Raw genomic sequence first — 72089 nt, forward strand, 5'->3', positions numbered from 1 at the left:
CTAGAAAGGACGAAGGGTGATGCAAGCGCGATTTGCTGCTACTTTGAAGATAATCACCTGATATGATTAAACAAATGTAACGTTTTCTACGTGTCCCTGTTAAAAACTGTTGATTCACGTGAGTTTATGTAGCAAAACTACTAAGTAGCTTTGTTAGCTGGACAGAAAGTACTCAGGTCATGTTACGGAGATCAGCTGATTTCAGTCAAAGTCTGACATGATACTAAGAGGCTTTGAAGATAATGTCAGCCAGATACAACATGTTGCCTGCTAATGCTATACCTCTATCAGACTAAATACAAAGTTTTTAGCCTTATGTAGCTAATACTAGCTTTTATTACCACGCAGGTTTTGTGGACCCCAGGTGGGGTCCACAAAACACTTATGTCATGCAGAACAACTAACGGTGACATTCACTGTAAGTTATCTTTTCACAGAATATCTAACCAAATGTAACATCTGTTTATAATCTATATCTCTAAAAGTTACCTCAGAACTTGAGAAAGTGGTTTCACTTAATGGAGAAGACATTGTGACACATTTGAGTGATGGATGTGTTGGGTAGCATGTGCTGCACGCAGCGTCAGGCCACAGTTGTTTCTCCGAAGCCTGGAGTGTTGTGCTCAAAGCGCAATTGGAAATTACAGAATCTAACAAATACATTACAACGCACACGGAAATGACAGAATCTGACAAACAGCAAACAATTCCACACTGCTCCTTTAAAATATAAATGGTAAATGGAATGTAGTTATGCTTTCCAACCTACCGATTGGCAGACGACTGTTCTGAGCTACAGCTTCCCCGATGATATCTGCCTTGAAAATAAAGAAATATCGTTATATGAACTTTTTAGCCTCATATCACAAGAGTTTTAATATTAACACATTAACTGTATCCTGAGGCTGCACGGTGGTGTGGTGGTTACCTTTCTGTGTGGAGTTTGCATGTTCTCCCCATGTGTGCATGGGTTCTCTCCGGGTACTCCGGCTTCCTCCCACCATCCAAAAACATGCATGTCAGGTTAATTGGTGACTCCAAATTGTCCTTAGGAGTGAGTGTGAGCATGCATGGTTGTTTGTCTCTATGTGGCCCTGTGATGGACTGGCGACCTGTCCAGGGTGTACCCCGCCTTTTGCCCGATGACTGCTGGGATAGGCTCCAGCTCACCCGCTACCCGATTAACGGATTGATGGTATAGAAGATTGAAAAAATTTCAAGAATACAATAAGAGATAGACCGAGTTAAAATTAACAATAAAACGAAGGAGGTCTGTAAAAAGGCATAGAATGTTTTTTTTTAAGCTGCTTATAGCAGTCCTAATATTTAGCACAGAGAGACTACGGAAGATGATTTGAGGACGTTGGAGCTAAAACAGTAAAGCTCAAGCTTTTGTTTTGCAGTTGAAGCAAAGGATGTATAAAAGACTGTGATCCGACAGCTTCAGAAGTGAAACAAGCACTGACGATATTCAATTCAGTTAAATTAAGCTTTATCTATAGAGCATCAAATTAAAACCATCTCAGGACACTTCAGATACATTATGTACATGGAGAGTAAAGAGAACAGAGTGAGGAGAGGTACATCATGGGAGGTCCCCCAGCAGTCTCGGCTGATAGCAGCATAACTATGGGATGTTTCAGGATCACCTGAGCCATCCCTAATTATAAGCTTTATCAAAAGGGAAAGTTTTAAGCATAATGTTAAAGGCAGAGAGGATGTCTGCTTCCTGAACCCAAACTGGCAACTACACACATGGACAAAATTGTTGGTACCCCTCAGTTAAAGAAGGAAAAACCCACAATTCTCACTGAAAGCACTTGAAACCTACAAAAGTAACAATAAATAAAAATTCATTGAAAATTAAATAATCAAAATCAGCCATTACTTTTGAAATGTTGATTAACATAATTATTTTAAAAAAAAAAAACTAATGAAATAAATATAAATCGTAATCATACTACACAAAGAGGGAGCAGGCCCTTGCTTCCTTGCTTCCCACAAGGAACCAGGTGGGACAATAACACTAACCTAAGAACAAACAAGGCAGAGGAGAAGCTAACTTGCTGATTTCTTGCTAGCTAAGAAGCTGCTTTTTTGTTTTGTTTTTGTATTGTTGCTAGCTTTCTAACTAGAATCACTACAACCTTGGCAGTTGTTTGGTTGCTATAGCAACATGGCCTCTGAAATTACATCAGCATTAAGAGACACATTGCTGTTGCATGTGTTTTTTTTTGCATAGTTTTTTTTAATACCCTGAGGAGATAAAATCAGAAAATGGAAGAATATCCAAAGACTTTATATGGTGACCGCTTTAATAACACTGGTGTTATAACCAATCTGCAGTTTTATACCGAACATATCACTGCATGGCATACAGCCATATCAAAGCACTACAGCTTCTACATCAAAAGTGGAATCTGCAAGGGGAGACAAATTCAGATCTTTGAAGATGAAGATGAGTGCCAAGAGAGAAGGATATTGACTATCAACTTCTATCAAAATGGTACAGTCATAGTGCGAGGCAATGAAGCTACCCTTAGTTCCTTTGTACAGAGCTTTACTACCCTGAAGAAAACAGAAGCATCTAAAAAGCACACAGGAAGCACATCGAGCTCTCCCATCACCCCACGCACTACAACAGTGGACAGCCAAGTCCATAGCACTGCTCAAAGCCTCCCCATGCCTGACCACAACAACGAGCATCCAGACTAGGACACCATCAACCTCCTTAGAAACAGACTGGCTATGCTAGCGGTAGAGCTGACCAAGCTGAGAGAACAGCTTCCTACCAGCGCCACACCACACCCTGATCTTCAGGAACAATTCAGCTAATATAAACACCAGATGGAGACTACTACACAAAAGCTGAGGAAACAGACCTCCACCCTGCAGAAGGACAAACAGCCCCTCGCCACAGAGCTGTGGGAAACAAAAGACACCATGAGAAGAGAAGTAACGCAGATGAGAGATGAGATGACCAGGGAATTATTAGCCATCATGGTGGAGCTACAGTACAGAACACAGACTATAGAAACACCTACATATATAGAACAACCACAACCTCTCATGCCCCCTTGCCCTCCAATCACTGAGCCCCCACCACACAGTGACAATGCTTCAGAGGAAAGACCCCCAGCCCCCTGCCTTCCCTCCCCATCCAGCAACTCACAATGACAGCCCCTCAGACTGAAAAAGAGTTTGCTATTCTTACTGACTCGAACAGCAAATTCATTCAAGAACAAAAGCTATTCCCCAATATGAAAGTGTCAATGATCTGGTGCCCCACAACTGAGGCTGCACTCCAAATTCTTTCCCACCCTGAATTTGGCACACCAGGCCATATTCTGATCCACATTGGCACCAACAATGTACGTTAGGAGCAGGAAAAGGTTGGTAGTCTGGTCACCAAAGTAGCAGAGGAAGCAGCCGCATCCTTCCCAAACTCACGGATCACCATCTCTACCCTGCTACCCTGCAGAGACTTTCACCCCAAAACCATCCTGAATACTGACGTCACTCACGTCTCGCTCCCTAATGTACATGTTGCATATCATCCAACCATAACTCATGAGCACCTGTTTGACCACTCCCACTTAAAAAAGCAGGCAGTGGGCATATTTACAAAATCACTGAAGGATGTGGCACTAAGTCTCCATCTCACAACAGCCAGAGAACCAGCCAGAGGAACTACCAGTGATCTCCTGACCCACTATAAACCTTCCAGACTCCTCAGGTCATCTGAATCCAGTTTTTTATCAGTTCTCAGAGTCAGAACTAGACATGGAGAAGCTGCATTCAGCTTCTATGCTCCACATGTCTGGAACAAACTCCCAGAAAGCCTCAGATCAGCTGAAACACTCAGTGTATTTAAGTCCAGGTTGAAGACACATCTATTTTCTGCTGCATTTGAATAAACCCAAAACGGAATCATATTTTAACTATTGATTTTATCTTTCATATATATAATTTTTTTCTGATTTTATCTATTGTTCTTATTTCTTTATTTTGTTTAAATTCTAAATCATGCTTTTTATTTGTTCTGTTTTAATGTCTCTGTAAAGCACTTTGAATCACCTTGTCGTTGAATTGTGCTATACAAATAAACTTGGCTTGCCTTGCCTCACTATGCACCAGACCCCACTAGGAGCCAAAGAACTACCAGGGACCCTCACTATGCACCAGACCCCACCAGGAGCCAAATGTACAATATGTACAATGTATGTCATGCCAATAAAGCGATTTGATTTGAAAAAAAATTGAGAGAGAGAGAGAAACTGACTGATTAGTTGCAGTTTATGTGGTTAAGTGAGTATATCCCAGAGGTCTTTAAGTCCCATTAAGTTTGTTTTTTTCCAATGAATAGGGTGTCTAATTGATTGAAGGTTGTTGGAAGGATAATGCTGTTTTTTTTAACTGTGCATCAAGCTTCATCTTAAAAAAATCCAATGTTTTCTGCTGGTCTGTTAAAAGCATGAATAAAATACCATTAGTTTTGGCTGAACATTGCGTCCATGTTTTAATAGTAGGGAAGTAGGTAGTAGAATAGTAGGTACTAAAAAAAAAAACATTTTGGAGTCTTTATCTTGTAAAGCAGCTGGAGTATTATTACCATTTGATTAATCCTCCAATGGTTTAATGTACAGTCAAGCAGAGAGCTATGTGCTTTATGGGCATACACATATTTGCATCATATTGTTTAACTTCTGCTGACTCACTGCTACTTGAAATGATCCCTATCAGCTCTTACCACACATTGGGTTATTGTTAGGGTTAGGGGTTTCACAAATATCTGTCTATGTCTATTATTTAATGGAATAAACTGTAAAATTCAATTTTAAAATGCTAAAAAAAGTAAAAGCATTTATTCAGTATACCAGTCATTAATAGTAAACGACTATTCAATTTATCATGTTACTATAATTTCTTTGTTAATTGACACATTTTTTCATTGAAAATAACTACAATTACAGTAATTTCCGAGATGGTAACATTTATTTACATTATCATAACATTTAGTTTATAAGGACATCTGAAGAGACATAGGGAAAGGGGAAAGCTTTAACTTAGGACTGCTGCCTTTGCTTATGGGGCATCAGCACTACCAAGTGAGCTGCAATTAAATGTTTTCAATAAAGCATTTCACTGATAGATATGCAGCTACTTTATTGCATTTGCTGCTCCAGAACTGGACACACTGCTTGATGACTGGATGTTCTTGTGTCATTTGTAGCATGCTCATATTGTCAAGGGCAGTTAATTAGCCATACTGTAAATCAGTTTAGGCCTATCAAAGTTAGGATTAGATTAACAGTCCCATTAACACTCAGACATTTGTGTATAATAATATTTTTGGTACACAGACTGCAAACTCAGACTTTTTCCTTGATTAAAATCAGATGGTGGTACTATAACCTAACATCCCCCTACCCACTTCCTGGCATGTGTACTGCAAATGTTAATCTTAATGTTGAGGTTAAAACTTAACTGTTATTTCATTTAATTTCATTTGAGCCATCTCTAAAGTGAAACTGCATACATCAGGTGAAGATGAATGATTAGTACCATAGTAACTATGACGTATGAAAATAAACATTTGTGAGTGGCCTAGAACTGCTAGGCTAATATGAAATGCAAGAGCTGTCACAATAAAACAAAACAAGAAAAGGAACTGTTGGTGAAGGAGGCCAACGCCAGGAGAAAACCACATAAACTACATGCTTTTCATCTGTTTCCTCAACCTACCACCTGAACGTATTATGTTCTGTCATTCAGAACAGATCTTAATGACAGAGAATTACAGTAATATGTGGCATCTGTGTCTAATTGCTTTTCAGCAATTCAGAGATAAACAGTGAAAATATAATTTATAGGAATAAAAAGTAATATAAAGTATGTATCATGGCAGGGCCACACTTTATAGATAGATAGATAGATAGATACCGTTTGGGTTGGTGGACAGAAAAAGAAGAAGAAGACATGCTATTGGCTGTTGGGACACTGAACATCCGTCTTTGACGTGACGCGTTACAAGTTCAACAACCACCGCGCTGCGCGATTTGGTTGATAGAAAGCTAGTGTCACCTTCTGTGTCACCTAAAATCTCACATTTCAAGGAGAGGTAGTGTTATGCCCATTTAAAGATATATAGTGATATAGTCTATGGTGTAAGCAACAGACGGCAGAGTGACAAGCTGCTGTTGTATTTATTTCTGCCATGTGACATCGAGGAAATTTTAGCCAATAACTGATCGCAATCCGAATTGAAGATTGTTTTATCGCCCAGTCCTATATATTTATAATGTATTTACTATATTTTTCTTTAATTCAACAAAAAACATACTATTTTGAAAATGATTTTGGTGGCCCACCTGCAATACCCATGGCCCACAGTTTGGGAATCACAGGATTAGTAGATTGATAGATAAACAAAAAATTAACCCTGTAAAAACAACTGGTCTAAAAACTCTTGCCTTGCTGAGGTGATCTGTTGTACCGCCTGCCGTAGCACGTCAGTGTTGGAGTTCCAGGAGCAGCCATTGGCTCTCTTGGGGGAATGCTTGGAGATTTGTGGAGGTGCGGGTGCTTTACTTTCAGCCTACATGCAGAGCAGGAAAGCCTGACGGCCTGCTGCGCATGAGCATTCATGCCAGGAGTCACTCAAACAGGACAGGAACCAGCACTGCTATTGAGGAGGTCCCAATAAGAGGCAGAGTTGGATCACAGAGAGAAGCAGCATAGGCCTGCCGAGATGGACCTGTGTTGTGGATATTTCTCAGTGGTAGTGCTTGCAGTCTGCAGTCAGTCGGCAGGCAGATCTCCAGTCAGGCTTTCCTGAATTTATCCAAATATCACAATAACAAAATATTAACATCAAAAACTTTTCATTATAAGAGGAAAACAACCCGATAGCGAGCCAGGCCCCTTTAGCCAGTGTGGAGCCAACTAGCCTGTTAGTCGTCCCCTCGCAGATCAAGAGCAGCCAGGACCTCAGTGTGGCTGGGTGACTGTCAGGAAGAGGAGTCATAGTCCTAAACGTGGCATTAGCGACACCAGCGACCATAGTCGAATGTATTCCAGGGGCCAGAGCGGGGCCAGAGCGGGCGACATAGAATCTTATTTAAAACTGCTGGCTAAGGATAAGCGTAAACACAGTAAAATAGTTATTCACGTCGGTGGTAATGTCACCCGGTTACGCCAATCGGAGGTCACTAAAATTAATGTTGCATCGGTGTGTAATTTTGCCAAAACGATGTTGGACACCGTAGTTTTCTCTGGACCCCTGCCAAATCTGACCAGTGATGACATGTTTAGCCGCATGTCCTCATTCAATCGCTGGTTGTCTAGATGGTGTCCAGCGAACAACGTGGGCTACATAGATAATTGGCAATCTTTCTGGAGAAAACCTGGTCTGATGAGGAGAGACGGCATCCATCCCACTTTGGAAGGAGCGACTCTCATTCCTAGAAATATGGACGAATTTGTTAGTCATCCAAAAACATGACAACCCAGGGTTGAGACCAGGAAGCAGAGTTGTAGTCTTACACACCTCTTTGCGGCTTCCCACCTGATGCTGCCCCCCCAATAAAAAACACAAAAGGAGAAAATCCTCTTGTGCAAAAAAAATTTAAAACAAAAACTTTAACTGAACAAAAACATCCAACTATTAAATGTGGTTTGCTGAATATTAGATCTCTCTTTTCGAAGTCTCTGTTAGTGAATGATTTGATTTGTGATTATGTTGATATATTTTGTTTTACAAAAACCTGGTTGCAGAAGGAGGATCATGTTAGCATTAATGAATCAACTCCCTCTGACTATTTAAATGTTCATGTTCCTCGAAGCACAGGCAGAGGAGGAGGAGTGGCAGCTATCTTCAGATCAGGGTTACTGATCGGTCCTAGACCCAAGATTAGTTTTAGCTCTTTTGAATCTCTGATTACAGATAAAGTCATTGTAGTGGGTGACTTTAATATTCATGTAGATATTGAAAATGACAGCCTAGATATTAACTTTAATTCTATATTAGACTCTATTGGATTTTCACTGACTTAATCATACCCTTGACCTTGTGCTGACTTATGGCATTGAGAGTGAACAGTTAACAGTGTTCCCTCATAACCCTGTCTTGTCTGACAATTTTTTGATAACTTTTGAATTTAGATTACTTGACTATACGGCTTCTGACAATAATTTTACATAAAGAAAGGTCTCTATCAGAGAATGCTGTAACCAGATTTAAAGAGTTGATTTCATCATCCTTTTCTTCACTGCCATGTGCAGATATGACAGAGGACGGCTACCTAAATTTTACTCCAGCAATACTTGACTCTCCTGTTGACAGCACTACAGTTTCAATTCGTACAACACTGGACAATGTTGCCCCTCTGAAAAGAAAGGTAATCAGTTAGAAGAGGTTGGCTCCTTGGTATAATTCACAGCTGCGTGCGTTAAAGCAGACTGCAAGAAAGCTTTAGAGACAGTGGTGTTCCTCTAATTTAGAAGAGTCTCAATTAGTCTGGAAAGGTAGTTTAATAACGTATAAGAAAGCCCTTCGTAAAGCTACAACTGCTTATTATTCATCATTGATAGAAGAGAATAAGAATAATCCCAGGTTTCTTTTCAGCATTGTTGCCAGACTGACAAAGAGTCCGAGCTCTGTTGAGCCATGTATTCCTTTAACTCTCAGCAGTAATGATTTCATGAGATTCTTTATCAATAAAATAGTTTTTATCAGAATCCTTCTATCGGAATCCTTCCCACTATTATCACTGATGTATCATCATGTGCAGCAGCTTTAGAAGTATCTTTAGAACCTGATTTGTATTTAGACAGCTTCTTCCCAGTTGATCTCTCTGAGCTAACAACAGCAATAGTCTCTTCCAAACCAACTTGTATTTTAGACCCAATCCCAACCAGACTGTTCAAGGAGGTCTTCCCCTTAATTGACACTTCCATACTGGATTTGATCAATCTGTCTTTGTTGACAGGATATGTGACTCAGACTTTTAAGGTTGCTGTAATTAAACTTTACTTAAAAAATCCTACTCTTGATTCAGAAGTGTTGACTAATTATCAACCTATATCCAATCTCCCTTTTTTGTCTAAAGTTCTTAAAAGAATAGTTGCAGCTCAACTTTATGATCATTTACATAGAAATAATCTGTTTGAAGAGTTTCAGTCAGGATTCAGAGTGCATCATAGCACAGAAACAGCACTGGTGAAAGTTACAAATGATCTCCTCTTAGCCTCTGATAGCGGACTTGTTTCTGTGCTTGTCATGTTGGATCTCAGTGCTGCATTTGATACGATCGATCAAAGCATTCTGTTACAGAGACTTGAACATGTTATTGGGATTAAAGGATCTGCATTCGGCTGGTTTAAGTCATTTTTATCTGATAGATTCCAGTTTGTTGTTGTAAATGAAAAATCTTCCTCACACATTGGAGTAAGTCATGGAGTTCCTCAGGGTTCTGTGCTTGGACCAATTCTTTTTACTTTATACATGCTTCCATTAGGTAACATTATTAGACAGCATGGCATAAATTTCCATTGTTATGCTGATGATACTCAGCTGTACTTATCTATGAAACCAGATGAAACCAATAGGTTTGTCAGACTACAAGCCTGTCTTCAAGACATAAAGACCTGGATTACTCTGTCTGCTTCTAAATTCAGACAACACTGAAGTTGTTCTCTTTGGATCTGAGCGCTTAAGGGAGAAATTGTCTAGTTATATAGTTACTCTAGAGGGCATTTCCTTAACTTCTGGTTCTACAGTGAGGAACCTTGGAGTTGTTTTTGACCGGAATTTAACATTTGATGCACATATAAAACTGGTTTCTAGGACTGCCTTCTTTCACCTTTGTAATATTGCAAAAAAAAATCAGGAACATCCTGTCTCAGGGTGATGCAGAGAAACTAGTTCATGCATTTGTTACTTCAAGATTGGACTACTGTAATTCTTTATTATTAGGCTGCCCCACATATTCTCTGAAAAGCCTCCAGCTGATCCAAAATGCTGCAGCCAGAGTTCTGATGAGAACTAACAGGAGAGATCATGTTTCTCCAGTTTTAGCTTCTATTCATTGGCTCCCTGTTAAATTCACAATAGAATGTAATATTCTTCTCCTCACATATAAAGCTCTTAATGACCGAGCTCCATCATATCTTAAAGATCTCATTGTAAGGTATTTTCTTAACTCCCAAACTGCAGGTTTACTTGTTGTTCCCAGAGTTTCTAAAAGTAGAATGGGAGGCAGAGCCTTCAGTTATCAGGCCCCTCTCTTGTGTAATAATCTGCCAGTAAATGTCCAGGAAGCAGACACCCTTTCCACTTTTAAGACTAGTCTTAAAACTTTCCTTTTTATAAAGCTTACAGTTAGGGATAGCTCAGGTGATCCTGAAACATCCCATAGTTAAGCTGCTATAGGCTTAGACTGCTGGGCTACCTCATCTGTTACACCTTTCCTCACTTTGCTCTCTTTTTCCCCCTGTTTAATTTCTCAAATGATATTATGTACATGTGATATTATTGTGGTTATTAACTTGTGTTTCCCTGTTCCAACAGGTATCCTTTGAATGGTGTTATGGTGTTTTTCCTCCGTCTTTTCTGTCTTCTCAAACCCCAGCTGGTCGAGGCGGATGGCCACCCTTCCTGAGTCTGTTTCTGGTTCTGTTAAAAGGGAGTCGTTCCTTTCCACAGTCGCCACAGGCACGCTCAGGACGAAAGATTGATCTGAAGACAAGTTTGGGTGCAATCTGTTGGTTTCCTTAGCTAGGATTGTTTTTTGTTTTTTATTAATTGGCTCTATATGAATGAATTGGATCATTTTAAATTAATTAATTGGATTTCATTGGATTATGATTACAATGAATTGAATTCCAATTGGCTTGAATTGGACTATAATATTTAAATGCCTTGAGATGACAATTGTTGTAATTTGACGCTAGATACATAAAACTGAATTGAATTGAATTGAATAGAGGGACGTAGCTTCATCTTGCTCTTCGTTCGCCATCTTTCTCGAATGCCTTAGTTTTGTTGGTGGTGGTGAAGACGTCAACCAGAAGTGGCTGTATTAGTGAATCTTGAAATGGGTACAGCGCCACTTATCTACTGTGGTATTGCATGCTTTGTACCACTGATTCGATTCATTCACAGTAACATGTAATTCACATGTAACAAAGGATAATTACCCTTGCTCAGATAAGGAGCATAACCCAACTATAGCTATAATCGAGTTAATCTCATCATGTAAACCCACTGATTGATCACGAAAATTGCTGACTACAAGTGGAGGGGATAAGAAGAAGATACTTTGTCGTGAGTGTGTGTGTGTGTGAGAGAGTGTCTGTGTGTCTGTCTCTGAGAGTGTGTGTCTGTGCCTGGGTGTCTGTGTGTGAATGGTCAATCTCACATTACTCCAAATGATGAATCCATGTTTACTGCAAACAACTCAGCAGACCTGACCTAAGAGATGAAACTAAATGTTTCTTCCATTTTGGGAAACAGTAAATTAACATCCCAAACTTGTCTGTGGGGTGAACGAAACCATCTCAAAGAGTGAAGGAGTACGCCTTTGATCAAGGACTGATTCAACTCTGTATCCTGGAGCTGCACTATGTCTCGTCATCATGGACAAAAAGTTTATGACAGCTTTTTTTACAATTCATTTTTTGGGTTGAAAGTAGACTGAATAGTAGGGCTGCACGATTATAACAAAATCATAATCACGATAATTTTTATCAATATTGTTATCACGATTATTAATCACAATCATTCATCATGTCTGGAAAAACATGTATTTTTAGTGCACCATTTATAAACAAACAATGTGCCAACAATTTGTTTGTGAAAAATTAAACTTTAAATTAGAATTAACTAAAAACAAAAACCCAATAATCTAACATTTTAAAGTTTTAACTGTATTGATTGGACACATGTCTTTGGCCAAATAGCTTGTGCCCCGTTTCGAGGCACAAGCTCCTCGCCGTCCCTAGATGCTACTGTAGTCTTCTCGGCTTTCGACATGACTTGTTCTCATCAGTACGGTGTACATTTTAGGACATCCTCAGGATCAGGCAATTCAGCGTCATACCTCAGATGAAAAGGTGTCACACTTGCACCAAAAGCCTTCATAAAAAAACTTTTCACAATAAAAGGCCTCAGAAAAACAAATGTCAGACTCAACGGCTTTAGCTCAAACGTTCTCATATGAAACTGCTTCAGCTCAAACGTTGTCATATAAAACGGCTTCAGCTCAAACGTTGTCATATAAAACGGCATTTTAAAATTCCGTTTTATATCAGAATCAGTTGCTATATAGTTACCTGTTACGGTTTATATATATATATTTACAGAATAAAAATACAGAGAATGGGAAATTGTAGTTGTTCTTGTTCAGCTTAGTCTCGTTCAAACACTATTCAATTAAGCCCCTTTACCGACTGTCTTAATCCTTTTAAAATTGAAATAATTATGGTGTTATTAGGTGAGTATATTTTTTTAAGTTGAAAATGCTTAAATATTCAGTAAATTGTTGCAATTGTAGTTAATTTTTTTACGTTTTTAAAGATTTTATTATTGTTGAATACTGTTGTATTACATCTAATATAAAATAATATACAGCCTTTTTACACAAAATAATGCCATTAGAACCAACTAATAACAGCACGTTTCTGTAAATTTAAGCATTATTACTCATATAACAATGTTAATTGAATATCTTCATGGGTAATTGTTTTAAAACGTAAAATGTTTAATTAAACGTTAAAAAAAGTCAAATAATTAAATATACATTTATGTTATCTGAAATTAACAGTAAATTCTTGCTATTGTAAACCAAATATCAAGTTTTTCAACAGTTTTTTAAAAGATAAATCACATTATAAATTGTTATACAACCTCTTTCCATAAAATAATGTCATTAACACCAACTAATAGCATTATTATTCATAATACAGCGTTTATTTACCATTTTTCTAGGTAATTTAATTGTTTTAAAATGTGAAAATGTTTCTAATTAAATGTTAAACAACCTGAAAATAAGGCAAAATCTTGTTAAAATTACAAATTAATTAATTTTGGAAAATAACCGTATTTTTATGAGAACGTAATTTTCTGTTATTTCACGGTATTTTTGTGGCGCCCCAGCTGCCAGAAAAATAGTTTTTTTACGATTTTTTTTTTTACGGTGTTGTACTGTCAAGGCCTCCTCAGGACACAGATGCAGGGTCAATTTCAGTGCAAGAATGTTTATTTCCAACAAGGCAGGTTGAGGATCTCCACACAGAACAAAAGAAGACGCTCTGAAACACCTGAGCACTCTCCTCAGTAAATATCTCTGAGGACGACTGCAGCTATGAAAGTTATCCAAATACAAAACCTCTCACTCTAGGAGGAAAACAAAAAGGGCTGTGAACAATTAAATATAACAAAATAAACTATCTTGCTCTCTTAAAAACAGAGGCCCTATTAAACAAAACTCTCTCCTTCTAATGGAGGCTATAAGAAACATTAACGATAATTCACAAAAAGCAACACTCCTCTAATGGAGGTTTCTATGAAAAGTTAACAAATCAGAATCGCTCCAAAGACGGAGGAACAAAACAGGCTATGAAAACTTACCGTGAGAAATAAACTATGGCTATGGAATAAATTGCAAAAGCAAAGGATACTGTTTGGAGGAGGATCGCTCACTGCAGACCCGAGGATCTGTGGTTGTGGATACTGTGGGACAAAACGCTAGTATGAGGCTCATGGAAAAAACACAACACAGCATGTTTTACGGCACTGAAGGCCTACAGCACATCCAGGAGAACCAGCTAGCCCCCCTTCTGTCACCAGAGAATAGTCTTAGGGAACAGTTACATGAATTCTCTATTCCTTTGCATCCAGCACTACAGCCCAGATACCCACCTGAGGTTATCAGGACAGATTTAAAGGACATCCGTCAGGAGAGACACCTCCTTCAGCAGGCCCAGCGACGCATGTCATCAGACTTAATCGAACTCAGAGCACTACAAGCAGATATGAGTCAGTTAGTGGATGCCGTTCAGAACCTGCAATATCCATCCTCTCCCCATACAAGCAAGCCATGTCCACTGGTTGAATTTGCTAGTGCGGAAGAGGACGACTGGCCTGCACCACCACCATGGCCAGATACAGTGATGGCAGGAACGCTACCTGCTGACATACCCCTACTGCCACTGCCACATCACAGTGGTCACAAAACAGAAGAGCTTCCGTATGTTAAGGTGGAGGCTGTCACTACTCCTATTATTCAGCCATGTTGGAGTCTGCCACAAGCTCAGTTGTCAGCATATGATGCTATTACCTATCCACGCCCCTGGTTCATGTAGGGTCAACCTCCTGGTGGTACAAGGATGCAGCCACAACCATTGCCTCCAACCAGGACCTCCCACGTTCCAGAGACCAGCTACTACGGGCCACATCCCACCATCCGCAACTTCTCTTTGAGTGATCCGAGTGAGTTTGCTCGTCTTAAGCTGTCATTGGGCGGCTGTAGCTCAGGAGAAAGAGCAGTCGCCCACCAATCGGAAGGTCGGTGGTTCGACTCTGGCTTCCCCAGGATACATGTCAAAGCGTCCTTGGGCAAGACACTGAACCCCACGTTGCCTCCCAGTGTATCACTGGGGTATGAATGTGTGTGAATGATTAGGAAAAGCACGTAGTTAAGTACCTTAAGACGTGCTGTATGAATGTGTGTGAGTGGGGTGAATGCGGCATGTAGTGAAGCGCTTTGAGTGGTCAGTTAGACTAGAAAAGCGCTATACAAGTACAAGTCCATTTACCATTGGAGAACCTTTTACCACCAGATGCTTCCAAACTGTTTAAGTATCAAGTGTTGGTTGATCACCTGCAACTAGAAGAAGCCCGGTTAATAGCAGACGCTTACCTCAGCTATCCAACGCCCTTCTCAGACACAATGGCAGTTTTGGATGAGAAATTTGGTCAACCGCACCAGATAGCATTGAGACGTTTTGCTATTGTGTTGGACTCACCAGACATCAGGCGGGGATATGTTTGAGAAGTTCACACTCCAGGTACACTACTGGTGGGAGTGTTGAGGACATCAGGCTCTGAAGGAGAAGCAGTTGCAGTGTGGTTCACATGTGGCCCGCATTCTGAGCAAGCTACCACCTGAATCGAGAGCTTCGAATCGAGTTTTGCCGATGTATGTTCCATCGGGGCACACAAACTCACACCTGATCTGTCAGAGTGGTTGAAGTATGAGTCCTGGTGCCAGGACTCTGAAGGACAATTGGCAGTGAGAGGGGCTAGGGAGAGGCCGACCCCCAGACCAGATGGTCGACAGGGTCATCACCCCACTACCATTCTCCATGGTGGGAAAGCTGCTGATAAGAGGTCAGGGGTTCAAGCCCCAGGCAGCTTCTCTAAGGGGAACAAGAGTAAGCCTTACTGTTCATTCTGCAATAACGAGGAGCACTACCTCAGTCAGTGTGCAGCTGTAGTCAGGCTGACCAAGGATTAGTTAACTGAGTGGATAAAGAGCAACAAGAGGTGTTGGCGTTGTGTGCTACATGAAGTCAACATGAGGTCACCGAGAGCACCAACAATGACTCCAGAAGGTGGGACGAGAGTCACAACAGAGGCGCTCTATTTAGACCGACCCACAGAAAATAGCCGTGTCCCTCTGAAGGTTGTCAAGGTCCGTATACACTCTGGCTATAGGACGCTCAATACCTACGCCATATTGGATGATGGCTCCGAGAAGACTATGCTGCTGCCAGATGCTGCAGAGAAGTTGGGGTTTCAGGGGAATCCCTGAGGAGAACCTGCTGCTATCATCAGAAGGCTGGGCAGGACACTGCAGGGCCCAGCTCGTGTAGTCCATCACCTTGCTCAACCATAGCAGTGCCTATTGACAACAGTAGTACCCCAGGTGAGCGAGCAGATGTAGCACGTTGAGGGACTGTGGCAAGTTGATACAGTCCCATTCAGGAGTGAGAAACTAGTCACCCATTCAAAGCAAGATCATGAGGCAATCAACATCCTGGAGACCAAGACCACCAGAGTAGAGGTTGATGGCGTACTTCGTTACACCACCCCACAGCTCTGCCAGAGGGACATGCCACTTCTGCAAGCAACCAAAAAGCGGTCATGCCCAATTTACACAGTGTGGAGCGGCGACTGGCTAGAGATCCTGCACGGGCTGCAGCCTACAAAGTGGAGATGGAGAAACTGATCAAGACAGGCTCTGTCATCAAGCGTGGCCCCAAAGTACCTCTTCAGGAAGGCTGTGAGGCTTGGTACATCCCGCACCATATGGTTAGCCACAATGGCAAGAACCGACTTGTCTTCAACTGTTCCTATCAATACTTAGGACAGAGCCCTAATGACTACCTGCTGCCTGGGCCAACGTTGGGAGCATCCCTTTTGGGAGTCCTGCTATGTTTCAGAGAACATGCAGTAGCCATCAGCGGAAACATCAAAGGTATGATCCACCAGTTTCGCCTCCTCCCAGAAGATCGTGCCCTTCTCAGATTCCTCTGGCAGAACGTTACTGCAGGTGAACCTCCGACAGTCTACAAGTGGCAGGTGCTACCGTTTGGAACAACAGCCCCTGCTGTGTCATCGACAACAGCCAGCCAGATGAAGATGTGAGGAGGTCGGTGGAGAGGTGTTTCTACGTGGACAATTGCCTCCAGAGTGTCCATCACTAAGGCAAGGCACCTGGTTGAGAAGCTGCAAACCCTCTTAGCATCTGCTGGGTTCGAACTACATCAGTGGGCCAGCAATGAATCGGAGGTCATAAGTCACCTTCCGGAAGAGAGCTACTCAGCTAGTGTGGAGCTATGGCTAGCACAGAAGAAGACAGATACTCTATAACTCTAGCTGGCTTTTCCACACTGATGTCCTCGGTTACGAGCATCGTCCAGTGGATTATGGTGTTCCCACGATGCGCAACATTTACAAGGTTCTGGCAAGTCAGTATGACCCCTTAGGGTTCCTTTTGCCCTATACAACGAGGGCTAAGATATTGGTCCGGCACCTTTGGGACAAGCATCGCGGCTGGGACGACCCACTCCTTCTCCAGGAGCTCTTGCAGCAGCGGAAAGTGTGGTATGAAGAGCTACAAGTCCTATTGTTCTGCCTCTCAGGCATTTAGGCTAAAAAACGAGTTATTATTATCTCACGGACATGTTAGCATTACCAGTTGGTTAAGCCGTTGAATAATTTGCACAGGAATAATTTAGAAAATCTCTGATTTAAGTTCATCTTTATGAAGCTAGGTAACTAATTGTAATATTGTCTGTTTTTTCCTAGTTTCACTCTCTCTTAGCTCATCCCTTTTGTATGGATTCAGTGCAATTTGAAGAGTGAAAATAAATTTGCAAACGAAACTACGGCATTCTTCATGTTCATGAATATAGAGAGAGTTTAGCTCACTGTCTAGTTGGAGTTATCACACCTCAGCGAGGACAGAACAGTGAAAATGCATTATTCAGCTGGAGTTTCAACATCATCAGAAGCAAGATAGGAAAAAAAAAATTTAAAAAATGGAATTAGCAAGGACTGACAATGCATCTGCACGCACAGGAAAGTCAAAGAGCTCGAAAGGGCAGGTTGAAAGGGCAGCGAAGGAAGCGGAGCTACAATTAGGAAAAGCGAAGCTGGAAGCTGAACTAAGTGCACTAGCACTTCAAAGAGAGGCAGCCGCAGCTGTCGCCCAAGCTGAGGCGTTCGAAGCAGCTGAAGAACTAGAGCTAGAAGGTTCAGTTAAGACTGATTTATCCGCGCAAGATTTTTTACAAAATGACATTGCAATGCGCACTAACAAATATGTTAAAGAACAAGCTGAACTTCACGGATCACAGACTCTAGCGCCTGTCCATGCCACTTTACCTTAGGCAGCATTGTCAGAGACGAGCTACATCACATGGCATCCTCTATCAGGGAACAACTTGGAGTTGCCAAGCCAGCCATTTGTCAGGAACCATGCTAAATTAAGGGACGTAACCCTCATCAGCGGAAGCATCAATGGAGGTCATACAGGTCCAGACAGACGTGATGGACATCACACAACACCTGTTAGAGATGGAAACCCCACAAGGCCCCACACACAGCTAAAGGCAGCGGCTCCAACCTACGTACCCGCGTATGTACCGTCCAACCAAAGCATAGTACCTGACACAGAACACCTGGCACGATACCTGGCTCGTCGTGACTTAGTGAGTACAAGTCTCTACCAATTCGACGACAAACCCGAAAATTTTATGGCATGGCAGTCATCATTCAGTAATGCTACAACAGGGTTAGGACTTACATCCACTGAGATGTTAGATTTGCTGATAAAGTGGCTGGGACCAGAGTCTGTCAAGCACATAAAAAGGATTCGCTCTGTGCACGTCAGAAATCCAAATGTAGCATTACAAAAGGCCTGGGACCGCCTCAAAGAGTGCTACGCCGCACCTGAAGTAATGGAGAAGTCTCTGTTTAACAGGCTGGATGAATTCCCAAGAATATCAGCCAAAGATCGCGGGAAACTGAGGGACCTAGATCTTCTCATGGAACTCCAAGGTGCTAGAGAAGAAGATTACCTCAGAGGTTTGACCTACCTCGACACTGCCAGGGGCATTGGACCCATAGTGGAGAAACTTCGTCATGGGTTACAGGAGAAATGGCTCACAGTCGGCTCAAGATTTAAGGAAGAAAACAAGGGCTATTTCCCTTCATTTGATTACTTTGCTGATTTCATCTGTCAGGAAGCACGTCGAAGGAATGACCCCAGCTTTATCCTTTCATGTGCCAGCAGCAACAGTTCAAAGTTTGACAATGTAGGTCCAAGAAACTATGGAAGGAAAATATCTGTTCACAAGACAGACATCTCTTCAGGTAAAGACCCACCTGCAAACTCACTGGAGGAAAAGCCTGGTGGGCCAGAGAAAACCTGTCCCATTCATAACAAACCACATGCGCTGAGGAAATGCAGAACATTTAGAGGGAAGACTCTAGAAGAACGAAAGAGGATTCTTAAAGAGAGGGCTTTGTTTCAAGTGCTGCACGTCTGCTGGTCATCTTGCGAGAGACTGTAAGGCAATCGTAAGATGCATTGAGTGCAACAGCGACTGTCATCATGCTGCTATGCATCCAGGCCCACCACCTCAAGTCTCCAAAAGGTTTACACCTCCACCAGATGATGGCGGGGAGGAAGAGGAACATGGCGGTGAGCCCGCAGCCATCACCTCACACTGCACCCAGGTGTGTGGTCCGGGGCGGACAGCAAGATCCTGCTCAAAGACCAGTCTGGTTCGAGTGTATCCTCAGGGTCAACGTGAGAGAGCAGTGAACATGTATGTGATTTTGGATGATCAAAGTAACCGTTCGCTAGTGAGGTCAGACTTCTTTGAGCTCTTCAACATCAAGGGCCAACTATTCCCTTACTCGCTGAAGACCTGCTCTGGGCTGGTCGAGAGATTAGGTAGAAAAGCAGAGGGTTTTCAGGTTGAATCTCTCGATGGGCAGACCTGCTTATCGTTACCGCCGCTAATTGAGTGCGATGAAATACTTAATGAAGTACCAACACCTGATGCGGCTCGTCACCATCCACACCTGCGAAACTTAGCGTCAAACATACCAGAGCTCGATCCTAAAGCAGAAATACTCATCTTGCTAGGCAGAGACATTGTGAGGTTCCAGAAAGTCCGACAGCAAGTGAGTGGACCTCACAACGCCCCCTTTGCACAGAAAATGGATTTAGGATGGGTCCTGGTAGGGGACGTGTGCTTAGGGAACGTGCACAAACCAGCTGTAGGTACATTCAAGACAAATGTGCTGGAGAATGGCCGACCTTCTATTCTGCAAAGGCTTCATGAAGGTGACAGAGGATGTGTCCCATGGCGGGGAGCAGAAGAACAAACCACGCCATGCATCATTGGAAGCAATTGGACGAAGGGTCTTCGATGAGACAGATTCTGACAACAAACCCGCTCCATCAATTGAGGACAGTCTTTTTGAAAATCATGGAACGAGAAATGTACAGAGACGCATTAAACAACTGGGTCGCTCCTCTCCCCTTCAGAGTTCCCTGACAGCGCTTATCCAACAACCGTGAACAGGTGTTTACCCGCTTCACATCCTTGGAGAAAACACTGCGGAGGAAACCAGAGAGGAGAGATCAATTCCTGGAGTTTATGAAGAAAATACTCAACAAGAGACATGCGGAGGTGGCTCCGCCACTAGAGGAGAATGAAGAGTGCTGGTACCTGCCATCTTTTGGAGTCTACCATCCACGAAAGCCTGGAAGCATCCGCGTGGTGTTTGATTCCAGTGCAAAGTCGTTGGCTCGTCACTAAATGATGTTCTTCTCTCAGGCCCAGACCTCAATAACTCACTCATTGGGGTACTGGTGCGCTTTCACAAAGAGCAGGTTGCAGTGATCGCCGACATACAGCAGATGTTTCACTGCTTCCTCGTCCGTAGAGACCATCGGAACTTCCTGAGGTTTTTGTGGTACAGAAATAATGACATATCCAAAGACATAGTTGATTACAGGATGAGGGTCCACATTTTCGGCAACAGTCCATCCCCATCCGTGGCCATCTATGGACTTAGGAGAGCCATCCACGAAGGTGCACACAAACATGGAGAGGACACAGTCCAGTTCGTCGAGCGTCATTTCTATGTAGACGATGGGCTCATCAGCGTGCCCACTGAAGCAGAAGCCATCAGTCTCCTGCAGAGAACGCAAACCTCTCTCAGTGAATCTAACCTTAGGTTGCACAAGTTTGCCTCAAATAGTGAAGCTGACCTGCAGGCATTTGCACCAGAAGACCGAGCAGTCCTAAAAGACCTGGACCTTGGCAGTGAAGCTACGCCAGTACAACGCAGTTTGGGACTGCTGTGGGAGACAATAGCAGACACTTTCACATTCACAGTCTCTGAGCACAGAAAACCCTTCACTCGCAGGGGAGTTCTGTCGACAGTAAATAGCATCCTCGACCCTTTAGGAATGGTCGCACCAGTAACCATCGAAGGCAAAAGTCTCTTGCGGGAAATCAGTCTGGACACATGTGACTGGGATGCTCCTCTTCCAGAACAAAAGCTGAAGCTATGGGAAACGTGGCGCGAGTCACTAAATGACTTAAGCAAGCTGCACATCCCACGTGCATATACAGCAACGTCACTTTCCAGTGCTGTACACAAAGAGCTATGTGTGTTCTCCGATGCATCCACAAAGGCTCTTGGAGTGGTGGCATATCTAAGGACCAAGCAGCCTGAGGGAAAAGTCGAGGTAGGATTCGTCTTAGGAAAGGCTAAGCTAGCTCCACAGTCCGAACCTACCATACCTCGGCTGGAATTGTGTGCCGCAGTGTTAGCTGTGGAAGTCGCAGAACTCATCCAAGATGACCTCGACACGAAGCTGGATGCGATCAGGTTCTATTGTGACAGCAAGGTCGTGCTCGGATACATTCACAATCAGACCAAACGCTTCTACGTCTACGTTCATAATCGAGTACGCCGAATTAGGCAGTCCACGAGACCTGACCAATGGTTCTATGTCCACACAGAGAACAACCCGGCTGACCATGCATCCAGGTCAGTTCCTGCATACCAACTGACTCAAACAACGTGGTTCACTGGACCAGCTTTTCTGTACAAACCAAGTCTACGGAATGAAGAGTCAAGCCAATCGTTTGAACTTCTAAACCTGGAATCGGACATGGAAATTCGCCCTGAAGTGAGTAGTTTCCTGACGCAGACTCTAGGGAGAGGTCTTTCCGCTGCACGCTTTCAGCGCTTTTCATCTATGCACTCCCTCATCAGGGCTATTGTACTACTCATTCATGTAGCTAAAGCTTACAGATACAACAAAGGGCCCAGCGAATGTAGAGGATGGCACCGCTGCAACCTCCCACATACACTGGATGAATTGTCTCAGGCAAGACACGTCATCATCAGAGCTGCTCAAGAAGAAGTCTTTTCAAAAGAGTTCACAGCTCTCAAGCTTGGACAGGCTGTAACCAAAGACAGTTCCCTTCAGAAGCTCAGACCTGTTCTCGACGATGACCTGATTTGTGTTGGTGGCAGATTGAAACATGCTGACTTGAGCACACAGGAAAAGAACCCCATCATCTTGTCCAAGAACAGTCACGTTTCACTGCTGTTGGTGCGACAGTACCACGAGGATGTCAAGCATCAAGGCCGCCACTTCATATAAGGGGCTCTCAGGGCAGCTGGCTTCTGGGTCATAGGGGGAAAAAGGCTTATCGCGTCAGTCTTGCACAAATGTGTCGTGTGCCGAAAGTTACGCCGGAAAACAGAGGAACAACTTATGGCCGACTTACCTCCAGAACGTTTACACACAGGACCACCCTTCACTTATGTTGGTGTCGATGTATTCGGACCCTGGCCAGTTGTCTTCAGGCGTACATGAGGTGGACAAGCCCAAAGCCAGAGATGGGCTATGCTCTTCTGCTGCATGACCTCCCGAGCCGTGCACATAGAGATCATAGAGTCCTTAGACACGTCCAGTTGTATAAATGCACTGAGATGTTTCTTTGCCATACGGGGACCTGCAAAGCAGATCCTATCAGACTTTGGAACGAACTTTGTGGCCGCTGCAAAGGAACTGGGAATAAGCCAACGACAACCTGATGTGACAGTGCAGAACTTCTTGATCAAGCAGGGGTGCTCATGGGTGTTCAATCCTCCTCATGCGTCCCTTATGGGAGGATCGTGGGAACGTATGATAGGCCTGTCAAGAAGGATCTTGGATGCAATCCTGTTACAAGAGAACAGTCAACTTACCCACGACATCCTGTGCACACTCATGGCGGAAGTGGTCACGATAATCAACGCTAGACCTCTCGTCCCAGTCTCCACTGACCCGGAGTCACCCTTCATATTGTCACCTGCAATGATACTTACCCAGAAGGCTGGGGTTGCCCCACCAAATGGAGACTTCACAGACAAGGATCTCCACAGCAGACAATGGAGACAAGTGCAAGTCCTCGGCGACTGGTTTTGGCGTCACTGGCGTCAAGAATTCCTCCTCACTCTACAAGCCCGCCGGAAATGGAGAGATTCCCAACGGGACCTGAAAGAAGGGGACATCGTGCTCCTGAAGGACAGTCAAGCCGCACGCAACACGTGGCCAATGGCAAAGATTACAGCTGTGTACCCAGGGAGAGACAGCAAAGTGAGGAAGGTTGAGCTCAGGACATCGGAGCAAGGTTCTGCGAAGGTGTTCCTGAGACCGGTGTCAGAAGTCGTTCTTCTTCTGTCAGAAGACTGATGTTTAAGGTTCAGAAACAGTTGATAGTCAATAGTGACCTTTAAGGTCAGACGGGGAGTGTTCTGCCTCTCAGGCATTTAGGCTGAATTTCATTCAATTAATAGTGTATACTTTCTGTTTTATGTAGACTCTTATTTTCGTTTCACACACTCTTATTTTGAAGTTGTGTTCTGAGCTAAAACCGGAAGTTGGAAAAAGATCGCTAAAACATGCTAACGATGTTAAAAAAGACAGCACGATGGTGATCGATGCAGTCCATTACACCAGAGGAAATGTATCTCACCTGTTGATTCATCAGCAGAGGCATCGCTTGTATGTATTACACTTTTGTTCTAGATAAGTTAATTCATAAGTATGTTAAATTCATATTATAAAAAACGAGTTATTATTATCTCATGGACATGTTAGCATTACCAGTTGGTTAAGCCGTTGAATAATTTGCACAGGAATAATTTAGAAAATCTCTGGTTTAAGTTCATCTTTATGAAGCTAGGTAACTAATTGCAATATTGTCTGTTTTTTCCTAGTTTCACTCTCTCTTAGCTCATCCCTTTTGTATGGATTCAGTGCAATGTGAAGAGTGAAAATAAATCTGCAAACGAAACTACGGCATTCTTCATGTTCATGAATATAGAGAGAGTTTAGCTCATTGTCTAGTTGGAGTTATCACACCTCAATGAGGACAGAACACCTATCCTAAGTCGTGGAGTGGAGTGGAGTGCACCTCTCCTTCTTGATGGCTCGTTCCCAGGTGGTCCCATTCCATGCCCAGATTAGAACTCTATGCTGCCCTTACTGGGGCACAACTTGCACAGGTTCTGAAAAGAGAACTTACGATCAACATCGACCAGCTGATTGTATGGTCCGACTCGACAACGGTGCTAACCTGGCTGAAGTCTGAATCCTGCCGACTCAAAGTCTTTGTCGGGACTCGCGCGACAGAGATTCATGAGCTGACTGATGGGAACGTCTGAATATATGTTGATTTAGCGAACAACCCCGCTGATGACGTGTCACATGGGAAAAGGCTGAGGGAGCTGGTCGACCCAAACAGATGGAGTCAGGGGCCCTCCTTTCTACTTCAAAGTCCAAACACATGGCCAGAGGACCCAGAGGTAAATCAGTCTTCTGTGGGGTCACTGCAGTTCTCCCAAGTCAGGCTGCTACAGATCTGAACCAGCACAGTTCCTGGAAGGAGCTGCTGGAAGTGACAGCGCGGGAGTTGCACGGGGCAGCCAACTCAGATGGACATCTTACAGCAGAAGACTCTTGCCACGCTGAGCAGTTGATCCTTCAGAGAGCTCAAAGGGATAGCTTCCCACAGGAGTACAGCCTACTGAAAGCAGGGAAACCAGTCCTTAGGAGCAGCCGACTTCTCACTCTGTTACCTGAGTTGGATGAGAGGGGAGAGCTCATCTGTGTAACCAGTTATACCAAAGATGGCAGACTTTCCAGCGGCCCGTTTGCACCTATATAAGACTGCCTTCTACTCCACGGGGATGACTGCTTTGGACCCCTTCAAGTTGAAGTAGGCCAGCGATGAGAGAAGAAATGGGGAATCATCTTCAAATGCCTTACCACCAGGGCAGTGCAACTGTACCGCCATCAGCACGGATGCCTTCCTGCTCGCCCTTCGTCGGTTCATCACCTGCAGAAGAAAACCTGCAGAGCTGTTCTCCGATCAGAGAACGAACTTCAAGGGAGGAGAAAGAGAACTCTGGGATGACTTCGCTCAGCTCACTCCTGCATTACAGGAGATCCTTGCACCACAGAAGATCGCCTTCCACTTTAATCCCCTAGCAGCCCCACACTTTGGAGGGGATTGTGAGAGGGACCATTGACTTCCAAAACATAGACTTTGTTGCCTTTATTGATGAGCAAATGTATTGCATACATTTTTGGGCGGCTGTAGAAAAGGCACCAAAGTCGCCAGTTCATTAGAGTGCTGATCTTGCAGAGTGAGCCAGGTTGGTTATACCGTGAGTGACATCACACAGTGAAAAAGTTGTATGCGTTAGGAAAAAGTGAGTTGCAGATGTGTGGGACCCAAACCTCTCTGAATAATGTGTGTGAGAATGACAAGTGAATACAGCTATTGTATGACTGGTGTTATATTTTGTATTAATACGGCTGTATATATGTTCTTTGTTAATTGCTACCAACGAGAGTTCGGAGCTTAATTATCTCGGTTACCCGCCGTGTCGCCTCGGTCCTGATACCTGCTAGATAGCCTAAGTGGCTATACCTGTATACCTCGGTTGTAAATGTGTTCATTTTCAGTTATGTTTGTGTGCTTATTGTTTGGTTTCAGTGCAGTTCAGAGAGTGTTATCACTGTGCTAAAATACAGCATAATTAGTTTAAAGTGGCGTTATATCCGCAACGTTTGAAGCTAATGTTAAGCAGAAGTAGCACTCATCGGTTTCACAATAAGAGCGCCATCTCAGTTCCATTACAGGAAGTGCTCAGTTAACAGTGACGGTGATTTGACAAGTTGAGAGATCTGTAAGATGAGTGTTTAGTGCTTGTTTAATTCCCAACTTTATTTCATTTAGCTGTTTATACTGGACTGGTGACAGTCACAGGTTAAGTTAATTTGTGGATGTTTGTTTATTCTGATGTATCCCAACAAGTTGTATTTTGTTATTATTTCTCATAGGAAACCACGCACACACTCCCACACACACACACGTATAATTGAAACCTGTAACCCAGTAAAGTGAAGAGGAAATATATCAACCTCTGTTTATATTTAGTCTCATATTTAGATAACTCGCAATCGGCGTATATCCATATAACAGAGTGAACGTGGCTTAGACGACGCAGCCTCTAAATAAGGCATTATCTGTCTTTATTTCACCAAGACTTTAAGACGAATGAATGAATGAACGTGTACTATTGCTCTGTTAGCACATAGCTACTGTTATGTGGCTACTTATGTTTATGTTGTGTTTATGTTTATGTATTTAGCAGACGCTTTTATCCAAAGTGACTTACAAATGAAGATATAACAAGCTATATAAAAAGCTAACAATAAACTACATAGAAGGAACCCACTAGTCTGACTATGTTAGAGGTGACAGAGTAGAGATAGGGTGCAGGCATATAAAGAAGTGCAGAAAGATAAAGTGCAAAGATAGAGGGGGTAGGGAAGTACAAGGTAAGTGCTAGGATAGGAGGTGCTCTCTGAAGAGCTGGGTTTTCAAGAGTTTCTTGAAGATAGACAGGGACGTTCCTGTTCTGGTAGCGCTCGGTAGGTCATTCCACCATCGTGGGATGACACATGAAAAGAGTTTGGATTGTCTTAGGCGTGGTGTAGGCACTGCTAGATGACAATCTTGGGACGAACGGAGGGGCCGAGTTGTGACATAAGCCTTTGCAAGAGCATTCAAGTAGATGGGAGCCGTTCCATTAAGCACTTTGTAGGCTAACATCAGTGACTTGAATTTGATGCGGGCGGCAAAGGGTAGCCAGTGGAGTTCAATGAACAGAGGGGTGACGTGTGTGCTCTTTTAGGCTGATCGAAGACCAGACGCTCCACCGTGTTCTGGACCATCTGCAGAGGTTTCACAGCACATGCTGGGAGACCAGTTAGGAGAGCATTGCAGTAGTCAAGGCGGGAGATAACCATGGCCTGCACCAGGAGTTGGGTGGCATGTTGGGTTAGGTATGGTCGGATCTTTCTTATGTTTAGTAATGCAAAGCGGCATGAACGAGCAACCGAGGTAACGTGATCTTTGAAGGTTAGTTGGTCATCAATCATGACACCCAAGTTTCTAGCAACCTTTGATGGAGCAAGAGATAGGGATTCGGTTTGGATGCAGATGCTGTGTTGTATGGTTGGTTTGGCTGGGAAGACAAGCAGTTCAGTTTTTGGGAGGTTAAGTTGGAGGTGATGGGCTTTCATCCATGCTGATATGTCATAGAGACAGTCTGAGATTCGTGCTGAGACCGTGTGGTCATAAGGTGGAAATGACAGATAGAGCTGGGTATCATCAGCATAACATTGGTATGAGAAGCCATTTGATCGGATGATCTGTCCCAGTGAGTTGGTGTATATGGCAAAGAGAAGAGGTCCCAGTACTGAGCCTTGGGGGACCCCTGTGGCAAGGTGGTGCGCTGCAGAAGTGAGACCAAGCCAGGATACTTTGAAGGACCGACCAGTGAGGTATGATTCAAACCAGGAGTGTGCTCTCCCTGTGATGCCCATGCTAGAGAGTATGGACAAAAGGATACTGTGGTTGACAGTGTCAAATGCAGCTGATAAGTCGAGCAGTATAAGTACAGAGGACTTAGCTGTCGCTCTGGATTCTTTTAAGGCTTCTGTCACAGCTAACAGAGCCGTTTCGGTGGAGTGTCCACTTTTAAACCTAGATTGGTTTGGGTCAAGGAGGCTACTTGCAACTATAGGAGAGCTAACGGAGGGAATTCTACACACACCTCTACTGGGACGACTTCATCGACACGTATGGCTGCAGTACAGCTCATTCACTAATAATTTCAAAGTAGAGGCAGTAAAGGATCATGAGAGTGCCCAAATCTCCGGTCGTTAGCCCATAAGAAATTTCTTTTTCCGAGCTGTTCTGTATCGTTAAACTTGAACAAAATAACACGAATGTAAAGACGTTAAACATGTGGTACACGTTTCAGAGGATATCAGTATCATTACCAGTCACATAACATTCAAACAGGAATATATCATGTGGCCCCCAAGATTGCCCTAATACAAGCATTTTTACATGTGTTTTTGGTTATTATTTATTTCAGGGTTGATAGAAACAAAGGCATGAAGAGAGGAGAGACATACACAAATAACTATCAGGCAAAAGAGTTCCTTCACTACATCACGGAGGATGTGAGGAGAAAGATGAGGGCAAGATTGTCAGATGTCAAGTTCATCTCTGTCATGTCAGACGGATCCCTGGACAATGCAATGATTGAAGAAGAGATGGTCTATGTCAGGAGTGCCAGTGAGGGGAAGATCAAAGTTGATTTTGTCGGGATAAAAGCTGTTTAATGCCAGATGCTACAAGCATAGCTGAAGCTGTGTGTAATGTAATGGATAGTGAAGTCAGCACTGATTGGAAGAGGAAGCTGGTGGCCATCACCACAGATGGAGCAGCTGTAATGACAGGAGTCAACAATGGCGTAATTACCAAGCTGCGTGCAGACCTATCGTATGTGCTGGGGATCCATTGCATGGCCCATAGACTTGAGCTCGCCTTTTCAGATGCAGTGAGGAAAAATGTGATGGCCAAGAAGGTTGAGGACCTATTGAGTGGACTATACACCTTGTATCGCGAGAGTGGAGTAAACAAGACCAGCCTAAAGCAACACTTCAGGGAGCTCCACATGAAGGCTTTGATGCCAACCAGAGTAGGTGGAACAAGGTGGCTGCCACATCTCCTCAAAGCACGAGACCATTTCCTCAGGGACTATTCTGCTGTTGTATACCATTTATAGGAAACGGTATGATAATTCATAGCCTACTAAAACCAGCAGTGTAGGTGGATAATTTGATATTTATGCCTTGCTTAATAATGTGTGGAACAACCTGTGTAACAAATGTAGTCTTTTTGTAGTTTTGGAGGCAAGGTTATCTGAATTGGAAGCTCGGCTCTGCACTGTTGAAAACCACCCGATATTTAGCCAGGCCCCTTTTGCCAGTGCGGAGCCAACTAGCCTAATTAGCTCTGTTAGTCGTCCCCTAGCAGATCCCGAGCAGCCGGGACTTAAGAGTGGCTGGGTGACTGTGAGGAAGAGGAGTCATAGTCCTAAAGTCAAGCCGGTGATTCACCATCAACCTGTCCACGTTTCAAATAGATTTTCCCCACTCAGCGACACACCCGCTAAGGAGACAACCCTGGTAATTGGCAGCTGTATAGTCAGAGACTTGGCATTAGCGAGACCAGCGACCGTAGTAAAATGTATTCCAGGGGCCAAAGCGGGTGACATAGAATCCTATTTAAAACTGCTGGCTAAGGATAAGCGTAAATACGGTAAAATAGTTATTCACGTCGGCGGTAATGACACCCGGTTACACCAATCGGAGGTCGGAGGTTAATGTTGCATCGGTGTGTAATTTTGCCAAAACAATAACGGACTCCGTAGTTTTCTCTGGACTCCTGCCAAATCTGACCAGTGATGACATGTTTAGCCGTATGTCCTCATTCAATCTCTGGTTGTCTAGATGGTGTCCAGCGAACAATGTGAGCTACATAGATAATTGGCAATCTTTCTGGAGAAAACCTGGTCTGATGAGGAGAGACGGCATCCATCCCACTTTGGAAGGAGCGGCTCTCATTTCTAGAAATATGGACGAATTTATTAGTCATCCAAAAACAAGACAACCCAGGGTTGAGACCAGGATGCAGAGTTGTAGTCTTACACACTTATCTGCGGCTTCCCACCTGATGCTGCCCCCCCAATCAAAAAACACAAAAGGAGAAAATCCTCTTGTGCAAAAAAAATTGAACAAAATGAAACTGAACAAAAACATAAACTATTAAATGTGGTTTGCTGAATATTAAATCTCTCTTTTCGAAGTGTCTGTTAGTGAATGATTTGATTTGTGATCATATTGATATATTTTGTCTTACAGAAACCTGTCTGCAGCAGGAAGATCATGTTAGCATTAATGAATCAACTCTCTGATTCTTTTTTTCTTTGTTTTTCCCACCCAAGGTGGAAATCACAAAAACTTCGTGTTTGTTGTTGTGTATCGTCCACCTAGCCCTTATTCTGAGTATCTTTCTGAATTCTCAGTTTTTATCACAGTTAGTGCTGACTACAGATAAAGTCATTGTAGTGGGCGACTTTAACATTCATGTAGATGTTGAAAATGACAGCCAAGATATTAACTTTAATTCTATATTAGACTCTATTGGATTTTCTCAAAGTGTTCACAGACCTACTCACTGCCTTAATCATACCCTTGACCTTGTGCTGATTTATGGCATTGAGAGTGAACAGTTAACAGTGTTCCCTCATAACCCTGTCTTGTCTGACCATTTTTTAATAACTTTTGAATTTACATTACTTGGCTATACGGCTTCTGAGAAGAATTTTACATATAGAAGGTGTCTATCAGAGAATGCTGTAACTAGATTTAAAGAGTTGATTTCATCATCCTTTTCTTCACTGCCATGTGCAGATATGACAGAGGACGGCTACCTAAATTTACTCCAGTAGAACTTGACTCTCTTGTTGACAACACTATACTTTCAATGTGTACAACACTGGACAATGTTGCCCCTCTGAAAAGGAATGTAATCAGTCAGAAGAGGTTGGCTCCTTGGTATAATTCACAGCTGCGTGCGTTAAAGCAGACTGCAAGAAAGCTGGAGAGACAGTGGCGTTCCTCTAATTTAGAAGAGTCTCAATTAGTCTGGAAAGATAGTTTAATAACGTATAAGAAAGCCCTTCGTAAAGCTAGAACTGCTTATTATTCATCATTGATAGAAGAGAATAAGAATAATCCCAGGTTTCGTTTCAGCACTGTTGCCAGGCTGACAAAGAGTCCGAGCTCTGTTGAGCCATGTATTCCTTTTAACTCTCAGCAGTGATGATTTCATGAGATTCTTTATCAATATAATTGTTTCTACCTGAGAGAAGATTAATGGAATCCTTCCCACTATTATCACTGATGTATCATCAAGTAGACCAGCTTTAGAAGTATCTTTAGAACCTGATTTGTATTTAGACGGCATCTGTGCAGTTGCTCTCTCTGAGCTAACAACAGCAATAGTCTCTTCTAAACCATCAACTTGTATTTTAGACCCAATCCCAACCAGACTGTTCAAGGAGGTTTTCCCCTTAATTGACACTTCCATATTGGATTTGATCAATCTGTCTTTGTTGACAGGATATGTCCCTCAGACCTTTAAGGTTGCTGTAATTAAACCTTTACTTTAAAAACCTACTCTTGATTCAGAAGTGTTGGCTAATTATCGACCTATATCCAGTCTCCCTTTTTTGTCTAAAGTTCTTGAAAAAATAGTTGCAGTTCAACTTTGTGATAATTTACATAGAAATAATCTGTTTGAAGAGTTTCAGTCAGGATTCAGAGTGCATCATAGCACAGAAACAGCACTGGTGAAAGTTACAAATGATCTCCTCTTAGCCTCTGATAGCGGACTTGTTTCTGTGCTTGTCCTGTTGGATCTCAATGCTGCATTTGATACGATCGATCAAAGCATTCTGTTACAGAGACTTGAACATGTTATTGGGATTAAAGGAACTGCATTAGGCTGGTTTAAGTCATATTTATTTGATAGATTCCAGTTTGTTCTTGTAAATGAAGAATCTTCCTCACACATTGGAGTAAGTCATGGAGTTCTTCAGAGTTCTGTGCTTGGACCAATTCTTTTGTACATGCTTCCATTAGGTAATATTATTAAACAGCATGGCATAAATTTCCATTGTTATACTGATGATACTCAGCTGTACTTATCAATGAAACCAGATGAAACCAATAGGTTGGTCAGACTACAAGCTTGTCTTAAAGACATAAAGACCTGGATGACTCAGAACTGTATGCTTTTAAATTCAGACAACACTGAAGTTGTTCTCTTTGGACCTGAGCGCTTCAGGGAGAAATTGTCTAGTTATATAGTTACTCTAGATGGCATTTTCTTGGCTTCTAGTTCTACAGTTAGGAACCTTGGAGTTATTTTATACCAGAAATTATCATTTGATGCACACATAAAACTGGTTTCTAGGACTGCCTTCTTTCACCTTTGTAATATTGCTAAAATCAGGAAGATCCTGTCTCAGGGTGATGCAGAGAAACTAGTTCATGCATTTGTTACTTCAAGATTGGACTACTGTAATTCCTTATTATTGGGCTGTCCCACATATTCTCTGAAAAGCCTCTAGATGATCCAAAATGCTGCAGCCAGAGTTCTGATGAGAACTAACAGGAGAGATCATGTTTCTCCAGTTTTAGCTTCTCTTCATTGGCTCCCTGTTAAATTCAGAATAGAATTTAAGATTCTTCTTCTCACATATAAAGCTCTTAATGACCGAGCTCCATCATATCTTAAAGATTTAATTGTAAGGTATTTTCCTAACAGAGCACTTCGCTCCCAAACTGCAGGTTTACTTGTTGTTCCCAGAGTTTCTAAAAGTAGAATGGGAGGTAGAGCGTTCAGTTATCAGGTCCCTCTCTTGTGGAATAAGCTGCCAGTAAATGTCCGGGAAGCAGACACTCTTTCCACTTTTAAGATTGGGCTTAAAACTTTCCTTTTTGATAAAGCTTATAGTTAGGGATGGCTCAGGTAATCCTGAAACATCCCATAGTTAAGCTGCTATAGGCTTAGACTACTGGGGGACCTCATCTGTCACACTTTTCCTCACTTTGCTCTCTTTTTCCCCCTGTTTAATTTCTCAAATGATATTATGTACATGTGATATTATTGTGGTTATTAACTTGTGTTTCCCTGTTCCAACAGGTATCCTTTGAATGGTGTTATGGTTTTTTTCCCCCTCTTTTCCCTCTTTTCTGTCTTCTCAAACCCCAGCTGGTCGAGGCGGATGGCCACCCTTCCTGAGTCTGGTTCTGCCAGAGGTTTCTTCCTGTTAAAAGGGAGTCGTTCCTTTCCACAGTCACCACAGACATGCTCAGGACGGGAGATTGAACCGAAGACAAGTTTCGGTGGGAAAAGAACTTGATAGGAGAGTGATGCTGTAGGGAGAGTGATGCTGTAGTGTCGCGAGATTGTGTGAGACTATCGGCAGATTCAAACAAGGCGCGCCTCAAATAGAGCAAACAATATAGTAAGATTATAATTACGCCAATAACTACTGTTTAAATAAATATATTATCGGAACACTGGAGTACAGTGAAGAAAGCCTGGAGAGCCTCACGGATTTCATCGACGAGTGTTTTGACAGGATCGTCATGGGGAAAACTAACCAAACCCCATCTGCCAGCAGCAAGGCTTCAACCTCAAAAAGAAGTCGTATTGAAGAGTCACCCGGAGCGACGTCTCCAGCTGGTAATGATTAGACGGACATTTTGACATCAATAGATAAGAAACTATCCAGCTTCGACGCCCGTATGTCTCTGTTAGAAATTTTACACAGAGAGTTCCAGGCATTACGGGAGTCGTTGGAGTTCAGCCAGCAACAGGTGCAGACGCTGGCTGCAGAAAACGCAGCCCTCAGAGGATCGGTGAAATCACTCACCGAAGGAATGAGCCGGATCTCTGATGAGAACAAGAGGATGAAAGAATCAATTATTGATCTCCAGGCTCGTAGTATGAGGGTCAACCTTGTGTTTTCTGGAATCCCGGAGCAGGCAGACGAGGATCCTGAACTCGCAGTGAAAAACTTCATCCAAAATCAGCTGAAACTTCCACGAGATGTAGTGAAAAATATTACTTTTCACCAAGTCCACCGCCTGGGAGGGAAGAGACCTGATGCCCGCCGACCGAGACCGATTGTGACCAAGTTCGAGCATTTCCAACAGAAGGTCCAAGTGAGGGGAGCTGAGAGGAACGGACTTCAGCGTCAACGACCAGTTTCCCAAAGAAATCCTGGAAAGACGCAGGGTTCTGTTCCCCATCCGGGGGAAAGTTCATGGAGGGAGGCTCCCGAGCTGTCATCGCGGTGGATAAATTATTCATCAACGGACAGCTTTACCACGACCAGGAAACCACTCCTTGGCTCTTCTAAACTCCAGATGATCTGTATTCGTTAACTTGTATGAATCATTTCACTGTAGATGGCATATAAGTAAGATGAAATAATCTATCCAATTCACAGTTATCTATCAAGGCAAAATATATAGCTCACTGCCAGTCTTACCAGCACAGGATATATGCAGTTCATATTTGTTTATATGGGTTTGTTTTTTTGTTTTTGTTTTTGTTTTTGTTTTTTCTATCTCACACTTCCACTCTTTTGCACTGTTTTTCTATTCTGTCTTTTTTCCCCAACCCACTGCGTTTCCACCTTAATAAGTAATGTTAACAAGCACGCCGCACATAGAGATTTGAGTAGAGCATGCAATCAAATACCACTCAGCATCGACAGCGCGAGTACATATTGTAGCAAGCTCATACTGACAACTGAAACACCAACAATGGCATATTCATGGAAGCATATAAGCACACACACGCACGGGATGCTTTTAGCAAGCATCCAGAACTCACTGCGTTATTCTGAGCATGTCCACGCTAAGGTTTATTTCATGGAATGTGCATGGAGCTGAGTCCAGGGAGAAGAGATTAAAAATGTCCAATAAATTGAAGGATTTACAGGCGGACATTGTTTTATTACAGAGGATTCATTTATCAAAGACTGCAGCTGATGTTCTCACCACAGCATAGTTTCCTCATGTGTACTCAGCCTGTTACAACTCCAGACAAAGAGGTGTAGCCATTCTGATAAATAGAAGAGTAAACTTCACCGTAAACAACACAGTTATAGATCCAGAAGGTAAATTTCTAATAGTTAATTTATCTATTCAAAATATGAATTTATGCATCGCAAATATATATGGTCCAAATGTTGATGACCCCTCATTTTTCACTCCTTTTTCACTTCACTCTCTGATCACTCAGATAACACACTCATCATAGGAGGGGACTTTAACATGGTTTCTGACTCAGGAGTAGACAGACTCAATACTTCAGGAAGTCAGCGGAACTGGCAGTCCACGAATATTGTTAAACAGTATATGAAAGATTTTGGTCTTTGTGATGCTTGGCGCTCCCACCACCCCACTCGTAGATAATACACCTTCTCACCGGTACACCACTCATATTCAAGAATAGATTATTTCTTAGTTAGCAGTTCCTTGATGACGGATATTTCAGACACCAAAATCCACCCCATCACTATCAGTGATCACGCTCCAGTTTCTATCACACTGAAGAATAAAAGTTATACCACTAGCGAGGAATTGGAAATTTAATACATCATTACTAAAGGACCCTGATTTTATTGATTATTTCAAAAGGGAATGGTCTGTATATTTAAAAAATAATAACCTGCCAGGAATGTCAACTTGTACTCTCTGGGAAGCCGGAAAAGCAGTTATGAGAGGCAAAATAAACTCTTTTTCATCAAATAAGAAAAAGAGGGAAAGTTCAAGGATATCAGATGTAGAACTCAGGATCAAATCATTAGAAGTTATCTACAGTACCTCCAAAGAGGAACACACACTGAATGAACTAAGAAAAGCTAAACTTGAATTAAACAAAATTATTAACAAACAAACACAGTTTCTGATACAAAGACTTCGCTTAGAGAACTCTGAGCATGGCAATAAATCTGGAAGGTTCCTAGCTAACCAACTAAAGAGAAATAAAGAGAAAACAACAGTCACTTCTGTTAAAGACTCAAAAGGAAATGTCACCCATGACCCCGATGTAATCAACAATGCTTTTAGGGACTTCTATAAAACCTTATATTCATCACAAAGTGATCCATCAGACAGTAACATAGTTCAGTTTCTTAGTAATATCAACCTTCCAAAATTACAAACCGAACAGGCAATGGCTCTGGATTCACCTCTCTCAATAGGAGAACTCCATGAAGCCCTTCAACATATGCCTAGTAACAAAGCCCCGGGACCAGATGGTTTTCCAGCAGAGTTCTACAAAGAATTTTGGACTGTTTTGGCACCTGCATTTCACAAAATGGTATTACGAGTTAAGCAGAATGGCAGATTATCCCCACACATGAACTCTGCTAACATTGTCTTGCTACAGAAACCAGGAAAAGTCCCCATACTTCCATCCAGCTACCGCCCAATATCTCTAATAAATGCAGACCTCAAAATAATTTGTAAAGCCCTTGCCAAAAGAATAGATAAAATAACTCCACTTATAATACATCCTGACCATACAGGTTTTATAAAGGGTAGACACTCATCCACGAACACTCACAGGCTAATTAATCTCATAGTCTATTCTACCATCAACAACCTGGAAACCACAATAGTCTCTCTAGATGCAGAAAAAGCATTTGATCGAGTGAACTGGAAATTTTTATTCGCAGCATTAAACAAATTCGGGTTTGGGTCACACTTCATCAACTGGATAAGGATATTATATAGCTCCCCAAATGCAAGTGTCAGGACAAATGATCAAACCTCTCCAAGCTTCAGTCTGCAGAGAGGTACAAGACAGGGTTGCCCACTTTCTCCCTCACTTTTTGCTATTTTCATCGAACCTTTAGCAGCTGCTATCAGACAAGATAGAAATATTAAAGGCATCCAACCCCAAAATGATGAGCACAAAATAAGTCTTTATGCTGATGATGTATTACTTTTCCTTCAGAACTTACAAATGTCTCTCACTCACACCATCACACTCATAAATAAATTCTCAGCACTTTCTGACTACTCTATGAATTGGTCTAAGACCACAGTTCTGCCCATTAACTGTAGGGTCCAGAATATACCTGCGATCCCTTTACAGTCATATATCCCTTTATTATATATTTAGGCATAAACATTTCCTCCAGGCTCTCAGAGCTAACAAAGCTAAATTATGTGCAATTATTAAAGACAGTAGAGGACGATCTCTGTCGTTGGGAGTCCTTACCTATATCACTTATGGGGAGAGTTACAACCATTAAAATGATGATACTACCAAAAGTTCATTATTTGTTCTCAATGATCCCCATAAAACCATCTGCTACTTGGTTTAAGTCACTAGATTCATGCATCTCCAAATTTCTGTGGAAAAACAAACCACCACGTATTAGTTTAAAAACCCTACAGAAGACCAAGGAAAGTGGTGGATTAGATTTACCTAATTTTCAGCACTATTCCTTAGCAAATAGGTTACAATATATATCAAAATGGTTTAAACCTAGCCCAACAGATGAACCATGGATAAATATAGAACAAGCATTGTGTGATAATCTGGGAATCTCTGACCTGCCACTTATTAGTCAAAACGTAAAAAATCACAAATGTTTTAAAAGCATTAACATCAGCACCTCTCTGACAGCCTGGTGGGAATTTCTTAAAATAACAAAGTCTTCACTTGTCCCGTGTAAGCTTACACCCATCTGGAACAATCCTGACATACTGCAAAAAAAAAAATGCTAAACTTTACTCTGTGGAAGATCAAAGGAATCAAACATCTGGAACATATAATCCAAAATGGAAATTTTATTTCATTTGATGAGCTCATATCACAACATGAGATAGGCAGCAATACATTCCTAGAATATCAACAACTTAAGTCTATAATAACAAAGAAATATATCCTCCACCAACCAGACTTACAACACCCCATTAGGGTAGCAGAATTTCTAAGCATCTGCACCCCAAAACTACTATCAAAAATATATAAATTATTGTCTGAGATAGATACACAATGTCTCTACCATCCTCAAAATGGGAGGCAGATTTATCCATCAGTTCTAGTCATAGCTAGTCATAGCTTCTAGTCATAGCTTCTGGCCACAAATGTTTGAACACGTTCAGAATGACTCGAAATCCTAATTTACAGCTCATACAATACAAAATCCTTCATATAACACATGATACAGGACAAAGGATGTTCAGCATGGGTCAGACACACTCAAACATCTGCTCACATTGCACAGATAACACACCTGATGATTATGCACACGCTTTGTGGTTTTGTGCGCCTGTCCAGAAGTTCTGGCTTGAAGTCTGTACGGACCTATCAACATGGCTAAAGTGTAGCATCCCTGCATGCCCCACACTATGCATAATGGGTGACTTAGACAATATCAACATGGAAATTAACTCAGCACACATAGTCCTCACAGTGTTATGTATCGCAAAGAAAACTATTCTCATGAACTGCAAAGCGAAGAACAATCTGTGTATTAACCAGTTTAGAAATTTTCTTTTAGATTATATTAGCATGGAAACAATGTCTGCCTCCTCAAAACATCAATTGGCTGAATTTCATTCTCTCTGGTCCCCGCTGATTAGCTTTATCACATAGTGGTGGTGTTGGGTTGCTGTCCCGGGTGTCCGCAGGTGGTTGTTTTTTTTAGGAGGGGGGGGTTGGGCGATGCTTTTCCCCTGTTGGGGGGGACCTGGTGATGGTGAGTCTCAGGCCCGGGCTGCTGCGACTGGTGTGATTTGTTTGTTTGTTTTTTGTTGTTTGTTTTATGTAGAGGTCCTCCAGGGTGGGGTGGGGTGGGGTTGGGTTGAGTGGGGTGGGGCGGGATGGGTACCTTCTGGGGGTACAGTAGCTCACGGAATATGGTCGCTGCAGGCCCCGAGCCTGGTGGACATCAGGCCCTCCTGCCCTGTGTTGGGTCCCAGGTGGCGGGGGTGCCTATTGCAGCCAGTCGCTGGCTGCCCTCTCCGGGGGAGAATAGCTCCGTATAGCTCCGTATATCCCCATAGCCCTCTCCCTTTTGGCTCCTGTACACAGCACACACTCACACATGAAGGGCTTTGGGGGCGTGTGTGTTCGGTGGGGTGTAGTGGATGGGGCCACGTAGGTTGTCCCCTTGGCTGCACTCTGCAGTTCCCCGCCCCTGTTTTAATTACACCTTAGACATTACTACTTATCAAACACACACACACACACATATTAAGTCTTGGGGGGTGGTTACACTGAGTGGCATCTGGTGGGCGGGGCTCTTTGGGTATGTAGGCTGCCCAGAGGGCCGCGGTCTCAGTTCTACAAGGTTGGCTGCCCCTCAATTTTAATCGCTCACTGTTAGACAATATTGAAGAGCCAGAAGGGAGAGGGGAGGGGTCTTCTTCCCACACCCCTGCTTCCTAGTTGCTGCTCGGGCAGGAGGGGCCAGGAGGAATTTATTATTCTGCTGGTTCGGGGTCTGTGGTGGCTGGGGGGCTGCTGGCCCCCCCTGGTGTGCCTGCTGCGCTACACCCCAGCGGAGTCGAGGGAGGGAGGACGTGTGGATGTGTGGATGTATAGGACGTGAAAGTGTGTGTGGTGATGATTGGGCCTTGGTCTGGGACTTGCTGTCGCCTGGCCTGCCTGTGCTTCTCCCGATGGGGGGGCGGCGTTGCCTCTCCCCGCTGCTCGCGACTTCACCCACCTGTGGGCACGTCTTGACTCCCAGGGCACTTGGCCAGGGCCGCTGGGGCAGGCGCTGACCCACTGTGTGGCTGTCTGGGGCGCTTGGCCTTCCCGGGTATTGGGTGGGGCCTCTGCCGGGGGGTTTGGGGGTGCTCGGGCTCCTGGGGCCCGGGTCCAGTGCGGCTGGACGGCTGGGGCCTGGCGGGGTCGGTGGGCTGTTGCCCCTGGCTCCCGGGGGGCATCTGCCCTATGCTTATGGGGGGCTCTGCAGTCTTCTGGGTGGATGCGTGGTTGTCCCTGCGGTGGGCTTCCTGGGTTCTGTGGTCTGTGGGGGCTGCTGGTGGCCTGGGTCTTGTGGCCCTCTCTGCCTGCTTCTGATTGCTTGGGGGGTCTGTGGATTGTGGCCCTGTACACGTATACACTCATAACTAAGCACGGTTATCATGTAGGTCCTGTGCCATGGGTGTTGCATGTTCTCACACACACACACACATTCATTAGTCCAGTAGCATGCACGCTAAGCAGTTGATGTATTATCATGTCGTCTCAGGTCATCTATATCCACAGCTGTGTTGTATGCGATTGCTGCTACTTGTGCTTGTTTTTGTTTGTTTGTGTGTTTGTTTTTTCTCTGCCTGTCTGCTTTCAGGTGCTACTGGTGGCTCTAAGGCTGGATTCGCAACAGAGACCATGGATTGTTGTCTGTTTTGTTTTTTTACAGGTGTAGCAGCTGTTTGTTTGGTTTTTGTTTTATTTTTGTTCTGTTTAAAAAAAAAAAAAAAAAGACAAGTTTCGGTGCAATCTGTTGGTTTCCTTAGCTAGGATATTATTTTTTTAATTGGCTCTATATTAATTAATTGGATTATGATTACAATTAATTGAATTCCAATTGGCTTGAATTGGACTATATTATTTAGGTGCCTTGAGATGACAATTGTTGTAATTTGGCGCTATATAAATAAAATTTAATTGAATTTAATTGAACCTCCTTACACATGTCTGTTAAAAAAGGTAGGCGACACAATACCAGCCATCAATTGGGTTGGAAAAACAAAATGAATAGGAGACTAAAATCATATTTGCATATTTCTCTGCAATTTAATGCTGTTGTTTTGTTTGTAGTCCCTGGAGGAGACCACTCCTAACAAAGAGGCAAAAAGCCAAGGGCTTCCTTAACATAGCCAAGGATGGCAGAGTCCCACAGTTTTGCTGTCTCCTCCATGACTTCATCTTTCAATTGAGCAACCTTTCCAACTCACTGCAGATGTCAACAATAACCCTGGCTGAGGCTTATAGCTACTTGTCCTCCACTCAGGCTGTCATAAAAAAGTACAAATCAAGGTATAGAATAGAATACTTTATTGTCATTCTGCCCATAAGACATGAAAAGTACGAAATGCGGAACTGAGGTCTCGGTATAATAATAAATAAAAACACAGTAAAAACAAATTAAAATCAGCATCTAAAATATGGTTATTATGTATATGTATGTATAAGGTATTTATGTCATAAAATTCATTATTTGATTTTAGGTTGTGTTTTTTCACAATATGTATGTAAAGATAAATAATTAATCAAATAATTAATTAATCCATTGATTTGAACTGTAGACTCGGGCCTAAGCTGCACTGGATTGATGTGAGCACTGGAGATGGATATCTATGAGGGAGTTCTCCTGAAACCGACTAAGCCTGACTAGCATGACAAGTCCAAGGAAGATCTCATAAATGCATCACTTTTAGGTTTGCCGATGTAAACAGTGGTGTCCTGAAGACAAAGCGACTGATAAATTTCCAGTACTGGCCAGAGACTGACACAAGTGCAGGTCAGTAATTAAAATGTAATGAACAAATATATGCACATTTATGTTTTAAGTCAACTCCTTAAAGCTACAGTCTGTAGTTATGAGAAAAAAGTGGACTTAGCCAGAAAATTTTAATGAGTACAGCATCTAGGTCCCTCCTCCTTCCTCTCTACTGCACTGCAGCCTTCTAAGCCCCTCCCCACAGATATAAATATAACACAAAAATAGTTACAGACTACAGCTTTAACTTTGTATCAACGTTTTTCCCTTTGTTCTCAGATTTTGGTGATGATGACGTAGACCAGGTTATTAGTCACTTCCGACCTCTGGTACTGACAGCTGGAGTGGATATCAACTTGATTCTTTTTTCCACCTTGTCCCGTTCAGCATCATGGCAGCAGAATTGTAGTCTGAATACCTTTGATGCCAAACACATTTGCTTTGCCAAGGGAAGTTTTATAAATGTAAAGCTCCCCTTGATGCCCATTTATTTATTTCTGTTTACAATAAATAAGATGTAATAGAACTGAACCGGACCGGGGGACAAGGAAAGAAGAAGAGGAAAGAAGAGGAAACAGAACAGAAATAGAAACAAAAACCAGACAACCAGCTGCTACACCTGTAACAAACAAAACAGACAACAATCCATGGCCTCTGAGGGGAATCCAGCCTTAGCGCCACCAGGAGCACCTGAAAGCAGACAAGAAGAGAAAAAACAAACACACAAACAAACAAAAACAAGCACAAGAAGCGGCAATCGCATACAACACAACTGTGGATATAGATGACCTGAGACGACATGATAATACATCAACTGCTTAACGACCATGCTACTGGACTAATGAATGTGTGTGTGTGTCTGTGAGAACATGCAACACCCATGGCACAGGACCTACATGATAACCGTGCTTAGTTATGAGTGTATAAGCGTACAGGGCCTCAATCCACAGACCCCCCAAGCAATCAGAAGCAGGTAGAGAGGGCCACAAGACCCAGGCCACCAGCAGCCCCCACAGAACACAGAACCCAGGAAGCCCACCGCAGGGACAACCACGCATCCACCCAAAAGACTGCAGAGGAAGCCCCCAGACAGAGCCCCCATAAGCATAGGGCAGAGGCCCTCCGGGAGCCAGGGGCAACAGCCCACCGACCCCGCCAGGCCCCAGCCGCCCAGACATGGGCCGTGCACTGGACCCGGGCCCCAGGAGCCCGAGCGCCCCCAAACCCCCCGGCAGAGGCCCCACCCAATACCCAGGAGGGCCAAGCGCCCCAGAAAGCCACACAGACCCCGAACTAGCAGAACAATTAATTAATCCTCCTGGCCCCTCCTGCCCCGAGCAGCAACCAGGAAGCAGGGGTGTGGGAAGAAGACCCCTCCCCTCTCCCTTCTGGCTCTTCAATATTTTCTAATAGTGAGCAATTAAAATTGAGGGGCAGCCAAACCTGTAGAACTGGGAGCGCGGCCCTCTGGGCAGCCTACATACCCAAAGAGCCCCGTCCACCAGATGCCACTCAGTGTAACCACCCCCCAAGACCTAATGTGTGTGTGTGTTTGACAAGTAGTAATGTCTAAGGTGTAATTAAAACAGGGGCGGGGAACTGCAGAGTGCAGCCAAGGGGACAACCTATGTGGCCCCATCCACTACACCCCACAGAACACACACGCCCCCAAAACCCTTCATGTGTGAGTGTGCGCTGTGTACAGGAGCCAGAAGGGAGAGGGGTATGGGGATATACACCGGGGGAGCTACTCTCCCCCAGAGAGGGCAGCCAGGGACTGGCTGCAATAGACATCCCCGCTACCTGGGAGCCAACACAGGGCAGGAGGGCCTGATGTCCACCAGGCTCGGGGCCTGCAGCGACCATATTCCGGGAGCTACTGTACCCCCAGAAAGTACCCATCCCGCCCAACCCCACTCAACCCAACCCCACCCCAGATGACCTCTACAAAAAACAAAAAACAACAACAAAAAATAAACAAACAAACCACCCGGTCACACCAGTCGCAGCAGCCCGGGCCTGAGAGCCACCATCACCCAGGCCTCCCCATGCCCCCCCCAACAGGGGAAAAGCACCCCCCCCACCGCACGCCCCAACACCCTGAAAAAAAACAACCATCTGCGCACACCTTGGAGGTCCCAGAGCAACAAGCCCGGCACCAGGACCTGCACCAACCCACCCATACTGTGGCGTGTCCAGGGCAACCCAGCCCCCCCCAGGCACAGGCAGGGCCCCCCCCCCCCGGGCGCAAGGCAGCACCCAGCCATCAGGGCCGAGGCCCAGCACCACCACCCACACCAGAGTGGCCCGGCCACCCGGCATAGAGCCAGCAGCCACCACCCCAAGGCCCCTAAGGGACCCCGCCCCACACCGCAAGACAGCCCCACCCGCAAGCCCCCAAAACTCCCCTCCAAGCCCGACACACAGCACCCCCCAGCACACACCCAACCGCCCAGAGCGACGGGACAGCAACCCACCACCACCACTATGTGATAAAGCTAATCAGAGGGGACCAGAGAGAATGAAATTCAGCAAATTGATGTTTTGAGGAGGCAGACATTGTTTCCATGCTAATATAATCTAAAAGAAAATTTCTAAACTGGTTAATACACAGATTGTTCTTCGCTTTCCAGTTCATGAGAATAGTTTTCTTTGCGATACATAACACTGTGAGGACCATGTGTGCTGAGTTAATTTCCATGTTGATATTGTCTAAGTCACCCATTATGCATAGTTTGGGGCATGCAGGGATGCTACACTTTAGCGATGTTGATAGGTCCTCACAGACTTCAAGCCAGAACTTCTGGACAGGTGCACAAAACCACAAAGCATGTGCATAATCATCAGGTGTGTTATCTGTGCAATGTGAGCAGATGTTTGAGTGTGTTAGACCCATCCTGAACATCCTTTGTCCTGTATAATGTGTTCTATGAAGGATTTTGTATTGTATGAGCTGTAAATTAGGATTTCGAGTCATTCTGAAGGTGTTCAAACACATTTGTGGCCAGAAGCTAAATGGATAAATCTGCCTCCCATTTTGAGGATGGAAGAGACATTGTGTCATCTATTTTAGACAATAATTGATATATTTTTGATAGTAGTTTTGGGGTGCAGATGCTTAGAAATTCTGCTACCCTAGTTGGGAGTTGTAAGTCTGGTTGGTGGAGGATATATTTCTTTGTTATTATAGACTTAAGTTGTTGATATTCTAGGAATTTATTGCTGCCTATCTCATGTTGTGATATGAGCTCATCAAATGAAATAAAATTTCCATTTTGGATTATATGTTCCAGATGTTTGATTCCTTTGATCTTCCACAGAGTAAAGTTTAGCATTTTTTTGTTTTGCAGTATGTCAGGATTGTTCCAGATGGGTGTAAGCTTACACGGGACAAGTGAGGTCTTTGCTATTTTAATAAATTCCCACCAGGCTGTCAGAGAGGTGCTGATGTTAATGCTTTTAAAACATTTGTGATTTTTTACGTTTTGACTAATAAGTGGCAGGTCAGAGATTTCCAGATTATCACACAATGCTTGTTCTATATTTATCCATGGTTCATCTATTGGGCTAGGTTTAAACCATTTTGATATATACTGTAACCTATTTGCTAAGGAATAGTGCTGAAAATTAGGTAAATCTAATCCACCACAGTCCTTGGTCTTCTGTAGGGTTTTTAAACTAATACGTGGTGGTTTGTTTTTCCACAGACATTTGGAGATGCATGAATCTAGTGACTTAAACCAAGTAGCAGATGGTTTTATGGGGATCATTGAGAACAAATAATGAACTTTTGGTAGTATCATCATTTTAATGGTTGTAACTCTCCCCATAAGTGATATAGGTAAGGACTTCCAACGAGAGAGATCGTCCTCTACTGTCTTTAATAATTGCACATAATTTATCTTTGTTAGCTCTGAGAGCCTGGAGGAAATGTTTATGCCTAAATACCTAATATTTCCTGACTGTAAAGTGATCGCAGGTATATTCTGGACTCTACAGTTAATGGGCAGAACTGTGGTCTTAGACCAATTGATAGAGTCGTCAGAAAGTACTGAGAATTTATTTATGAGTGTGATCGTGTGAGTCAGAGACGTTTTAGAGTTCTGAAGGAAAAGTAATACATCATCAGCATAAAGACTTATTTTATGCTCAATATTTTGGGGTTGGATGCCTTTAATATTTCTATCTTGTCTGATAGCAGCTGCTAAAGGTTCGATGAAAATAGCAAAAAGTGAGGGAGAAAGTGGGCAACCCTGTCTTGTACCTCTCTGCAGACTGAAGCTTGGAGAGGTTTGATCATTTGTCCTGACACTTGCATTTGGGGAGCTATATAATATCCTTATCCAGTTGATGAAGTGTGACCCAAACCCGAATTTGTTTAATGCTGCGAATAAAAATTTCCAGTTCACTCGATCAAATGCTTTTTCTGCATCTAGAGAGACTATTGTGGTTTCCAGGTTGTTGATGGTAGAATAGACTATGAGATTAATTAGCCTGTGAGTGTTCGTGGATGAGTGTCTACCCTTTATAAAACCTGTATGGTCAGGATGTATTATAAGTGGAGTTATTTTTTCTATTCTTTTGGCAAGGGCTTTACAAATTATTTTGAGGTCTGCATTTATTAGAGATATTGGGCGGTAGCTGGATGGAAGTATGGGGACTTTTCCTGGTTTCTGTAGCAAGACAATGTTAGCAGAGTTCATGTGTGGGGATAATCTGCCATTCTGCTTAACTCGTAATACCATTTTGTGAAATGCAGGTGCCAAAACAGTCCAAAATTCTTTGTAGAACTCTGCTGGAAAACCATCTGGTCCCGGGGCTTTGTTACTAGGCATATGTTGAAGTTCTCCTATTGAAAGAGGTGAATCCAGAGCCATTGCCTGTTAGGTTTGTAATTTTGGAAGGTTGATATTACTAAGAAACTGATCTATGTTACTGTCTGATGGATCATTTTGTGATGAATATAAGGTTTTATAGAAGTCCCTAAAAGCATTGTTGATTACATCGGGGTCATGGGTGACATTTCCTTTTGAGTCTTTAACAGAAGTGATTGTTGTTTTCTCTTTGTTTCTCTTTAGTTGGTTAGCTAGGAACCTTCCAGATTTATTGCCGTGCTCAAAGTTCTCCAAGCGAAGTCTTTGTATCAGAAACTGTGTTTGTTTATCAATAATTTTGTTTAATTCAAGTTTAGCTTTTCTTAGTTCATTCAGTATTTATTCCTCTTTGGAGGTACTGTAGACAATTTCTAATAATTTAATCCTGACTTCTAAATCTGATATCCTTGAACTTTCCCTCTTTTTCTTATTTGATGAAAAAGAGATTATTTTGCCTCTCATAACTGCTTTTCCGGCTTCCCAGAGAGTACAAGCTGACATTCCTGGCAGGTCATTATTTTCTAAATATACAGACCATTCCCTTTTGAAATAATTAATAAAATCAGGGTCTTTTAGTAATGATTTATTAAATCTCCAATTCCTAGCTGGTGGTGTAACTCTGTTATTCTTCAGTGTGATAGAAACTGGAGCGTGATCACTGATAGTGATGGGGTGGATTTTGGTGTCTGAAATATCCCTCATCAAGGAACTGCTAACTAAGAAATAATCTATTCTTGAATATGAGTGGTGTACCGGTGAGAAGAAGGTGTATTCTCTAAGAGTGGGGTGGTGGGAGCGCCAAGTATCACAAAGACCAAAATATTCTATATACTGTTTAACAATCTTCGTGGACTGCCAGTTCCGCTGACTTCCTGAAGTACTGAGTCTGTCTACTCCTGAGTCTAATACCATGTTAAAGTCCCCTCCTATGATGAGTGTGTTATCTGAGTGACCAGAGAGTGAAGTCAAAAAGGAGTTAAAAAATGAGGGGTCATCAATATTTGGACCATATATATTTGCGATGCATAAATTCATATTTTGAATAGATAAATTAACTATTAGAAATCTACCTTCTGGATCTATAACTGTGTTGTTTACGGTGAAATTTACTCTTCTATTTATCAGAATGGCTACACCTCTTTGTCTGGAGTTGTAACAGGCTGAGTACACATGAGGAAACTATGCTGTGGTGAGAACATCAGCTGCAGTCTTTGATAAATGAATCCTCTGTAATAAAACAATGTCCGCCTGTAAATCCTTCAATTTATTGGAGATTTTTTAATCTCTTCTCCCTGGACCCAGCTCCATGCACATTCCATGAAATAAACCTCAGCGTGGACAGACTAACGCAGTGCTGGATGCTTGCTAAAAGCATCCCATGCGTGTGTGTGCATATATGCTTCCATGAACATGCCATTGTTGGTGTTTCAGTTGTCAGTATGAGCTTGCTACAATATGTACTTGTGCTGTCGATGCTGTTTGGAACTTGATTATGTGCTCTGCTCAAAACTCTATGTGCTTCGTGCTTGTTAACATTACTTATTAAGGTGGAAACGCAGCGGGGTTTTGTATATTAAAGAAAGATTTATTTTGTTATGATCAATTTTGTATGTACTTAAGTTTAATTTTATTGTAATCATTTTAATTGGATATACATTCCCAACTTCACTGTAAGATTTTTTTTAAAGCTTTGGTTAATAAAATTATCAAATTAATTCAGTGGCTCTGATAATCTGTCTTTTTTGCACGGGAAAAAAATGTGGCTAGTGGAAATTCTGATTGGCTGGTAACTTACCAACCACCGTGGCTGGTGAGCGAAAAAGTAAATTTAGAGCCCTGATATATATATGATCGTCATGATTTTATAAAACAAAGATAAACAGCAAATTCTTGTATTTGAGAGGTTGGAATTATAATACATAGCCCATGTTTTATGAAAATGAAGTAGATCTGTCATGTCTTTTTTAAATTCTCCTAATTTTGAAGATATTCCATACATCGATGGTCCAGTGGAAGTCCAGTGGTACCACCCGTTGATCTTATGAGGCTCATTAACAAGACCATTAAAAAGCATACAGAAATAAAAGCAAACCTTTGTTATGCTCAATGTATCTCTCCTAAAGGTGGAAATTAGAGGCTGGCATTGAACATCAGCGTTGGTAATAATCTCAACCAATGGCAATATGTGCAATAAAATGGGGCTAAAATCAGCTATGCTGCAGTTATTACCACTCTATTTCAGCTTTTAGGAAATGCATTAAAAATATAATCAAAATAATTACGATAAATGTTTGCACACTCACACCAGGAACTAGCTTGAGGGAAAATAATCATTTCAATATCTACCATTTTCCTCATAAACTTATTGAAATCCTTCCACATAATTCATGTAGCCCCATATCAAGTGCTGAAAGTAAACATTAACTCTAAAGTGCACCCACAGTGAATTTGTGAATTGATATGAGCTCACTTTAAATTATCTTCATATATATTGAAGATAATTGAAGATAATAATATATATTCATATAATATTCCCTGAATGTTATTTAAGTCTGAGAATGGATCTATATACACATGGGGACGGTATGGCTGGAGAGGTAAGAGACTTTATCCAAACATAGAGGTTGCAGTTTAAATACAAAGAATGTTTAAATGAGAACTTATCCAAGAAAACCCATCCCTGTATCTGATATGATCATCATCCTCTGTTAGTTCAGGTTGTCAAGAGGTGCTCTGTTACTACTGGTAGGTGATTGATGATTATTAATTGTAAGGAGAAAAAAAGTAATTATATGCATAGACTCCAACAGTAAAAGTATAATATTCTGATACTCATGCTCAATGTAACATTCAAATATCTAATTTTAACTTTGAAATGTGATTTCTAACCAGAGGGAAGTAGACAAGCTTGGATGACTGACAACATCATCAGAAATACTACACCCCTATCTTGCAAAGTCAGTCATAAAGTAATAAAATCCAAAATGTATTCCAGCATCTCTTCTTTCTGAAGATGAACATGCGATAAAGAGAAGGATTGTTTGAGAGAGTAGGGATTCTCTAAATTTGCTAAATTTTGTGGAAATTTGTTGGTTGAGAGGATATTTCACTAGATATGTGAAAGGTTTGACCTGTTGGTTGTGCCTGACGGTGTCAGAGGTACAGTATAGGTTTTGGATTAATTCTCAGACTAAAGTGGAGATCTGCACCAAATTCTCTCATAACAATCCATCCAATAGATGGATCACAGGGTGTGCATGCAGGGGCAACATATCAGTTGACAATCATGAGATTCCAATAAACTTGTTTGATAAACATACACTTTTGTTTGTTGTAAATTTTTGTTTACTCCATATCGAAATAACAAATTAACAAATGAATTGCATGGAAATTGTAAGATGACATGATGATATTTATGTATGGTCTTACCTCGTTTCTAATGATAGGTATGTGTCTGCTCTCCATATTTGACAATATCAGCAACATAGTAGTAACATCAGTTTCACTGGACTCAAGTTAAAGTAAAAATGTTCTCATAGTAATTTCAACCTGCCACTTTTATGAGAAAAGACATCCCCTTTAAACATACTGTACAGGACACATGACAGCAGCTCTGTCTGGGACAGTGGTTAAATGCTGTATTAGCTTGGACTGACAATTATACCAATACTTAATTAATTCAATGCAGAGAAGATTTGTCACAATCATGCTTGGCTGTGGTGTTGTTTTGGTTTCTGGGTCTTAAGCGAGGCTGAGCAGGTTTCCAGGAAGACCGGCGGAGTCTGGATTGGTCCTTCTTTCACACCTGTTCCTCGTCTGTCCCTATCAAGACGCCCTGTTAAGGATCTGCAGGAGCAACCAGTCTTCGCCAGATTGTCTCACGACCTAAGAGGTAATTAGGTTGATTCCTGTGCTACTCTAAGTACTTCAGTAGTTCAGTATTTACCTTAACTTCCTGTGTTCCTCAGGGCTGACTCTTTAGTCGTTCTCCTCGATCTGGATTCCCTTGCTAAGGTCTTAGCATTCACTGGCGGATTCCATGACACCTTCCTGCGTCACCTACCTCACTGCTCGTCCTACCGTTGACTCACAGCCATCATCCTCCCCTCCACTCTGGACACCTAACTGGACTCGATAAGAACAGATCATTACCTTTTCCTGGACAAATCGCTCTCTTGGATCCACACTAACAGTCTCCCTCCTCTGTCAGAGTTTCCCCGATTATCCGGATCCTCCCTCTGGCTTCCCACACCACCTGCCTTTGAATAAAAGTAGTCTTTTACTCAAACTCTCAGTGTCAGAGTCTGCTCTTGGGTCCTTATGTGAGTAGGCTAGATACCTAGCTTTGACAAAATTATCAAATCCCAACACTATACTAAAAAACTATGTTAGGGTTTAGTGGTGGTGGTATTGGTTCATCGAACATCCATGTGGCGTGCATATTAAAACACCGGATCCAGAGATCAGTTCAGAAAATTTATTTGCTGGCTGAACACAGGGGAACAAAGGGTGCTGGATGATTTCCTGCACAAAATGGGAGAAAACATCCATCCATTTTCTATACCGACAGTCCGTTAATCGGGTAGCGGGTGGGCTGGAGCCTATCCCAGCAGTCATCGGGCGAAAGGCGGGGTACACCCTGGACAGGTCGCCAGTCCATCGCAGTGCCACATAGAGACAAACGAGACAAACAACCATGCACGCTCACACTCACTCCTACGGACAATTTGGAGTCACCAATTAACCTGACATGCATGTTTTTTTGGATGGTGGGAGGAAGCCGGAGTACCCGGAGAGAACCCACGCATACACGGGGAGAACATGCAAACTCCACACAGAAAGGCCCCAGGCAGGGATTGAACCTGGAACCCTCTTGCTGTGAGGTGACGGTGCTAACCACCACACCACCGTGCAGCCCATGGGAGAAAACATAAATCTCCATATCAAATAAATAAGAACAATCAATCAGCACATTTAAACTTAACTCACTTAACAAATGCATCCACAATTAAATGTTGTAAAATAAGAGGAGAGGTCGGTAGGTTCCTTTGTCTGGTGTGGAGGGAAAAAGAGAGAGGGCTGAGGTTTGAAGGCAGGTCTTTATAACCTCAGGAGGTGTGGTGTGGTCCAGACAGGGTGGAGTCTCGGGATTTTTAACAACTATTCTTCACAAAGAATGGATAGACATTTCCAAGAGAATAACTGTTAGGCCTGAGGTACATGTAATTAAAAAGCTCAGTGTTTATTCAAAGGGGAATCTGCTTGGATCCTGAGATGAGAAAAGTCACATTCTCAGTGTTGTTTCAAGAGATAAACTCTTAAGAGTTATACATTTTGAGACTAAAAATGGGCTGTGCTGAGCTTTTTGGTAACTTTGGGAGTCACAGGACCACATCCTGCCCTTTTACTGGCCTGAATCCATAACCTTCTTCTGCTCTTGGCAAAGGGATGTGATCCTCTATGAATATTGAAAAATTTCCATGCTTTTTTTTTTTCCAGTTGATACAGTTAACTGCCTTGTCATCTGTGCTTTGGAGCTTGCCAGACAAAGTAAATACTGCTACCTGCCAATAGGCTGCACATGCACCGCTGTGATGAATCCTGTCTATAGCTGCTGCGACAATATGAAAATGAATTACTATAAAATGATCTGCAATGCACTTACTTTCGAGGGTAAATCAGTTAATTAGTAAGGGAAATGTTAATTGTTTTTCTTGCATCTCATGCATACTGCTAATGTGAAAATAAAAAAAAACGTGTAAAAGTATTTACATATTCTCCTATATTGTTTTGTAGTAAACAATAGATTTAAAAGTTGAAAAGTCCACATTTGGAGGTTGGAGGGATTTGGCGGTGACGTTACAAGTGACGTACTGTAATCCTCGAGATCAGTTTGTCTCCTGTTCACCCCAACATTCTTTAAACTTAGTTTACAATGAAAATTCCCTTCCTTTTCAGTCACTTCTCAGTTGTATTACAAGATCTCAAGATCTCATTTTTCTCTCATAACAGGTATCTCCCTGCAACAGACACAAAATGTGTTGAAGACTTGAAGGAAACTTCTATTGAAATAGATATATTATCTTTTTAGTAATACTGGGTGGCAAGACAGAAGTGCTAACATTCCTACTAACATGAATAAAAAAGCTTTTTTGTGTCTATTTAGTATGGGACCATGTTTCTTATTTTGTCAATATGGAAAGAAAACAAAATGAGATGGCACAGTATCAAAGGGCAGCAACACCTACATATTAATGTAATAAATTGTAATATGTTGCTATCATGCTACAGTGTTTCATATTACAATGTGTTGAGAACGTTACTAAAAGAGAGTAATTAGTTATAGTTCATAGTTAGTTCCTCCAAAAAGTAACTTGGGTAGTTATGGAGTTACAGTATTATAAAAGTAGCTACTTACCAGTGACAGTTACTATTTTTGCATACTTGTGTAACGGGTGGTGTATGGACCCAATTGCAGTACAAAGGAGTCAGAAGACAGTGGTAAAAAGTTCAAGGCTTTACTGAAACTCTGGCAGACAGACAAATGGTTTAGAAACCGGCAAACAGGAATCAGGAGAGCAGAGGCAAAGTTCTTGATCAGGGACAGAAGGCTGGGTTGTAGAAGTAGAAGGACCTCCCGGGTTCTCTGGATCCCAGGATGGCAGGTCAACTTAGAACCATGGGCCCACTGGAGTACATCCGACCTCAGAGCTGCAGGCACGAATAAACATCCAGTTGGGCAGGCACTAGGACCAGGCTGACCCTCTGTGGCAGCTCTTACTTTCTCCTCAATTTCCCAAGTCAGGGATGCCACAACACACAGGGACGGAAGGATGGTGTCAGGAGCACTGGTGCCATCATCCTCCCTCTGGAACTGACGTGACAGAGCGTCAGGTTTGACGTTGCGGGAGCCGGGTCTGTAGGAGAGGGTGAAATTGAACCTAGTGAAGAAGAGGGCCCATCGTGCCTGTCGAGAATCCACACCAGGAAGGGCTGCTTGGTTCCCTCCAGCCAGTGCCGCCACTCCTCCAGGGCCAGTTTAACAGCAAGGAGTTCCCGGTTACCAATGTCATAATTTCTCTCAGCTGGGGAAAGACGCCGAGAGAAAAAGGCACATGGGTGGATCTTCTGGTCACTGGCTGCTCGCTGGGACAGCACAGCCCCTACACCCATGTCAGATGCATCCACCTCTACGATAAACTGCCGTTCGGCATCAGGAACTTGGAGGATGGGTGCAGAACTGAAGCGGTCCCTCAGGGTCTGAAAGCCTTTATCTGCAGAAAGGGACCATCGGAAGGAAGTCTTGGAGGATGTCAGGGCTGTGAGAGGGGCAGCGATGGAGCTATAGTTCCGGATGAAGCGCCTGTAAAAATTGGCAAAGCCCAGGAACTGCTGCAGCTTCTTACGGGTTTCAGGGACTGGCCAGCACCTAACTGCGTCCACGTTGGCAAGATCCATCTCCAGGTGACCTTGAGTCACAATGTAACCCAGGAATGACACAGTCTGTGAGTGAAACTCACACTTTTCGGCCTTCACGAAAAGGGAGTTCTCCAGCAAGCGTTGGAGGACCGTCTGGACATGGTGGATATGTTCTTCGCGGGTCTTAGAAAAAATGAGGATGTCGTCCAAATAGACGAAAACATATTTGTCGATCATGTCTCTGAGGAGGTCGTTGACCAAGTCCTGGAAAACTGCCGGGGCATTGGTGAGGCCAAATGGCATCACCAAATATTCATAATGTCCGGTGGGCGTGTTAAAGGCAGTCTTCCATTCATCCCCCTCTCGGATGCGGACAAGGTGGTAGGCATTACGGAGGTCGAGCTTGGTGAAGATTATGGCTCCTTGAAGTAACTCAAAGGCTGAGGAGATGAGGGGAAGAGGGTACCGGTTCTTAATAGTGATGTCATTAAGTCCCCTGTAATCAATGCAGGGGCGCAGGGTCTTGTCCTTCTTCTCGACAAAGAAAAATCCTGCCCCAGCAGGAGACGACGAGGGTCGGGTAATACCGGCAGCCAGGGAGTCATTGATGTAAGACTCCATGAACTCCCGTTCAGGACCAGACAGGGAGTACAGACGCTCCTTGGGAGGTGAAGTGCCAGGCATCAGGTCAATGGAACAGTCATAAGGCCGATGAGTAAGGAGCAGGAGGTCAGGAATGAACCGCAGAGTTCAGGGTTTCCATCATATCGCTCAGGGGTTCCCACTCTGGGCTCGGAGATCATTCTGGGCTGTGGCAGAGTTGGAGTCTCCAGTGTGGGGACTGGAACTGCAGGAGGGCGAGTGGACATCAGCTGTTGCAACTGGGCAGAGAAGGCTGCAAAGGCATTGGTGTTGGCCTCTGTAGCTTGTCTGGCGTATGCATCAGCCTCCTCCATTCTCTGCTGCTGTTGCATGAGCGCGTGCTCAATCCTCTCAAACCGATCCTGTGGTGAGGTTGGTCCTGCTGGGTCCATGTCTGGCCAGATTGTACTGTAACGGGTGGTGTATGGACCCAATTGCAGTACAAAGGAGTCAGAAGACAGTGGTAAAAAGTTCATGGCTTTACTGAAACTCTGGCAGACAGACAAATGGTTTAGAAACCGGCAAACAGGAATCAGGAGAGCAGAGGCAAAGTTCTTGATCAGGGACAGAAGGCTGGGTCAAATTACCAGGAGGCAGACGAAGCAGGGAATCAGGGACAGGCGAGGTCGGTACCGGTAAAGCTGGCAGGAGAACGCTGGAAAGACTTGCATGGCAAAGAACAATCTGGCAAAGGATAGAGTGTGGAGCTGGTGACTATATGCTGGGCTGATTGCATGTGATGAGAGGCAGCTGTGTGCACAGGTGAGTGGAGTTAACTGATGAGGTGTGTGTGACTGACAGGCTGAGTGGGGCAGAAGCAGGATCAATGGAAAATTACTGATGGTTGGATGACTAAACTGTGACAACTTGTCGTGTAAGAATTTGGAATGTCTTTCTGCATGGCAGGCCTCCTCTTGCCGGTATTTTGGCAGTGAGAGCTCTGAAGGAATCCAACTGAACTGCTAATAACAGCAGCATGTTCTCAACAACATACCTGACTATCAGATTAACAAATACTGTGTCACATGTTTTTATGGATCAGTAAAATCGAGTTTAGGTTGCTTGGATCACATGACCCCATCTCTATCTTTGTTAGCGGAGCTCATGTTAACTGCACCTGGCTTTGGGCTCATCAACATCAACATTCTTGGACAATAGTTTTGTAAAAACGTGTGACGATGAGGGGTGCTTTGTGAGATGAGAGTTTCTTTCAACTGATGTGGACAAATACTTTATTCCTGGGAATTATTTATTTAGCCTAATTATTGTAACACACTGCATTTCATTGTCAGTAACGGTAATGATGTTGTAACAGTGGAAACAGTGATTAGTTAATTACCCATTACTGAAAAAAAAATAGTAGTACTACAACAATAACAGTCACACATCAAGCAAAGTCATTAGGCTTTAATATATTTGCTACTTATCTAAAAAGACATCTGACAAACAGACTCTCTGTAGTCTGTATGATGAGTTCCTACTGGCTTTAAAGACAGTGTAGCGAACTCAAGTGTGGAATTTGATACAAACTTAAGACTTTAAATGACTCCATCCGTCTTATGTGGAGATGGTCAGTGTGGAAATACGAGATGGGGAATTTCTACATCAAAGAAGAGACATTTACACCAACCTATGGCCCCTTGAAAGCATTTTGGGGGAGTTTCTGGCCCCTCTTTCCCCAGATCTGTGCCATAAACTTAGGTGGATGCAGTAATGACTTAGTGCTAACTAAGTTGAACAAACAATGGACCCTGTCAGGAGAGTATTGGAGAAAACCAGAACAGGACACTTCTGATCTTATCTGGGTCTGTCAGGGCCTCAGGACACCGATGCAGAGTCTTTTCAAGGCAAAAAGTGTTTATTAAAAATTAAACAGGTGGAGGAACTCCAGACAGAGCAAATAAAGAGGCTGTGAAACTCCTGAAGCACTCTTCTGAATAACTATGGTGGAGGTGAGTGCTGCTATGAAAATTATCAACAAAAACTCTCTCCACGCCAGGAGGAAAACAAAACAGGCTATGAACGATTACCAAATAAACTCACGCTCTCCTACTGAGGCGGACTTAACAAAGGCACTATGGAACTTAACAGTAACTAAGAGCACTCCTTTAACGGAGGCGTGACAAGATCATCAAGAACAAAACACAAAATCACTCCTCTACCGGAGGGCTATGAAACTTAAACAATTAACGAACGCAACGCTCCTCTAACGGATGTGTCTATGAAAAGGTTACGAATCAAAATCACTCCCAAAATGGAGGAACAAAACAGACTATGAAACTTATCGTGATAAAAGTAGAACTAAGGAATAAATTACAAACAAAGGATATGCTCTGCAGGAGGATCGCTACACTGCAGGCTCAAGGAATCAATGGCTGTGGAAACTGTGGAAACTGTGGCTCATGACCAAACACAACACACTGGCACATGACAAGGGAGACACAGACTATTTGAGCACAAGAGGAGCCATGGAGAACAGGTGGAAACACTTTGGGAATCAAAGAAGACAATCAGACAGTTGACACAGGAGGAAGGACAAGGTACCTGAAACTAGAGGGAAGTTAATATTTCAAAACTAGAAAATTTCTGAAGAAATTTTGATGGGTGCCAAGCTGCTGCCCGTCGAGACAGAGAGGCTGTGCTGTGCAGAGAGAGCTGCTAGTTGCCAGTCACAAAGGAGAAAAGGAGGGCCTGTTTATAATGGAAATGTGTGATTTCGCTTTGAATCTGAGTTTATTTGAGGGAGAAGCATATGTTACAGCACAAAGATGGTAAGAAGGCATAAATAGCTCCATTTTGAGCAAGAATTTATCCAGGTTTAAGAGAAATTGTGGATGTTAGAGAGGTTTGAGCCTGTTATTAGTGTGGAGGTGTGAATGGTTTCTGTGGATTTTCCTGTATTTCTAATGGAGAGGGACTGTAATGTTTCTTTTGACATTTTGTATTAGGAGCACTCATAACACCGGCTGGCATAAAACTGTTACAATAGGCCAGCCATGTTGGCTCTGGCCTCATCAGCGGTATTAGAACAGGGCATTTTTCTCGTGAGCGGCTGGCATGAAGCTGTTATAACAGTTTAACCATGTTGGCCGCCCTGCTGCTGCCCGCTGAGAGACAGAGGCTGTCATGTTATATTGTATTAGGAGCACACAGGCTGGCATAAAGCTGTTATAGTAGGCGAGCCATGTTGGCTCTGCCCTCATCAGCTGTGTTAGAACAGGGCAGCCATCTTGGGTCTGGCCCCTCATTAGATGCTATGGGCAACAGCTGTGTGTACCAACTGACAGATCTGCACTTCACTTTGTCCCCTTAAAATCATGGGCTTTTAAATATGAAGCACAACTCTGGAACAAACAGATGCTGTTCAAAAAGTAGAAGTCGTATCCAAATCATTCTTTCACCATGAGCGCAAGAAGGGATGGGGGAAGCCAGCGGTGTAATTTTCATTCTGCTCCTGTGTGTGGCTCGTTTTTTATGGCAGTTTTAAAATGAGTCTTTCACACTGATGTCATGGCTCGGCCTGTTTATAATGGAAAAGTATTTGTTTGAGAAAGTTTTTTTTAATCATCTTAGAGTGGGAGTTAGAGTGTGAGAGACATGAGATGAGGTCCTCTGGCTACCTAAAATGTAAACTGCCGTCGTTTCAAAGCTGTACAATCTATCAAAAAGCCCTTTACCACAATTAAAGTTGAGTCTTTCCTGTCACAAACAAACTTTGAATGATGTGTCTGTGATGCCGTATGGCCGAGTTAGGAGGCCTCCAAGCGGAGGCAGTCATTGAGCCCAAAACTGCCTCGTTAAGGCCTTTTCAATGCATTTTTCCATAGAAAGTTTTCTAATTTTTTCCCAATTTTCTGGAATTCCTTTCGAGTAATGAGAGAGAAAAGTAATAGCACACCGATTCCGATCGACGCGCACGCAGCAATGTATTTTTTATTCCAGTTGGACCATTGCTGCGGGAGGAGTAGCGAACCGAAATTTGGGGCGGAAACGGGAAAATAATAATCCCACACAATAGCAATATATGTGCCTTGCCTTTGGCATTGCACCCATAATAAAACAGGAAATGACGAGACCAGACATGAATCAAAGCATAAGGGTCAAAGTAAACGAATAGTGACAGTCGCCCTGACTCTGATCCAAGTCAGGAGGAGCCATGAGGAGCCATGAGGAGCCATGAGGAGCCATGAGGAGCCATGAGGGGCCATGCCTCATGGGACCTCTCAAAATGACCTTCAGATCCACTTTTAGCTGAATCTTGTAACTGTATTAAATGTGCTGTATATCTTTGTGCAAGTTCTTTCAGGTTCTCAGTGTAATCACGAGCTGCATTTTAATACCTTTTTCACGATCATACATGGAAGAATACCAACAAAGTCATTATTTTGGAAAATGACTAATCGGCCTATGGAGCCACATTGCCCCCTAGTGGTCTGTAGTACTGGACAGTTTAACCCAAAATGAAGCCAACAACATTTATATGACATTTGACATTTATATGAAGTAATGTAACTGTTAACCAATGTTTCCTGCTGTTTCTTCTTGTATTCCATGTTTAACACTGGAAGATAGCATTGTTTGGTTCGTTATTCATACGTCATAACTTTACATATATCCATCTGAATTTTGAGACTCATAATCATCATGTTATATTGTTTTTGATGTCCTTATATCCTAAGTTTATGCTATATCTTTAACCTTTATATCTTAACAAGTTGTGGTGTTTCCTCTGAACCAATATTTCTGAAAGAAGGAATGAAGATACCAGGTTTCCTTACGGCCAGAATAGGTCGCATTACTAAACATGCCCAGGCAGACATCACAACAGGTTCAGACATACCATTGGCTGAAAGTGTAGCGTAAGCATATGTCATGCCTCACCTCCGCGAATCAAACTCAGGGAACCGCGACTCAAAGTCAGAGTAGAACAGAAGAACAGAAGAAGATGATAAGAGAGTAGAGAGATTGAATCAAGATTGAATCATGAAGAACAGAGAGTTTTAACATTGATGGAATGAGAGTCTTGCAGAGAGTCTTTGAAAATGGTAGGAGAGGAAGGTGAGATGGAAGAAAAATATATCAACAAAGAGAAAGAGAAGAAGAATTTAGTGGTAAGATACGTTTTGTGTTTTTGTTCGTCCGTCATCATCCTGTCTCCTGTTTATGTCGCACATTTTCAAACTCTGCTGCTGCTCGCCTCATCACCTAGTTTTGCTCACCAAGAGAGCCAGCGTTAAGCTTGTCAATCTTTTGTGAATTTAAGTTCCCCTCATCAGAGTTGGTCAGCAACCAAAACCAACCCGACACTTGGACAATTTTGTCATTATTTGTGATTAATTCCTACACACCACCCCGTTCGGCTTCTGAGCCTCCAGTAAGATCTGCCCTGTTCTTACATTTCAGACTGTATGCAGTGGGTGTCTAGAGAATTTACTGTTGAAATGATGAATTAATCCAAGCCAGTCTTCCACTTCAAATAGTAACAAACTGTCACGGCCTTAGGACACAGATGCAGGGTCAGTTTCAGATCAAGAGCGTTTATTAATATAAACAACAGCAGGTTGAGGATCTCCACACAGAACAAATCTCTCCACTCTGGGTGGAAAACAGAAAAGGCTATTTACGATTACAAAATAAACTTACACTCTCTCACTGAGGCAGACTTAAACAAAAGAAGTTCTCTCAAAAACAGAGGCACTATGAACAATAACAGGCTGTGAAACTTACCATGAGTAAACTAAAGCTATGGAATAAATGACCAAAACAAAGGATACTGCTCTGCAGGAGGATCGCTCACTGCAGGCTCGAAGATTCTGTGAATGTGGATACTGTGGACAAGACGCTAGAGTGAGGCTCATGAAAGGAAACAACACACTGGCCCAACTATTTGAGCACAAGAGGAGCCAAGGGGAACAGGTGGAAACACTTTGGGAATCAGGGAAGACAATCAGACGCTTGACACAGGAGGAAGGGCAAGGGACCTGAAATGAGAGGGAAGTTAGTGCTTTTCAAAATAAAACAGGAAATTATGAGACAGGACATGAAAAAAAAACTAAATCATGACACAAACATAGACTTATTGAATAATTCGGTTATCCATCCATCCCCTCCCCTTAGTTCTTTTCACTTCACTAAGTGTTTCTTATATAATCGTACATATTCAAAGCATTTCTACATTTGTCTTAATAATGTCTTTGGTCGTATCATTTTAATAAATGTTTCATATATATACACATATTCAATTCAGTTTTATTCATATAGCGCCAAATTACAACAAATGTCATCGCAAGGCATTTAAATAATATTGTCCAATTCAAGCCAATTGGAACTCAATTCATTGTAATCATAATCCAATGAAATCTAATCAATAAATTTCAAAATAATCCAATTCATTCATATAGAGTCAATTAAAAAACAATATCCTAGCTCAGTAAACCAACAGATTGCACCAAAACTTCTCTTCTGTCCAATCCCCCATCCTGAGCATGCCTGAGGCAACAGTGGATAGGAACGACTCCCTTTTAATAGGAAGAAACCTCTGGCAGAACCAGACTCAGGAAGGGTGGCCATCAGAAGAAAGATGAAACTAATGATGGAATTACCTCTTTAAATCTGGTTACATTATTCTCTGATAGACACCTTCTATATGTAAAATTCTTCTCAGAAGCTGTACAGTCAAGTATAGTTTTCTATACAGAGGTATATGTTTTTATTTCTGTTCTGGGGAAAATCTATAAAAACTTTGTTTTAAATATAGGCAGAATGGATAAAATTATGGACAGGAAGAAAAAACAAGATCATCTAATATATGTAATTTTAATTGTTTCATATATATATAATTATATATAATTATAATTGTATCGATAAAATTATGGACAGCAAGAAAAAAGATCGATCTAATATAATCCAATTCATTCATATAGAGTCAATTAAAAAACAATATCCTAGCTCAGTAAACCAACACATTGCACCAAAACTTCTCTTCTGTCCAATCCCCCATCCTGAGCATGCCTGAGGCAACAGTAATTATAATTGTTTCATGGACAGGAAGAAAAAACAAGATCATCTAATATATGTAATTTTAATTGTTTCATATATATATATAATTATATATAATTATAATTGTATCGATAAAATTATGGACAGCAAGAAAAAAGATCGATCTAATATAGTCCAATTCATTCATATAGAGTCAATTAAAAAACAATATCCTAGCTCAGTAAACCAACAGATTGCACCAAAACTTCTCTTATGTCCAATCCCCCATCCTGAGCATGCCTGAGGCAACAGTAATTATAATTGTTTCATGGACAGGAAGAAAAAACAAGATCATCTAATATATGTAATTATAATTGTTTCATATATATATATAATTATATATAATTATAATTGTATCAATAAAATTATGGACAGCAAGAAAAAAGATCGATCTAATATAATCCAATTAATTCATATAGAGTCTAATATATATATACATACATTGCTGTTTGGGAATGTGCTACATGGTCTCCGCACCAGATGGCGTCCGAAAAGGAGTCAAGCGGGGCTCGATATGGGCGTGGCTATACGTGGGTGGTTCAACATTTAGCTCCGCCCACATTGTGCACTGGCAGCAGCGGATCATTTCTTGCCTGTCTCCTTTCCAGCATGCAATGCACGCATGATTAGATTTCCTTCATTGAACGTATATTAAGCGCCCTATTGTGGCCACACCAAGCAACTACAACCATACTATCTTCATGAAGTCACACAAAAATTAACTGTTTAACATTATGCCAACAAAAATACATTTAGTAAACCCAACTGTATTTTAATAAGGGATACATTAGCACTGTATGAATTGGACCAACTTGGACTAAGTGATTTTTATCTGATTGGATAATGATTGTATTACATTGAATTGGATTATAATTGGCTAAATATAAACTGTATCATTGAAGGGCCTTGAGATGATGTTTGTTGTGATTTGGTGCTATATGAATAAAAGTAAATTGAATTTAACTAAATTACCAGTTGATTCCCATAGATTTAACAAAAAAAACATGTTCATCTGAGCTAAAACCTGAGTGAGTTTTGGGTTATCCACTAGTGGAGCGTGTGAAGAGAATGATATCAGGCACATGCTCCAACGTCTCAGTAATGTGCCTCTATGAGTCTGGATTCAACTGCAAAAATACATTTCACATTTGAGCACTGAGCTGAGAACATTTAAGAGTCCGTGTGTCAACACAGACAGAGCTAAAATGAATTTTAGGCCATTTGGGAGAGAATGAGTTTGGTCTGCTCACTGCTGGCAGCCTATTGATGACTTTGTTTTTTTCTTGATGGTTTCCAGGAGACATATGGTACGTGTTATGGTCTAGACCTTCTTTGCCAGATACATCAGTGCTGCTGAGCTCCAACAGCTACCCGAGAAGAGCTCATTCTATGAAAGACTGCTGTGCTCATTGCTCTAATTCCTTTGTGTGTGTCTGTGTGCATGTGTGTTTGCGTGCATGTGTGTGATACGGAAAAGCAGTTCAGATCGTTGCTATCTGAGAGTCAGTCCATCAGTCTCCGTCAGACTCAATTGTGCTCCTGAGGGACATAATCTGTATCCTGTGTGTTGTGTGTGTATAGCATGTGAAATGGCTGACATATGTTATTGCACTCAGATGTGGGTGTGAATATGTATGACCAGTGTAATGTGAATATCAGAAAAGAAGCAGTGTGTTTATAATGTTAACATCAGAGGCAGTGTGAGACCTGCTGCTGCTCTCTTGCATTGCTCTCTTACTTTAGAGATCATTATAGAGGAAACCTTAAGACATCTGCTGAAGTCATCACACAGACACCAACACTCACACAGTATTTTGTACCCCAGACAGGAGTACAGGTCATAAGGAAAGTCCATAAAGCCGTGAAGGTATCTGAAAGATGTATGTATACAGTATATACAGTGCATTAGTGTGTCATTAAAGTTTGTCATTTGCATCAAATGTATTTATCAGGCAATAAGCAGTACTGATTTGACAGTCTGGTCTCTAACCAGGACAGAGACTGGCTGTTGTAGAACATGCTTCATACCATCACAGAACAGCAACAAACCACTGCAGTACTGGCATGTCACTACAGCAGAAGTAGAATACCATTGGCCAGTTATGAATATTGGCGTCAGTTCTCTTAAACAACTAAAAAATGTCAAAGAGGGAGAAGAGGAGAAAAAGAGCTCCCTAAATCAAGATGATATAACATCTGTTTTACACAAACATGTCATAGTTAGACATAGTTGTGTAAATCCCTCCTTATGCCAACTTCAGGGAACCTCCAAATTAATCTGGATGTAATAAAAACATTTTTTTAAAAAGTAGTTTTTCACAAAACTTTCCTACACTGGTGTGTTGCAGGATAATAGAGGGGTGGTCAGTTGACCAACTGATATTCATGAAAGTTGATGAATATTCAAGACCCATTTTAGGATGGGATAGGTTTGACAGATAGCTTTATTTTGGGTCTAGCTTCGAGCAGACAGAGTACCTGGTTTTAACCTTGGCTGTTACCCAATCCTTTATGAAATATTTTAATGGTGTTGTTTCTCCCAGACAAAACAACAATAAATTATTTTATTTATTCTGTTTCATTTGTGGTGGACACTGATAAACACGAGCATTGTTTGCTCACACTCTTTTAGTGGACTTTCATCCAGTTAAAGGAACATACATGCAAATTGAAAATGTATCCTAATGCACACTGACAGGGTCTAATTAATTAATCTATATGCTGTGGTTGGGCTTTCTTGCTGGATCAGGCTTCCACACTATTTATATGCCTTTGTTCGGAAATGTACTAAACATCCTTTTCAACTATGTTCTTTAGCCCAAATGGAACGGCATGCACCTGAATGTAACTCCAGTTCCTGTTAGAGTTCCATACGTGTATGTTTGTTGGCCTTAGTGAATTTTTCCGATTGAAACCACAGATGGTGCAGTATATCCTCTTGGCCAGTGCTGAAGCATATAATAAACAATATTTATGTCTACCTCTCTTCCGATATGTTAGATCTTACTGTAACCAAATGCTAAATTGAAAAGCAAAGTAACAGCCTTAGCACTCATGTGACCCTGTTTCTGTTGACCCAGTCATCATGTCAGTGGTGCACTGCATCTGCAAATTATCTTTCAGTGGAACCCTGCTCTCAGCCTGAATTGAGGGAGATAGAGCTCCAACTTTGTGACCACTTCAAACCAACTAGATGTGAAAAGACTGTTAGTAAGAGAAAAACTCTGACTGCTCCTGAGGGGTGTCTGACTGAAGAAAGACAAGGAAGGAGGGAGAGGAGAAAAGGGATGCAGCATAGATGAGGAAAAAAATTGTAGAGAGGGAAAGAGAGGCAGACTTAGTGAGAGGAAACAAAGAGGGAGAAAACAAATGTTATTTATATAGTTACTCTAGATGGTATTTCCTTGGCTTCTAGTTCTACAGTTAGGAACATTGGAGTTATTTTTTACCAGAATTTATCATTTGACGCACATATAAAACTGGTTTCTAGGACTGCCTTCTTTCACCTTCATAATATTGCTAAAATCAGGAACATCCTGTCTCAGGGTGATGCAGAGTAACGAGTCCATGCATTTGTTACTTCAAGATTGGACTACTGTAATTCTTTATTATTGGGCTGTCCCACAAATTCTCTGAAAAGCCCCCAGCTGATCCAAAATGCTGTAGCCAGAGTTCTGATGAGAACTAACGGGAGAGATCATGTCTCTCCAGTTTTAGCTTCTCTTCATAGGCTCCCTGTTAAATTCAGAATATAATTTAAGATTCTTCTCCTCACATATAAAGCTCTTAATGACCGAGCTCCATCATATCTTAAAGATCTCATTGTAAGGAGTTTTCCTAACAGAGCACTTCGCTCCCAAATGGCAGGTTTACTTAATGTTCCAAGTTTCTAAAAGTCGAATGGGAGTCAGAGCCTTTGGTTATCAGGCCCCTCTCTGTGGAATAAGCTGTCAATGAATGTCTGGAATAAGCTGCCAATGAATGTCTGGGAAGCGGACACCCTTTCCACTTTTAAGATTAGGTTTAAAACTTTCCTTTTTGATAAAAATTATAGTTAGGGATGGCTCAGGTAATCCTTAAACATCCCATAGTTAAGCTGCTATTGGCTTAGACTGCTGGGGGAGCTCATCTGTCACACCTTTCCTCACTTTGCTCTCTTTTTCACCCTGTTTAATTTCTCAAATGATATTATGTACATGTGACATTATTGTGGTTATTAACTTGTGTTTCCTTGTTCCAACAGGTATCCTTTGAATGGTGTTATGGTGTTTTTTCCCCCCTCTCTTCTGTCTTCTCAAACCCCAGCTGGTTGAGGCGGATGGCCATCCTTCCTGAGTCTGGTTCTGCCAGAGGTTTCTTCCTATTAAAAGGGAGTCGTTCCTTTCCACAGTCGCCACAGGCACGCTCAGGACAGGAGATTGGATTGAAGACAAGTTTCGGTGCAATCTGTTGGTTTCCTTAGCAAGAATATTGTTTTTTTTAAATGGGTCTATATGAATGAATTGGATTATTTTGAAATCAATTAATTGGATTTATTGGATTATGATTACAATGAATTGAATTCCAATTGGCTTGAATTGGACTATATTATTTAAATGTCTTGAGATGACAATTGTTGTAATTTATATATATATATAAAACTGAATTGAATTGAACAGGAAATGTTATAAGGAAAGGAAAAAGGTGAAGGGAGAGATGGAGAAAGGGAAAAAGGACATCATAGAGTGTGATGGATGACAGGATTGATGGGATGAGCAAGAAATGATGATACATAGATGAAATAAATCTTTTGAAAAAAGAAGAGTATATGAAAGGATGACAAGGGAGGAGGATAATGTAATGAGTAACAAAACGCAAATGAGGCTAACAGTGTGTGTATCTGAGACAGACAGAGGGAGGAGAGACATAGAGCAGCTAGTGCATGTGTGTTTGAGACAGTTTGTAAAGGACAGAAAGCATGCAAGAGAGGTACATCCAGCCCTATGTTTATCCTGTCTGGTCATTTGGGGATTGCAGGCCTACACTTTACACACTAGGCAGCTATTAGCTCCCATAGCCTAACCCTATTTATGTGTGTGTACGGTACATTTACAATATGTCTAAAAATTGATCGTATCTAACTCTGGTCTTCTTTGAATGTATGTGTTGTTCAATTACCAGAAAGACATGTATGTATCAGACCTCAATGTGTGTTCTCTGGGAATTCTGGGGTATTACATGCTTGAAAGCCAATAAAGGTTACCCTATATTTTTTTTTATTTAAAGGCTCTTTAAGTTTAGATAACCATAATGACAACCACGACTTACATTAAAGTAATAATAACATGTTCACAGTGTCATATATAGTCCCACACATGGTTTTTAGACCCTGAGTCTTTTAAACCTGAGTATGTTAGGCTGATTGAATATCCACTTGAATTGCAGCAGAATATTCCATTGTAATGTCCTAAGTGAAGTCCAAGTCCACAATTTTGAGTTTTGAGTCTTTGACAAATCATAATGCACTTCTAATCACATGTAATTGCCATGTCTAAGAAGTCTCGTTAAGGTCACTTGCCCTTCCCTCATGTGTCACCGGTCGGATTGTTTTCCCCTGACTCCTGATTGTTTCCACCTGTTCCCCATTACATCTATGTGTTTAAATAGTCTGCATCTCCCTTTGTCCTGTGCCAGTTCATCTAGTCTTTCTAGCCAGAGAACATACGCCAGTCCCTGTCAAGTTTCTTGATCATTCAGGTGTTGTACTCTTTGTTATTTTGCTACTTATACTTATTGTACTTATATACTTTACTCTTTTCATTTTACAATTTTTGGAACTTGTGTTCACAAAAAGCAAAACACAAATTTTTGATGATAGATAATAATATCAACCTTTGTCATTAGAAAACCCAGCAACAAGCAATTATTTTTTTGTTTTATTAATGGCTGAACAACAAAATGTATGTGTGTGTGTGTAAGCAAGACAGACAAGATGCATCTAAGTCTTAGTGTTCCTCTTTGCTACCCACTCCAGAGGGCAGATACTGTTTAATCAAACTTTTATAATCATGTCAATTACACTAATATGGTAACTAAATCCATGTAAAGATATTGACTGACGATTTAGGAATATTGCTTTGTTTATTTGTGACACAGTTTTGGGAAGTAGGTTGTATACTTATGCATTGTAAATTCTTCTGTAAAGATTAAAAAAAAAAAAAATAAATCATGTAGCCTATTGAAATAATTGTATGCAAATCCCTTAATCTCCTATAGTAGCTTGACTGCAGGATCAGTTGCACCCTCGACGCCAGTTATGCTTGTGTCTGAGCCCAACTGGGCTTTCACTTAAGTTTGACGGTGTCTTCACTTGTTTCACTCATGAAGGAGGACTTAAAGGGGAACTATATTTCTGGCATGAAATAAGTTTATCTACTCACCAAGAACAGTTTGGTAAAAGTTGGCGCCCATCAGAAGCTATTTAGATAACTCGTGATCAGTGTATATCCATATAACGGAGTGAACAGGGCAGGGACAATGCAGCCTCTAAATAAGGCATTCTGTCTTTATTTCAACAGTACTTTAAGACAAATGAATGAACAAACGTGTACTATAGCTCTGTTAGCTCATAGGTGCTGTTATGTGGCTACTTGCGGCTATAGGAGAGCTAACGGAGGGATTTCTACACAGGCACTCTACTGGGACGACTTAATCCACCCCCCACCCCCCCGGAGCACAGTTTATTTACGAATTTCTCTGTGAAAGTCAGCTAACTTCACTCAGAGTTTGCTACTGCCAGTTTTGTGCAACATGGCAGGATATTTATAAAATTTTGACTGCGTGAATGACGACTTTGAGTTAGATGGACGTTCTTACCGGAGTGAATGAGCTGTGCTGCAGCCATGCGTGTCGATGAAGTGGTCCCAGTTGATGTGTGTGTGTGTGTAGAAATCCCTTAGCTCTCCTGTAGCTGCAAGTAGCCACATAACAGTAGCTATGTGCTAACAGAGCAAAATAGTATGCGTTCGTTCAAACATTCTTAAAGTATTGGCGAAATAAAGACAGATAATGCCTTATTTAGAGGCTGCATCGTCTAAGCCATGGATATGTGCCGATTGCGAGTTATCTAAAAAGCTCCCGAAGGACGCTGACTTTCGCCAAACTGTTCTCGGTGAGTAGATAAACGTATTTCATGCCAGAAATAAGGTCTAGGTTTAAAAATACCGGAGTTCCCCTTTAAGCGGCTGATATTAAAAAGGGTTTAAATGCCGGAAATATGCTCATTGGATAATTGATCATTTGCAGGGTGCAAATGAATTACTTTGTTGATTTAATGTAATTGACGTATTTGTATTGTTTGCTTGCTCTCTCTTTAATGTGCGTCGTTATCGTAGTCTACACAAATTTCTCATGTATGCTAACTGCAGTGTCCATAACTATTTGATAGTTAATTTGTATTCTAGGCTATTTCCTCGTTTTTTGTTGATTTAGTGGGCTCGTGTGGGATGTTGCGTTAGAGTTTCGCCGAGACCACCTGCACTCAAACAACCAATCACCGTACTGAGCACTTCTACAGTCGTGCACGAGAATCGACATAATCCATAGCAACAGTGCGTCACTCTTAGTTAACTCTTCGTGATTGATCCTTATGTGGCAAACCAAGACCAACGGTTACAGTAAGGTGAATTACTGTTAGGACCGACAACGCCACATTTCACTCAGGGAACTTGTGAAAATAAATTAAACAAATGTTATATGATGCTGCAGTTGCAACCCCAAAATCAAGACACTCGTTTTACCCAGACAAGTAGACGTGTTCCAATCAAAAAAATTTATTTCATCAAAACAAATATGGTTAAAGACAAGTTGAAAACAATAAGGCATTGACTGTTGAAATAATGCTACGGCTTACCAGTAGGGGAGGCAGGTTAGGAGGTGGAAGACATCTCAAGATCACCCCACAGCACACATGTCACACTCACAATCACATGTTGGTGCAACCCAAACCCAAAAGTGTGACACAAGCAACATACTAGTGAGACTTTGCCACCAAAAGGACCCTGATCCCCACCACTAACATCTGAAATTAGGAAAATTAATTAAAAAGAGATCTATAAAAAAGGAAATTGAGACAATATATTTGCAGTTTTAAAATACATAAAATAAACAACCAATTGGGCATCACCTGATGCCAAACAATGATCCGACTTGATCAGCTGTGCTGTCGGCACCATGTGAGCATTGCAGTCTATGGATCCTTGCCACAAGTGTGTATGTGGAGTCCAGATAACAAAAATGAAGTGTAGAGCAAAGCAGCAGCATTCCTGCAGCTTAGGCCACAACGACAGCCAGGCAAGCAATAGTCGCGTCCCAATTACACCAAGGATTTGGGCTTAAGTAAAGTTGGAAAGATATTCACAGATTCCGACTTCCGGGATCAATCAAGTCAAAAAGCCAAACATAATTTTGCTTAATTTCTATTTGTAATACATTACATATATACACTCAGCCACTGATGCACGCGCCACGTTGATATAGTGTGGCTATATCTAAAAAAAAACAAACAAAAAAAAAACATTATTTGTATATATATATATATATATATATATATATATATAGATATATATATATATATATATATTTTTTTTTTTTTAAAACAAAGTACAGGGAATGTCGGCGCAGTTCAGTGACGTAGAGATGGCAGCGTCCATAGCAAGAAAATAGGCCGAAAGTCGTCCATTTTCCTTTTTCGCTGAGGGGGAACTTGATAGTCACATTACCTGGTTGCAAGGCAACATGTAAATGAATAGGCCAAATAAAACATAGCATTGTCATAATTTTGGGGGTCATAATACCACATTTTCCCTTGTGGACCAATGTAGCTATTACACAATTTGCTGTGAGGCTGGGTTCCAATATTAATATATTCACTTTACACAAATTTTCGTATAGTTTTTTTGTAACTTAACAATATAATTTCCCTTTGGGATAAATACAGTATTTTTTCATTCAGTTAATTTCCATTTTCATTTTTCTTTTCTCAATTTTTCAGGGACTTTGTAAAAACACCAGTAAAAAAATGTAACTTTAAAAAGTGCCAAAATAGAATAAAGAGGTCATGAGCAACAAAAAACAAAGTCATATATTTGACTAATCTAATGTTAGGACTGACACATATTCTGTTTCAATTATTTGTCCTTTGTAAGACTTGAGCAAACTGTTTGAAAGCATTCCAAAGTGTAAGTAATATTTGAAAAACAACCAATCAGTAATATTGATGTAATATAAATAGGATGCAATGATATCATACATTGACTGTATCAGTTGATTTTGAAAGGTTACAGTACATCGACATAACGTGTCATCTGAAAGGGATACGTATGCAAACTATGACAATGATTTTTTTTTTTTTTAAACAAGTTTGATTTACAAAATTCAAATTTTAGCAGACTTTGAGAACAAATATGTTTTAGATTTTGGGATTCAGCAAAGACAAGGGTTAATTGCTGCACAGTGGAGGCAGCAGCTCCACATAGCTATGAATGTAAAGCTATTAGCACAAAAACGTATTTTTATTTTAACCTAATATCTAAGTAGTGCTTGATAACATACAAACAGTGCATACTTTCTTCAAATGATTGAAAAGAAGACAGCTCACTAATATAAAGTCAGAGCACTTCCCTCCAACTAGACAGCAGTGACACCCATTAGCTGTTTTTAATGCTCTTGTCTACCAATATTCAGGGTTGATTTTCATCCAGAAAACTTGTAGAAACATTTTAAAATAACTTTTTAGTTAGTTATATTGAGTTCATCTGCTTCCTGAATTATTTATTTATTTATTTTATTCATTTATTTTTTAAAGATATTTACACATGGATCAACAATCCATTCCTTTGTACTTCTTGGGTCATCTGTAGTTGGAGATGTAAACTTCTTATGAGCCATGAAGGTGCAGTTATAACGGCTTTACAATAGGATCATGTTGTGTGAATGGTAGGATACACTAGCAGCTGCAGTGTTCACAGTAATGTGGAACAATAAAGACTTCCAGTTAAGCAGATTGGGAAGTAAATAACAGTCAAATGTAACAGTGCAGAGTTGTAATGTATCTCCAATGTTGTGCTCGGTGAACTTCAATAAATATTTTAAGGTTTAAGTTAAGGTTTTTAGATGGTGAACATATTCTTGTCTTTTGTCCCTGCTCTCAGCAGCTGTTAGCTTGGTTCCCCAATAATTCCTCACACAACCCCACAACAAAAAAAACAAACTATCCATTTCAATACAGTGTAACCTTTATGATGATGATTGACTGTGATTGACTGTGTTTAATTTATGTTATATGTTTATGCATTTGGCAGACGCTTTTATCCAAAGCAACTTACAGGTAAGGCAGATAGGGTAAGAGGGTCTTGCCTAAGGACCCCTACTGGAGATAGTACCTTTCATGCAGGGAATTTGAACCCAGGTCTCCCACACAGAAGGTGGCAATCATACCACTACACTATCCACTATTCTGTCACTTTCATTTATAACTGGAGAGCTTTCATACCTTCATTAAAAGGCAAGGGAGCTCTAAAAGCTCTAATGTATTTATGGGTAAGTAAGACTTTATTTACATAGCACATTTCATACAAGAGTTGCAGTTCAAAGTGCTTTACATGAAAACATTAAAAACAAGCATCAGGAGCAATGCATGTAAGAAGAATAAAAGTTTTAGAAAGTACATAGTTCAAGATAAGAAAACTTGTGCATAACAAGAAGATACTAGTGCATAAAATAAATAGGATAAAACAAAGGTAAAACAGGTAAGAGGAGAACAATAAGACACAATAAGATTAATAGAATGCTTTTTTGAAGAGATAGGTTTAAAGATGCCTTTTGAAAGTGTCTAGTGTGTCTGCTTCCCTAATATTATTGAGTAGTGAGTTCCATAATTTTGGGGCGTAGGTGACAAAGGCTGCATCCCAATCTTCTTATGAGTCCTTCCAGTGCCCTCTAATAGACCTGCATCTGATGATCGCAGTGTTCTAGCTTTTATGTACTTTGGA

The sequence above is a fragment of the Leuresthes tenuis genome, unplaced genomic scaffold, assembly GCF_036924035.1.
Source record: "Leuresthes tenuis unplaced genomic scaffold, fLeuTen1.0.hap1 SCAF_9, whole genome shotgun sequence".
Taxonomy (NCBI): domain Eukaryota; kingdom Metazoa; phylum Chordata; class Actinopteri; order Atheriniformes; family Atherinopsidae; genus Leuresthes; species Leuresthes tenuis.